The 69,770-nt window shown below is 41.5% G+C and overlaps 33 non-coding genes across 33 annotated transcripts; all 33 read left to right on the top strand.

Moving 5' to 3' along the window:
• The first annotated feature begins 35,194 nt into the window (after window positions 1-35,194).
• On the top strand, window positions 35,195-35,268 carry trnan-guu (transfer RNA asparagine (anticodon GUU)). The gene has a single exon. It is a non-coding gene; the product is annotated as a tRNA-Asn (tRNA).
• Window positions 35,269-36,355: 1,087 nt separating this feature from the next.
• trnan-guu (transfer RNA asparagine (anticodon GUU)) lies at window positions 36,356-36,430 on the top strand. Its single transcript has one exon. It is a non-coding gene; the product is annotated as a tRNA-Asn (tRNA).
• Window positions 36,431-42,157: 5,727 nt separating this feature from the next.
• trnan-guu (transfer RNA asparagine (anticodon GUU)) lies at window positions 42,158-42,231 on the top strand. The gene has a single exon. It is a non-coding gene; the product is annotated as a tRNA-Asn (tRNA).
• Window positions 42,232-42,810: 579 nt separating this feature from the next.
• trnan-guu (transfer RNA asparagine (anticodon GUU)) lies at window positions 42,811-42,884 on the top strand. Its single transcript has one exon. It is a non-coding gene; the product is annotated as a tRNA-Asn (tRNA).
• A 613-nt stretch (window positions 42,885-43,497) lies between these two features.
• On the top strand, window positions 43,498-43,571 carry trnan-guu (transfer RNA asparagine (anticodon GUU)). The gene has a single exon. It is a non-coding gene; the product is annotated as a tRNA-Asn (tRNA).
• A 611-nt stretch (window positions 43,572-44,182) lies between these two features.
• On the top strand, window positions 44,183-44,256 carry trnai-gau (transfer RNA isoleucine (anticodon GAU)). The gene has a single exon. It is a non-coding gene; the product is annotated as a tRNA-Ile (tRNA).
• A 614-nt stretch (window positions 44,257-44,870) lies between these two features.
• On the top strand, window positions 44,871-44,944 carry trnan-guu (transfer RNA asparagine (anticodon GUU)). The gene has a single exon. It is a non-coding gene; the product is annotated as a tRNA-Asn (tRNA).
• Window positions 44,945-45,556: 612 nt separating this feature from the next.
• trnai-gau (transfer RNA isoleucine (anticodon GAU)) lies at window positions 45,557-45,630 on the top strand. Its single transcript has one exon. It is a non-coding gene; the product is annotated as a tRNA-Ile (tRNA).
• A 1,306-nt stretch (window positions 45,631-46,936) lies between these two features.
• Window positions 46,937-47,010, top strand: trnan-guu (transfer RNA asparagine (anticodon GUU)). Its single transcript has one exon. It is a non-coding gene; the product is annotated as a tRNA-Asn (tRNA).
• A 614-nt stretch (window positions 47,011-47,624) lies between these two features.
• trnan-guu (transfer RNA asparagine (anticodon GUU)) lies at window positions 47,625-47,698 on the top strand. Its single transcript has one exon. It is a non-coding gene; the product is annotated as a tRNA-Asn (tRNA).
• Window positions 47,699-48,311: 613 nt separating this feature from the next.
• trnai-gau (transfer RNA isoleucine (anticodon GAU)) lies at window positions 48,312-48,385 on the top strand. The gene has a single exon. It is a non-coding gene; the product is annotated as a tRNA-Ile (tRNA).
• Window positions 48,386-49,690: 1,305 nt separating this feature from the next.
• trnan-guu (transfer RNA asparagine (anticodon GUU)) lies at window positions 49,691-49,764 on the top strand. Its single transcript has one exon. It is a non-coding gene; the product is annotated as a tRNA-Asn (tRNA).
• Window positions 49,765-50,378: 614 nt separating this feature from the next.
• On the top strand, window positions 50,379-50,452 carry trnan-guu (transfer RNA asparagine (anticodon GUU)). Its single transcript has one exon. It is a non-coding gene; the product is annotated as a tRNA-Asn (tRNA).
• A 1,515-nt stretch (window positions 50,453-51,967) lies between these two features.
• On the top strand, window positions 51,968-52,041 carry trnai-gau (transfer RNA isoleucine (anticodon GAU)). The gene has a single exon. It is a non-coding gene; the product is annotated as a tRNA-Ile (tRNA).
• A 1,306-nt stretch (window positions 52,042-53,347) lies between these two features.
• On the top strand, window positions 53,348-53,421 carry trnan-guu (transfer RNA asparagine (anticodon GUU)). The gene has a single exon. It is a non-coding gene; the product is annotated as a tRNA-Asn (tRNA).
• Window positions 53,422-54,033: 612 nt separating this feature from the next.
• trnan-guu (transfer RNA asparagine (anticodon GUU)) lies at window positions 54,034-54,107 on the top strand. The gene has a single exon. It is a non-coding gene; the product is annotated as a tRNA-Asn (tRNA).
• A 613-nt stretch (window positions 54,108-54,720) lies between these two features.
• Window positions 54,721-54,794, top strand: trnan-guu (transfer RNA asparagine (anticodon GUU)). Its single transcript has one exon. It is a non-coding gene; the product is annotated as a tRNA-Asn (tRNA).
• Window positions 54,795-55,404: 610 nt separating this feature from the next.
• Window positions 55,405-55,484, top strand: trnan-guu (transfer RNA asparagine (anticodon GUU)). Its single transcript has one exon. It is a non-coding gene; the product is annotated as a tRNA-Asn (tRNA).
• A 612-nt stretch (window positions 55,485-56,096) lies between these two features.
• On the top strand, window positions 56,097-56,176 carry trnan-guu (transfer RNA asparagine (anticodon GUU)). Its single transcript has one exon. It is a non-coding gene; the product is annotated as a tRNA-Asn (tRNA).
• Window positions 56,177-56,788: 612 nt separating this feature from the next.
• Window positions 56,789-56,862, top strand: trnan-guu (transfer RNA asparagine (anticodon GUU)). Its single transcript has one exon. It is a non-coding gene; the product is annotated as a tRNA-Asn (tRNA).
• Window positions 56,863-57,476: 614 nt separating this feature from the next.
• trnan-guu (transfer RNA asparagine (anticodon GUU)) lies at window positions 57,477-57,550 on the top strand. The gene has a single exon. It is a non-coding gene; the product is annotated as a tRNA-Asn (tRNA).
• A 613-nt stretch (window positions 57,551-58,163) lies between these two features.
• trnai-gau (transfer RNA isoleucine (anticodon GAU)) lies at window positions 58,164-58,237 on the top strand. Its single transcript has one exon. It is a non-coding gene; the product is annotated as a tRNA-Ile (tRNA).
• A 614-nt stretch (window positions 58,238-58,851) lies between these two features.
• Window positions 58,852-58,931, top strand: trnan-guu (transfer RNA asparagine (anticodon GUU)). Its single transcript has one exon. It is a non-coding gene; the product is annotated as a tRNA-Asn (tRNA).
• A 612-nt stretch (window positions 58,932-59,543) lies between these two features.
• Window positions 59,544-59,617, top strand: trnan-guu (transfer RNA asparagine (anticodon GUU)). The gene has a single exon. It is a non-coding gene; the product is annotated as a tRNA-Asn (tRNA).
• Window positions 59,618-60,227: 610 nt separating this feature from the next.
• On the top strand, window positions 60,228-60,301 carry trnan-guu (transfer RNA asparagine (anticodon GUU)). The gene has a single exon. It is a non-coding gene; the product is annotated as a tRNA-Asn (tRNA).
• Window positions 60,302-60,912: 611 nt separating this feature from the next.
• Window positions 60,913-60,986, top strand: trnan-guu (transfer RNA asparagine (anticodon GUU)). Its single transcript has one exon. It is a non-coding gene; the product is annotated as a tRNA-Asn (tRNA).
• Window positions 60,987-61,591: 605 nt separating this feature from the next.
• trnan-guu (transfer RNA asparagine (anticodon GUU)) lies at window positions 61,592-61,665 on the top strand. Its single transcript has one exon. It is a non-coding gene; the product is annotated as a tRNA-Asn (tRNA).
• Window positions 61,666-62,275: 610 nt separating this feature from the next.
• On the top strand, window positions 62,276-62,349 carry trnan-guu (transfer RNA asparagine (anticodon GUU)). Its single transcript has one exon. It is a non-coding gene; the product is annotated as a tRNA-Asn (tRNA).
• Window positions 62,350-62,959: 610 nt separating this feature from the next.
• On the top strand, window positions 62,960-63,033 carry trnan-guu (transfer RNA asparagine (anticodon GUU)). The gene has a single exon. It is a non-coding gene; the product is annotated as a tRNA-Asn (tRNA).
• Window positions 63,034-63,646: 613 nt separating this feature from the next.
• trnan-guu (transfer RNA asparagine (anticodon GUU)) lies at window positions 63,647-63,726 on the top strand. The gene has a single exon. It is a non-coding gene; the product is annotated as a tRNA-Asn (tRNA).
• Window positions 63,727-65,846: 2,120 nt separating this feature from the next.
• Window positions 65,847-65,920, top strand: trnan-guu (transfer RNA asparagine (anticodon GUU)). Its single transcript has one exon. It is a non-coding gene; the product is annotated as a tRNA-Asn (tRNA).
• Window positions 65,921-68,375: 2,455 nt separating this feature from the next.
• Window positions 68,376-68,449, top strand: trnan-guu (transfer RNA asparagine (anticodon GUU)). Its single transcript has one exon. It is a non-coding gene; the product is annotated as a tRNA-Asn (tRNA).
• A 608-nt stretch (window positions 68,450-69,057) lies between these two features.
• On the top strand, window positions 69,058-69,131 carry trnan-guu (transfer RNA asparagine (anticodon GUU)). Its single transcript has one exon. It is a non-coding gene; the product is annotated as a tRNA-Asn (tRNA).
• Window positions 69,132-69,770: the final 639 nt, after the last annotated feature.

The following is a 69,770-nucleotide window of genomic DNA, read 5'->3' as shown; positions in this document are numbered from 1 at the left end:
CACATACCACAGCCTGGCGTGATCTATTGCTTAATTGTACAATACATACATATAATATATATTGTATGAATATACACCCATATAGTGTGTGTGTATATATATATATATATATATTAGAGCTGTCAAGCGATTACAATATTTAATCGTGATTAATCGCATTAATGTCATAGTTAACTCTAATTAATCGCGATTAATCGCAAATTATTTTTCTATGCTAAATATCCCTTGATTTTTTTGTCCCGTAATTCTTCTCATTTTAATTCTCTTATCAACATGGTGAAGTGCATCGGCTTGCCTTGTGCAAATTATTTTTTATTGATAACAACATTGGCATATACACTGATCAAAACAGGACGATACAAAAAAAGAGCCTATAGTGCAATTAAACGACTGCTTTGAACAAATGTCATTTGAACATAGCAGTCAGGCTACTGCTTCTTTGTTTTGAGCCAAAAAAAAAAAGAATTTGTTTTTTGTTTTTTTTAATATAAAATAATTGCGTTAATCGCGCGATAAAAAATGTAACGCCGTTAAATTTGGTTTGCGTTAACGCCGTTAATAACGCGTTTAACTGACAGCTCTAATATATATATATATATATATATATATATATATATATATATATATATATATATAAATACACAGATATAGAGAAAGAGTCAGAGAAAAAGACAGCAAACAGTTCCAGAGAGAATTTCTATCACGACTCAAGCTAAAATTAAACACATTTACCAACCGTAAGAAAAATTATAATAATGTGTTCCAAAAGGAGTTTCTTGGCTTAACACAGACCTATTGCTAATTTAAAATGACACATAAAAGGAAGCTTCATTCCATCACGACAGTAAAAAATAACAGTTCAAGCGTTTGTGGACTGGTCATAGTCGTCATGAGCAACAAAGCACAATGATTCCAGTCCTCTGATTGTGAAAAGCATCAAACGCTCTCTGCGTGCAAACTTGCAATGATGCCAACCTTTTTCTCTTGTTTGTGTTATTGTTGTTTGTCTATTCTCTCTGCCTCTGTTCTTCCTTGGCAACCTTATAAATAGTATACTTGCTTGTTAGAGGTCCAACTGGCAGAACATGAGAGATTGCACCTGAAGTGAGAGAATGATGCACTGTACAGTGCATCCGGCCTGTCTGTTCACCATCTCTGCCTTTACATTCACTCTTACAATAAAACCATAGCTATAGATTTCAGTCGTTATCTTCTGAAGTTAATTTAATTCTGGGTTAATTTGAGGATACATGCAAATGTGAATTTCGGGCTGCATCGAATTCTGAGTGATACAACACTAAATCCCCAGTTGTGTCTAGATGTGTGTGTGTGTGTGTGTGTGTGTGTGTGTGTGTATGTGTGTGTGTGTGTGTGTGTGTGTGTGTGTGTGTGTGTGTGTGTCTGTGTGTGTGTGTGTCTCTAGGTGTAAAGGAGGGGTGTGGGTGCATGTGCGTCAAGGTGTCGCTGCGAGTGTCTTCATCTCCTTGGATTAATTACCCTACATGCTGAGCAGAGACACTGGGAAACAAAACCTAAAAACCTGTAACATTAAGTTTATTTTTTAGTTAACAAACAGACCGATCCAATTGCAAAATATATTAGTCTCTCTGACACATAGATGGAGGCAGACACACACACACACACCCACACACCAACACACACACACACACACACACACACACACACACACACACACACACACACACACACACACACACACACACACACACACACACAATGCAACCACTTTATTAGCACTCTGAGTTCAGAGGGCTCTGAAGTTTCTGTGTGGGGTATTTCTTGACGCACTGCCACTCCCCCTTATCGGAGGAAGGGATCTACCTCGTTGACGCATTGACACAGGAAACAGCCGATGCTATACCCTCCTCCATATCAGAGCTGCTGTCCAACTATGGCTACAACACTTAACAGGAGAAGGTTTCAGTCTTGATAAACAGGAATAGAAAGGGAGAGAGGGGAAGCGTGTAGTAGAACAGAGGATATGTATGTTTGAAGCTAGAGATGCAGAGGCTAAAACAGACAGAGAATGGAGGTACATATTCACTGTGGATTCACCGAGCAAACATATTCCCCAGACTATTGTTATTGCATTACATTTGTTCTAAATATGAACTCTTTATGTGTGGTTGTCTCTTCGAGTTAACTTCCTGATGAGGGACTTCTTGGCCAGGGTTTATAAAATATTATAATCTCAAGGGACTAACAAATGGTCGAATTTTAATAAAAAAATAAAACTAGGTTTCGAAAGATCAGTTATGCTGGAGGTTACAATGTTTACCCAGGTGTTGATATAATAGCTTCCCCTCCTTCATTTTTTTCATATTTTCAGAAACACACTCATGGCTGTGTATTCTGAATCAGAATACTCATTCAATATTATTTTAATAAATGACTATTATATAGTAATTTTGTATATTATGTATGTATGTACAATGATAATACTTTAGAGGGATGTCAATTCCTAGTTCCATGCGAAAAAAAAGTAATGCTTGGTCGATCGATATAGCTGATTACGACTAAAGCTTATTCAGATTTTTTTTGAAACAGATTTTTTTGAAACATCAGTAATAATAATATAGCACCATGACCTATAACAGAATTTGAGCTCCTGTGATAAATTCCTGTTTAGGTGCCGCAAGCAATAGCTCAAGCAAGGCTGTGATTGGTTGTTCATAAATTATCTGTCGGTAGGGAAAGTGTCCCTTTTTGGATTAAGGCAAAATGTCCACATAAAGAGGTTTGAATGACTAATAAACATAGAAATGTGTTACAGCTTTCCAGTCAAATGTATGACAATGTTCCTCATTGTCTTTACATGATGGTCCTTTTAATGTTTTAAGTGTGATCCCTGTGGAGCCCTATGAATGGCCTTGTCTTTTCTTTGAGCTGCTTCCTACATAAATTTCCCCCTTTGTTCTACATTCCTCATCAAGCAAACACGATCGGGAACAACTGGTCACCGTACCAATGGCATGGATGAAACAATCTGAAAACCTTGTATGAACAATTGAATGTGATGAGTCTCCAGCTAGCTGTTGTCACAGGAAGCGTAGTGACAACAGCAGATGTTTGGACAGTGGTCAGCCCTGCTCCAGGTGGGACATGACTCGTCTGCTGGTGACAGATTTAAATCCAGGGATGCATGAGTTGATAGCGCAGGATGTTCCACCTCATTGTGTGACATCATTTCTGTTTCTCGTTTTGTTCTGCGTGCCATGAGGTCTGCTTTGAGCACAGGTCAGACCCAGCCGCTGTCTGTTTCCTGACAATAACCATCCACCTTCTTCACCCGTAACCAAACAAACTGACACTATTCCGAGGGAGGGTTGGGGAGCCAAAAAATAGGCTCACAAAAGAAAAACAAAATTCACACACAGATATTTTAGTTTGATTATCATGGTTTTTCACTCATTTCAATCATTGTCCTTCTTAAATAGCCACCGCCAAACAGTTGTTGATATAAAGTAAGCACAAACAATCAGTCTTTCCTGTCACGCAGTCAACTCAAGATATCTACTTTTCTTAGTAACATATTTAAATTGTTTGCCTTTTTCATAGTTGATTTTCAGCATGCACGACTTTATGCAATACCTTAAGGTGTATAGCTCTATTGCAGGATAAACAATCCCGCTTCTCTTCAGGTGATACAAAGAGTATTACTTACAGAATGCGAGAGCTAGCATTTGCTCGCAGCCTTTCCAGGGTGGTGATTGAGACCCATGATAAGACTCTGAGTGGCAGCAGCTGGAACCGTTTAACTTCACTCTGTTTTTATTTTCTGAAAATTTAGTAATTTATTTATATTTTATTATGATATATATATATTTATATTCAACAAGGTCTCATAATTTTAACTAAGGGTTTGTTCCTGCGATGCACTCACATATTCACTCACACAACCATGTTGTGTACAGCCCACCCACATTGAAAAGGTTGTTTTTCCTATTGGGAGAATTTATTTTTTGTTCACGTTTTATATCATTGCCATTAACAAACAAGGGTTCTTGCCATTAAAAATCGGTGACCCAATATTCGACGTAGGAGTGTTCTGTTAAAGTACGTGAGTAGAAACAACAGATCCACACCACCAGTGAAAACAGCTAGAATCATTTCAACATGAAGCCTTTTCCACAGGCATGCCTAAAGGCACAAGTATCCTAGACATTTCTAATAATTCATCATGCCTAAATTTGATTTTGGAATTGTTTCTGAATGGCCTTAGTACAAATGTTAATACATAGACCATTAACATTTTTATGAAAAACATGCAAGTGGCTGCCCTCCAAATCAACAGCAGAGCATGGGTTTGGCTGGTTTGAAGGTGTCACAACCCTTCAGCTCAATACTGTCCTCACATGGTTGAGCAGGAAAATACACTTTGGGTGCCACTTCTGTTTATATTTCAAAAGCTCATCTCAAATTATAATTACCCAATAATTATAATATATATATATATATATATATATATATATAAATATATATATATAAATATATATATATATAAAAAAAAAAAAAAATATATATATATATATATATATATATATATATATATATATATATATATATATATATATAATAATTTGAGACACATGATACAAACATCTTTGCTTTGTGGATATAATGTGACCTTTTGTGGCCTAATAAGAAAAAAGCAATGGCTGTCTATGTAGACAAAAGTCCTGGGTCACCATGGAGGTGAAGAACCTAGCTCAATGACCTTTGCCCTTTGAACTTCTTTGGTTTATGCTACCATTGCTGCTTACAATACATTATATTGCAGCAGAACAGTATGGCTTGTGCGAGGATTTGAAAATGAAAGTCTAGTCTATAGAGACATAGAACTTATATACTTTTAAATCTATATAAAGTACTTCTTTCATTATTTAAAGTTACTATATATGTGTATGTATGAATGTAACACACACAGACACAGACACATGGCGGCTAATGGGTTTATCAGTGAGCTCTGAGAGGGGGGATGGACCCTGATGGAGAGATGTCCTTCCCTTACTGCTGTGGATACTGCCTTCTTAAATTCTTCATGAAAATACGTGACTTACAGTACATTTATTTAGATAGTACAGAGACAGGTCATTAATCAGCAGGTAGGGGTTAGACAGTACAGAGACAGGTCATTAAGGAGCAGGTAGGGATTAGACAGTACAGAGACAGGTCATTAAGGAGCAGGTAGGGGTTAGACAGTACAGAGACAGGTCATTAAGGAGCAGGTAGGGGTTAGACAGTATAGAGACAGGACATTAAGGAGCAGGTAGGGGTTAGACGGTATGGAGACAGGTCATTAAGGAGCAGGTAGGGGTTAGACAGTACAGAGACAGGTCATTAAGGAGCAGGTAGGGGTTAGACAGTACAGAGACAGGTCGTTAAGGAGCAGGTAGGGGTTAGACAGTATGGAGACAGGTCATTAAGGAGCAGGTAGGGGTTAGACAGTATGGAGACAGGTCATAGAGAAGCAGGTAGGGGTTAGACAGTACAGAGACATGTCATTAAGGAGCAGGTAGGGGTTAGACAGTATGGGGACAGGTCGTTAAGGAGCAGGTAGTGGTTAGACAGTACAGAGACATGTCATTAAGGAGCAGGTAGTGGCTAGACAGTACAGAGACAGGTCATTAAGGAGCAGGTAGGGGTTAGACAGTATTGAGACAGGTCATTAAGGAGCAGGTAGGGGTTAGACAGTATGGAGACAGGTCATTAAAGAGCAGGTAGGGGTTAGACAGTATGGGGACAGGTCGTTAAGGAGCAGGTAGTGGTTAGACAGTACAGAGACATGTCATTAAGGAGCAGGTAGTGGTTAGACAGTACAGAGACAGGTCATTAAGGAGCAGGTCGGGGTTAGACAGTACAGAGACAGGTCATTAAGGAGCAGGTAGGGGTTAGACAGTACAGAGACAGGTTATTAAGGAGCAGGTAGGGGTTAGACAGTACAGAGACAGGTCATTAAGGAGCAGGTAGGGGTTAGACAGTATGGAGACAGGTCATGAAGGAGCAGGTAGGGGTTAGGCAGTACAGAGACAGGTCATTAAGGAGCAGGTAGGGGTTAGACAGTATTGAGACAGGTCATTAAGGAGCAGGTAGGGGTTAGACAGTATGGAGACAGGTCATTAAGGAGCAGGTAGGGGTTAGACAGTATGGAGACAGGTCATTAAAGAGCAGGTAGGGGTTAGACAGTATGGGGACAGGTCGTGGGTTAGACAGCAGGTCGGGGTTAGACAGTACAGAGACAGGTCATTAAGGAGCAGGTAGGGGTTAGACAGTACAGAGACAGGTTATTAAGGAGCAGGTAGGGGTTAGACAGTACAGAGACAGGTCATTAAGGAGCAGGTAGGGGTTAGACAGTATGGAGACAGGTCATGAAGGAGCAGGTAGGGGTTAGGCAGTACAGAGACAGGTCATTAAGGAGCAGGTAGGGGTTAGACAGTATTGAGACAGGTCATTAAGGAGCAGGTAGGGGTTAGACAGTATGGAGACAGGTCATTAAAGAGCAATCCCCCCCCAGTTAACCATGAGGAGAGTCCAGGCATCCAGTCGCAGTCACCGCAACACACGTCTTCACATCGCATCTGTATGGTTTTCACGGTAGTGATGGTATATTTGAATAGGTCATATCAACAATTCTCCATATCCATAGGGGAAGGGGGTGCTTGCACACAGTAGGGGTACACCAGACATAAATAGGGAGCTTGCAATGAGCATTTAAATCAACAGAAATAGTCGATACACACTCAGTAGGAGAAATGACCTCCCACACATGATGATTTAATGAATTGTTTCAAATAACCCTGCCTCGTTAAATTCTGATTCTGATTGGTTAAACTGTCTTATTCGCTGGCAGTACAGAGACAGGTCATTAAGGAGCAGGTAGGGGTTAGACAGTATTGAGACAGGTCATTAAGGAGCAGGTAGGGGTTAGACAGTATGGAGACAGGTCATTAAGGAGCAGGTAGGGGTTAGACAGTATGGAGACAGGTCATTAAAGAGCAGGTAGGGGTTAGACAGTATGGGGACAGGTCGTTAAGGAGCAGGTAGTGGTTAGACAGTACAGAGACATGTCATTAAGGAGCAGGTAGTGGTTAGACAGTACAGAGACAGGTCATTAAGGAGCAGGTCGGGGTTAGACAGTACAGAGACAGGTCATTAAGGAGCAGGTAGGGGTTAGACAGTACAGAGACAGGTTATTAAGGAGCAGGTAGGGGTTAGACAGTACAGAGACAGGTCATTAAGGAGCAGGTAGGGGTTAGACAGTATGGAGACAGGTCATGAAGGAGCAGGTAGGGGTTAGGCAGTACAGAGACAGGTCATTAAGGAGCAGGTAGGGGTTAGACAGTATTGAGACAGGTCATTAAGGAGCAGGTAGGGGTTAGACAGTATGGAGACAGGTCATTAAAGAGCAATCCCCCCCCAGTTAACCATGAGGAGAGTCCAGGCATCCAGTCGCAGTCACCGCAACACACGTCTTCACATCGCATCTGTATGGTTTTCACGGTAGTGATGGTATATTTGAATAGGTCATATCAACAATTCTCCATATCCATAGGGGAAGGGGGTGCTTGCACACAGTAGGGGTACACCAGACATAAATAGGGAGCTTGCAATGAGCATTTAAATCAACAGAAATAGTCGATACACACTCAGTAGGAGAAATGACCTCCCACACATGATGATTTAATGAATTGTTTCAAATAACCCTGCCTCGTTAAATTCTGATTCTGATTGGTTAAACTGTCTTATTCGCTGGCTAGATCCATGAAAAATGATGTGAGTAAAATTCTTGTTGCTTTTTCGCAAGAGGCCAATCGTGTTGTAAGTGACCATTCAGCTCTGTGATTTATACTTATTTCATTGAAAAAAAATCGCAACGAATAATCCGGTGTAAAAGGTCTTTCACTTTTGGTTCAGTTGTGGCCATTATGTATGCGGTAAACGAGTGCGTTAATCTTGTACATCTCTCCCTTCGCAAAACGATGCAATGAGGCGGCTAATCAGAACATTGTATATTAGCATAACTCCACACCTTTTGAAAAGCCAGTTTTTTTTAATGGAGAAAACGAGACAGAACAGAGGGCTGGAACTTTACACATAGGTACCTGCTTTTGACCCCCTGGGTCGAAGGCAAAATTGACAACATGATGTTATGTCTCAACTGGGTGGTCTTAAAGGGGGGGAGCAATTCTCTAAAAGCATGAAATATTTGGGTACACTTTATATTACTGTCCTGTTACGTTTATTTTACAATGAAGTCCTGTTTAATAAGCAATAGAACAACATGTAATTCATATGACGTAACCTTCTGGAACAGCATGTACACACGCAGTGTGGTTAGGGGTTAAGGTTAGGAATGGACATAAGAGTTCAAGGCTAGAGTTCAGCGTTACCAACTTCTTTCCCCTTTTCACCCTTCCCACTCCAGGGAGCCAGCGTTCTAACCAAGGGCGTAACCATGGTTTAGACATTGGGGGGGGTCCAATTTTTTATTATTATTTGTTAAGTGCATTGCCTACAATTCTATATTTATATATGAAAATGTTGACATTTAGAACATAGTTTCGAGGACTACATTGACCATTTGAATTCACATCTAAAGGAATAGTGTAATAATGTAATGTCTGCCCCCCCCCCCCCCCCCCACACACACACACACACATACACACACACTTTGTTTTGGTTAGCTGCTTACTGACCTTAAACAAACCTACCAATTACAATTATGCTCTTCCAGTAGTACTGTAGCAAAAAGGATAGCTTCCAATGGAAAAATACCACATACCCATGACCACATGTCATTATGTTATCAGAAGAACAGTGGCTGACCTTCGTGATCATTTTGGTCTATATATTCTGCTTGTATTAGAAGTAGGCTACTTTTATGTATTGCTGACATGTAGGCCCAGGTTATAAACAATGTTGTAAGGCTGTCTAGTCTCATATTCAAAATTCTCACCTTATCACCTGCATGTCCAGAGCATGTCCCTGTCTGGCCACTGCTTTCAGCATGCCTGTCAAGTTACTTACTGTCTGAAAAAAACTGCGTATGCTTGGCTGTTGGTCCAGTTTCTTCTGCTTTTTAGGTAACCTCAAATCCTCCATTACTCAACTTTACTTTCTTGGCTCTCACTGAAGAAAGAGAGTGGGGTAACCATGACAACGCAGAAAGTCGCGAGGTGGTTTCAAACTAAATCGAACAAGTGTACAATTAGGAGGGGGGATTCACACACTCAACAAACGGAAATAAATTGAAAATAAATAAGATATAACCAGTGATGTTGATAGGTTTTCAATGTAGTGAGTCCCCGGGACCCACAGGTGGCGAGTTGGGTGGGTCCCTGAGAAATTCAATGGGTCCCGACTCCCCAGTTTAAAAAATGTGTTTCTTTTTTATTATTATTCTATTTTCTTAAATTAAATTAATAGTGTTAAACTCCTTGATGGTGGTATGATATGGTTAGAGCTGGAGTACTCAACCGTTCATGTTTAACACTAGAAACGCCGGGCCATTTTTACTTACTCCTAGCGCCGCAAGAGGGGTCAAATTACCCCTAAGTCATTTTAATGAGAGGCTGTGCATTTGCACATAATGATCACTAGGTGGCGCCAATGAGCTATTACCGCGCGAGCGCCACATTTGTGTGTATGTGTGTGTGTCACAAGCCTAGTCCTCACGATTTTGTCATAAATGTACATATATTCAATCAGAAGGATTGCAAAAAAATCCTGTTTGATTTGCTCATTCGACACGAATGAGCACAGCATCGAGCAGTGGAAACGTGGGTTTATTTACCATGAAGTTCGTATTTTTAATTGTTGAAATGAAATCAGCGGTGACGAGCTAGTTGTTTTGGTAGCGGCTAAATTAGCATGTCGCGATACAGGGGATCACGTCTGCGCCGAGTAGATGCGCAGAGGGTTGAAACAGCGCTTGTCCGATCTGCTCACAAGAAGGTTTCTTTGGCCAGTTACTGTGATTAAACACGAGTTGTTTAATGTTCACAATGTATCGTTTTTCATGGGGAAAATGAGATGCGTCCCCGGGACGCATGGATAGTGAGTTTAGTGCGTCCTTTCAGATTTTAATGCGTCAGGGACGCAGGACGCGTACCTAGCAACATCACTGCATAACAAGAGACCGATCCATTGACAGGGTTCATAAAAAGAGAACATATATTTTACATTTTATCCTGCTGTATATTGGGGGGGACAGGTTAGTATTTTCTCAACATTGGGGGGGACACGACCCCCCCAAAGAATGCGTGGTTACGCCCTTGGTTCTAACTTTATTGTATAGAAGACTGTCTTCAACTAAAAGAGCAGCAGAAGACTCCTGAGCCTTTTCTTTCAACTTACACTGGAGCAATATAGCCCAGACGTCTTTAGGCCAGTTTAAAGCAACTGCAACTCGCTGAAGTGCACTAAAGTAACACGACATATCTCTGAATTGATGAACTAATGCAATGTTTGTTCCCACCTCAAATGTTGTGCCGGAGGAAGATAAGGCTGGAGATGGAGTTCAGTAGGAGTTTCAACTGGGGGGATAAATACTAGAGCTGTCAGTTAAACGTGTTATTAACGGCGTTAACGCAAACCAATTTTAACGGCGTTAAAGAAATTATCGCGCGATTAACGCAATTGTTTTATTTAAAAAAAATAAAAATAAAATATATATTGTTTTCTTTCTTTGGCTCAAAACATAGAAGCGGTAGCCTGACTGCTATGTTCAAATGACATTTGTTCAAAGCAGTCGTTTAATTGCACTATAGGCTCTTTTTTTGTATCGTCCTGTTTTGATCAGTATATGCCAATGTTGTTATCAATAAAAAATAATTTGTACAAGGCAAGCCGATGCACTTCACCATGTTGATAAGATAATTAAAATGAGAAGATTTATGGGACAAAAAAATCAAGGGATATTTAGCATAGAAAAATAATTTGCGATTAATCGTGAGTTAACTATGACATTAATGCGATTAATCACGATTAAATATTTTAATCGCTTGACAGCTCTAATAAATACATTATGAACATCTACCGACCGCTGGGACTCCTGCTGGAGCATTTTCAGAGTCATTTCTGCCTCCAGCTTCTGGATTTTTTAATGAAAACTCTGCTTTATGCACCTCAGCTTTATCTTGTGCCTTAAGCTGGACACGGGCTAATCACACATTAAGTCTGGTGTACATACTAGAACTCCCTGGAGTTCTAGAGAAAGACACAGGGAACACAGACATTGGCGGCTCAGCTAAACTCTGACCCACCAAACCATTCACCACACTCACTTTCAGATCACTCTTAAGAGAGATTCAGAAAACCCCTTTTCAACAGGCATGTATCAACTCAAAAGTAAGACGACTTGCAAATTGACCAAATTAGACCAAGCCACCTGAGACGTACACTATCTTTTCCATGTTTAACGTTAACTAAACTTCAGATAAAAGAGTTCTAATTTCTTTGCATGCATGTAAAGGAATTCTCAACGATATGGATAATATGCAATTGCAATCAATATGTTCTGCATGAGGTTTTTGAGATCTTTTACATAAACCCTGCATTTTTATTCTTGCAAATCTTCTATCTCTGTCTCTCTTTCTTTCTCTGTCTCTAGAATCAATAATCTAGCCTTTCTGTGAGTGCCTTCAACACTGTCAGACAGATGGACAGGTGTCTGATTGATAACACCTTCTGGAAGGGGGCCGATGTGCTGATCAAACATCACATTGTTATTCTGATATGCATCTGTACCAGAATGCGCTGTGGACAAGGAATGTCTGTGTGGGAGTGTTTGTTTTAGTTGTTTTTGTAAGCATCCCTCACATTTTTAGGGTGAGGGATGGTTGTATGAAGCTTTGCAGAATCCATTGTTTTCATTTTTTTTTATATATATAATTTAATGGGGTTGACCAGCCTTGTTCTGGAGGAAAAAGCTAATTTTAAGGGGGCTTAAAAGCATTCAAAGCTTAAAGAAGCAATGTACAATCGTCAATATTGTGTCACTCAACTTCTAACTGACAGCACTGCAAGGAAAGAGTTGCTAAAGAATATTTTATTTTAAAATATTCTTTCAATTGACAGAAGTCTGCGAAGAAACAAAGTTGAACTCCTACCCTGCTATGCTAATTGCTTTCTTAGCCCGCAGAATACCCAATATTTGTTCTGGATGAGATTTCACAAAGGGGAAAGGCATGCCCTTCGTGCCCACCATGCAACATTTAAGGATCGGATCGAAGTATTGAAAACAAGGATGCATGATAATGTTAAATTGAATGACGTTTGGAAAGAAGGCATGAATTATATATGCTGTAAATATACTGTGTGTAGTTTGTGTACTGTATATTAAATGCCTTCCACAAAAAACTTAATGGAGCGTTTGACATTGTCAGAAGAGATAATTAGCATTGATGGCCTCTATGTTTCAAAGAACCGGACAAATATAAACTTTTTTCAAGGTATCTTATCTGCTCCATTTTGCTCTGCTCTGCAAATTGCATTGAAGCCATTCACACAATCCAAATACCAGTAAAGTGTCCCATTTAACGGCCTTCCAAAAGGGAACATCAAAGGCTGAAATTTCAGTGTGTTGGAGTGATTGCTTCAATCCCAGGAGATTCTCAAAACCAATGGCAATAAACTCCTAATCTAGCAATCTGTCTTTTTAACCATTCTTGGTGTTATTTTTGTGTAATCAAATCAAAATTATAGAAAAATCCCCTAAATTAACTTCCGTAACTTATGGAATCATGATGCAGTTTATGTTTTTAACAAGATATGTATCACACAAAAGTGTGAGAAGATCTCATGATTTTCAAATTTTCAAAAAATACCAGACCTAGTGTCACATTATCAAATACTAGACGTATCAGATTAATACAACATAATGTTGCTTGTTTGGATAAAGTATACACACAGGCATTAGGCAGAGGGGCATAGCTGACAGCATGTGTGCTACAGACATTATCAAGATATTTTTAACGTTAAGTATTGTTTTCATACGTAACGCTTCACAAAGGTTAACACTATGAAATAAGATGTTTCTATTTGTATTGGTGCTGAACTTGAACATCTTTTTCCTTCATGATGCATCATCTTTTTTTTGGATCACTTTTTAAACCACTAATTTCAACCATTTTACTGCAGTGACTTTGGACCTAAGAGACATTTTAGTGCCGATTCAACTCAACCCACTCTACTACCTGCACTACTGGTGCACAGCCCCGCACACCAGGCCACCACACAGTGCAGCAGCAGACTCCTGTAGACAGAGACTGGACGGAGCGGGAGAATGTGCACGGCATGTGTCAAAGGCAATTATGTGACCTGTAAACTGGCTAATAAATACACAGAGACATTCGTGAAAGCACACACACACACACGCACACACACTGACACACACATTCGGATGCATACAGACTCACACATATATACGCAGATTCACACAAACACATGCAGATGTATTCACAAACAGACACACACATTCAGATGCATCGCACAGACACAGAAAATGTGTTAGATCTGCAGCATTGTCTTCCAGGACTGCAATCATTGCTGCTCTTTTCAATGGCTTTGGCTAATAACACCAGCTTCCAGAGGGTTTTAGAGGGAGGCCATCAGTCACACCTGTTATTACCACCAATAGCTCCATCACAATTCAAAATATATAATTTAACCTCTTAAGGTTTTTAAAAAATTAGACTGCATCAGAGGTTTTCAAATTGTTCCGAACAACATCAACAAAACATTTACATAGGAATTGATAGTAGCAAGTATGACGCATTGTTTATAATTTAAAATACCTTTTTTATAAAAAATCATTGAAAATGTTCATTTATGCCGATCAGTTTTTAGACATATGGTTATTATACTATGAAGATTCTTTCTCGACAACACCTCTTCCGATCGCCTTCACACTTGACGGGTGTATTAATGAGGTCCCAAGGAAGGGCACTGAGGAGTGGGCATTTGGTTGGTTGCAGGGTTCTCTCCGAATGGCACTAGGGCAAGCAGCACAAACTTTGTTCTGTATTAAGAGGGGACCCTATAAACTGTTAAAGCTAAATCTCGCCCTCTGAAGGAAGTGCAGAGATCTTTGGATTGCCGCATCTCCAAAACACTGCCAGAGGCACAACCCGGTATCACACGATTTTGTGCTCATGCTCATGAAAATGTATCCATAGAATCATGTCCCAGAGCAAGTCCCTTAAACCCAGCCTCACACCAGAATGTAGTATAACTATGTTGATCCTCAGCATGTCAAATGCTCCATTGAAACGCATTGGAAACACAAAACGTTGCTAGAAATGAAGAAGAAGTCAATCTTCGTTGGCAAGAGATAGAAACTTGGCATTAGGCCTTTACCAGGGTGCATCTTGGGATTGCTCTGGGAAAATTGTGGGTCTCTGGAAAAAAGCCGGACCCTTACCCTAACCCTAACCATAACCCGAAACCACGGACAGGTTTTTCAAGTCTGGGGTTCAAAGGTCAAAAGGAGCTGAAACCATGACCCTTATGAGTTAAAGTTAATGGGCATTTCGCTCATAACTTTTTGTCACTATGATCTTGCAAGCCAGTCTAGCAGGTCTATAGCTTACTTGTTACTGTCCTTGACACAGAAGACACCTACTCACTGCATCACTTCCTTGAGAGCGTCGGCCTCCTAATTGATCATTGTAGTATTTTAAATGCCCTCTCTCATATAAATAACACCACCACCACTGGGGCGTGGCAACAATAAAGTGTGTTGCCAAACTCAACATTGTCGTAGCAACGAGTGAGCTGTGGTTTGGAGCAGAGCTATTCTTTGAGCAAATGACTGAAGTGCACTATTAAGATAATAAATCCTCATCTACTTTGTGTAAATTACACTTTACACTGAACTCATGAACTTGTTTGCAACCTGAACGGTGCATACATGGTGTACATTATTGTTCCTCATCACAGCGTCCCGCTCCTATCACAGGAATTTAGAATCAATTTGTTTGGGGGTTGTTCAGAATATTGTTTTCATATAACATGACATATTATGAAAACAACACTTTTCCTGGGATTTGGGGTGTTATTTTGGGTCTCTGGTGCTCCCACACGCATACAAACTTTGAAATAAGTCTGTACGTGATTTTTTGAGTGAGATATGCATTTCTGAAAGTACTTCCACTTCCCCATCCCCCTCCAATCAGACCATAGCTACGATTTTGTGGACCAGCGGACGAGCGCTGGGCGGAGATGTTCGTGCATTTCAGAAGCAGGGAGATTCCATACAAAAATAGATCCATAGGTCAGTTTGCCATGTGACTGCCTCCCTGGCAGGGAGTCCGGCGGAGCTGCCGTACTCCCGCCGGAGGGAGAACAATCCCTCTCTGTCATGTCATGGATCAATCTGGACATCAGAGAGTCAATGTCACGGCTCCTTTCCCCCAATTAATAATATCATCCGGAGGCGCACACTTTTGTTCGTGATATCATATATTATATTATATAGATACCTTTATATTATATTATATAAAATAAATTATTATTATATAATATAATATTATATTATATTATATAGATATAGAGCTCCGGGAGTTTTGCGTTACCGCTGTATGTTGTTTTGACGTATCCATAACTACGTAGAGGGTGCACTGCAAAGCCCCCTCCCCCTTCTGAAGAAGAAAACAATCTTCAGATTGAAATTCATTGGTTTGAATGTCGTTCCGTGTAGCACGGAAAAAGTTGTACAATCATGCTCTGGGACACGATTCAAGTTCTCGTGAGCATGAGCATGAAATCCCGTGATACCGGGTTGAGCAGCAATACCGGAGCCAAGCACTCCCTGGCACATTTAGAACGGCCTGGGCCTTGTGTCTCTTCCTTTACAAGCGGAAACACAGAGGGATCTCTGAAGGTTTCAGAATAACCAGGGAGAGGAAATTGAACATTTTATCTTTATTATATTGTATTTCAACACTAGTTTCACAGGTGTCCCTCATAACAATACACTGGAAAAAGGGTTTTAAGCCGTACTTCATCTGATTATTATTTTGTAATTCAATTCAAATAAACATTTTTTGTTTTATTTTTAAAATAACTTTTTTTTATTTCAAAATACTGTGAAATATAGATATTTTTAATTAGGAGCTCAATTAAGAAATATCCATTTTGACAAATGTAAAATTTTAAGGTTGTGTATTCAACTGGTTAATAATTTTGTCATTCAATCCAATTTTTTTTTTTTGTTTTCTTCCTAAAACACTGTTATATTTGATTAGGAGCTCAATTTAGAACTATTTTTTCAGACTCAGCTCAGTCCTGGTGGTAAAAAGCAAACTCAGGAACCGGATGTCCTTGCAGACCTTAAACTCCATCCTATACATCCGATATGGATTAAAGCAGAGTGGATTAAAGCTGTCAGGTGATGCTTGCTTGGAGCACCAGCTGCCTGATCATGGTTTGAAGCTTTTTGGAACATCAGCTGCTTATTCATTCATGGTAGCACCTACAGCTGAACCTGCAGTAAAGAGCCTTGACCAGAGTGACGATGACTCACTGGTTCTGTGAGCTAGGACAGTCTGCCTGTGTCTGGAGGGAGGTCTGGAGTAGGCCTAACTCTGCGATTTACATTGTTAATATAAAAACTGTGTGGCGGCAGTAGCTCAGGTGGTAGAGCGGGTTGGCTGGTAACCTGAAGGTTGTTGGTTCGATCCCCTGCTTCATCAAGCGGAGTATCGAGGTGTCTTTGACACTGCTGCTGCTGGAACAGAGACTTCCAACTCTCCAGCAGAAGCGCCCCAAGGCCATGAAGCGTCGCGAGCCGAGCGGGAAAAAATTATGATGATGATGTATACAAAAAGATGTTCATGTTTAAATGAGAAACAATTGTTTGATTAAATTGTAATCTTTTTGATTGGATAAAACAAATTATTTCTGATAGATATTTCTTAAATAAGAAACAATTGTTGGAGTGAATCAATATTTTTTTGTTTAGGATTTAACATACGATTTAAATGTATTAACTTCATTCAAAGAATAGAATTATACTTGGTGCCAAGTTGTATTATTTTGTTTTTATGAACATAGGAAATATTGTTTGAGGCAAGCTATATATTTGTCATTGGCTCAAGTTATGTAATATAGATGTGAACCATTACCCTTGTTTTTTTTAATTGGTTCAACAGAAGGCTTTTTCCAGTGTATGTATGGGTCTACTACTTCAATGTACCTTTAATGTATCTTCACTAGTAGAGTCTACTACCCCTGCCCTAGTACACACACAGAGCAGACCGATAATAACTGCTGATTAGCCCCTGTGTTTATCCTATGTCAAAGCCTCTGTGAAAAGCAAGCATAGCTGTAGGTTGTGTAGATGGTGTGGGGGTTCTCCACATATTTGGGGTGACATTTTGAGTGGGAGTTTGGTTCAAAATGCTTGCTAAGGGTGAAGCGATAAAGTCTGCCCAACTTTTTAAAAAAGTATCACTTCAGCCTATCTGAACCTGCAGGTTATTTTGTGTTCAGCGAAAGAGGATCACTCACTTTGAACTTAATCAACAGAGAAGCAAACCAAAACTAAAGGGCGGAAAATTACAATCAAGAGCCATATTCCAAGAAGGGTTATAAAAGGCTGGGACGGGTTGAACAGGGAAGGCAGTTAATTTCAATTTCAGTCGCTTAAATAGATATATAGATTTCCAACATTTCAATGGATAAATCAGTTTGTCAATTGTTGGGGGCCGATAAAATCAGGCTTGGCTGATCTGATAAAAACAAGGGAAATGATTGCGTAGTTGTGCAAAATGGAGTTAATAAGCCTCAGACCCTCAGTTTCCTTATCCTTCGCCTAAGTAAAATGTCTCTCAAGGAATACCTTATTGATATTATGATGTTATTGCGCAGAATCCAGCAATTGCTTCTTATGCCAAGTTAAAGGTTAATGAGTACTTATACCGTAAATTAGTTTTACATAGAAACCACATTCTATGTTTTATCTTATTGCAAATCTGGTCAATGTGGGCTTTCCATGATAATTGATGGTCTAATATTGTAACCCCCAAGTATCTAAATGAGGACAACTGCTTGATTTTTTTTAACAGATTGACTTTTACATGTACTTGAGTCGCATATGATTCTGATCAGAAGTCAAATCGCACTGTTTTCGTCGTTGTGGAATGACTTGTTGTTGCAGTGAAGGGAAAAGGTTCTGAGGAATTATTGATGCTGGCCACTGGCATGAAGCAGGATTAAAAAGAAATCCACTGTTCATCCCAGGTCTTTTTTTCATGTGTTCAGACAACTGAATCATTTGGGGACGGGGGTGGCTGGGACAGTGGGTCAGATCAGGCTGTGAGTTGTGAAGATAGATAGAGTTGATTTCTAACATCCTGTCCAATTAAGTGACTGTAAGATTTGAGTTGTGATTGATGGAGCCCTGGCTCTGGCTCTGGCTCCAAGCTGCAGTGATAGTTAGGGTGCAGGGTGAAAGGTTTAGGTTACAGCGACATGAGTGCTCCTATTACGGAAGAGAGGAAGTAAAAGCCAAAAAGAGTTACAGGATTGATTGATACACTGATATATTATCAATATATCAATATATCAATCCATCCACTAACTCTTAAGTCTTTTCGACTCTACGAAATATGATTTTTCTTGGTGTTAATATAATATTCACGCAAAACAATCCTATTCGATATGAACGAGTTTTGAAGAGAATCATTTTGGTTCAAGGAACCGGGTTTGTGGCAGCATTTTATGCATTAAAAAATATAATGCATCTCTGACCCAAAGTTAATTAAATACGTCTAAACATATCTATCAGTAAAATGGAACCATATACATATTTTGCATATAAACCTGTATACATAATTTATATCCAAAATGAAGTGTTTTGTTGTCTTTTTCTTCTTCTATTTTTGTAGTGTTTTTTTTTGTTGATTGGAAGATATTTATGTTATATGTAAAATAACATAATTCATTAATTTTTCAATAATACCAGCAGAACCTGATTCAAAATCCATCCTCACACCAGGGGGGCCAGCTCTCACAGTGCTGGAAATACATTTAGTCTGACATTGTTAGTATTCTGTATGGACTCTGCCTGCCCTGCTGTTTTTTTTTTTGGAATTTAATGTTTTTGTTTGCATTGCCATGTGCTTTTGTTTCTGTACTGAACACCGCCCTCACCTGCCTTGTGCCACTCCCTGCCCACACCTGACTCTGTCTGCCACACCTTGGCCCAGTTTCCCGAAATCTTCGTTAGCCTAAGTGGATCGTGAAGTGCGTCATCCGAGCATCGTACATTTTTCACACCGTTTCCCGAAAGCATCGTTGATAACGAACGTCGTGAAAACGCTCTTAGCTAACGAGGACTCCAGGGCCCAGTTTCCCGAAAGCATCGTTAGCCTAATTGGATCGTGAAGTGCGTCGTATGAGCATCGTACATTTTTCACACCGTTTCCCGAAAGCATCGTTGATAACGAACGTCGTGAAAACGCTCTTAGCTCACGAGGACTCCAGGGCCCAGTTTCCCGAAAGCATCGTTAGCCTAATTGGATCGTGAAGTGCGTCGTATGAGCATCGTACATTTTTCACACCGTTTCCCGAAAGCATCGTTGGTAACGAACGTCGTGAAAACGCTCATAGCTAACGAGTGCTCCAGGGTACTCGTAGGACGCTAAGAGCATCGTTAGCCTACTATAGCCTCAGTGGCGTCACCAGTGGACATTCCGTGTATTGGATGTGTTTTATTCAAACACATCCAATACCACGGAATGCCCAGCTGGCGCAATTTCGCAACCAAAAACAGTGGTTACCGCTGATTTATTACTCATACACTACTGTTAGATTTAAACAGCAAAGATAGAGACATTTTAGAAGTGAACAACAAAATAATTTATTGCAGCAATTAAAAAATCCAAAAATACATGCGCAGCTGAAATGTACCAATCAAACACCACGTCACAAGGCATATAATAAAATCAAATGATTCCATTGCTCTTGTGTGGGAGGTCGCTTTAGAGCTGCACTTGCTGTCTCCCTCTGATTTTAATTCAACCATTGTGGTTAAAATGTCCTCATATTGATCAATGACAGAAGACATAGGCTACTGTAGACATGAATCATGCTGAGACCAGTGCCCTATACCACGAAGCTCGCTGAACATACCTAGGCTTTCTTGGGAAAACCTGGCTCGACAGAGCCGCAACTCGCAATCAGAGTTAAATGGTACCACGAAGCTCACTTTAGATTCAATTAGTTGAACCAGGTTTTCGGCTTTAGGTTCAGTGCGCGTTCACGTGAAAGGGGCGTTTTTTGCGTCATTTTTCTCACCTTTACGATAGATCAAGCAGTCTATATGAGTATAAGTGAAAAGATTCTGCATATTGTCTGTAAAATAACTATGCCAAATGCAGAATTGTTCGCCATTAATCCAAATAGAATGATGATGATTTAAAAATGCATAAGCAACGTCCATCCTGCCTTATTCTATCATTTAGGGAATTCACTTTAAATACACCCTATTTAAGAAATGTATCGCATGTTTTCGGCGGCTGAGAGGTAGCGGCTGTAGCGTAGTGGATTAGTATAAGACCCGAACGCCAGCGACCGGGGTTCAAATTCGCCGGTCTATCATCATGCATTTTACCCCCATAGATGTGGTGCCAGCACGGCCTTGAAAATATGGGTTGAAGTTCGAAATAAGCACAAAAATATAATTCCATAAGCTTTAGTGAATAAGTATTCCATATGCATGAGAATTAGGACTTTTTAAGCTTCACATAAATTCGCGTCACTTGGGAGTCGAACCCCCCGCGCAAAAATTCAAGACTGACGCGGTACCTCCACTCTAGCACTCTGTCACTGAGACACAATGCGCAACAGTAATCATTGTCTACATGAGGTCCAAAAGGACGATCAAATAACGAACACCCTCTGATGAGAATCTGTATCTCTCATGAAGAACCCCAATTTCGTTGTTTGCACAATGACAATAAAGTCTGAAATCTGAATATCGTTAGACAATGCCAAGGGATCGGTTCTGTCCCGTAAAACCCTTGTCTCCGGAGAAGTGCGCCGGGGTCCACGGGAACACCCACAAATGGTGACGCCATTGTCAGAGGAGGGGCTAGAAGCTGCGCACGCCGATTTAAGTAGCCGATCTCCGGCTAGACTAAGCCGAAAAACTGCTCCCGACCAGGTTTGGTTGCGAGCATAAGTCACCATGGTGATACAGCGACGCTAAAAGAGATCGACTTTCGTGGTACAACTAACCCAGGCTTGGAGCTCAACATACCTCGCTAACCCTCTAAGCGAGCTTCGTGGTACAGGGCCCAGAGGGTGTCGGAGAATTTCTGCAAGTGTTTTTTGTTGCGATTGTTTGCATTAAGCACTGTAGGCACTTCGGTGATGCTGTGATGGAGTTCACTATTTATTGGACCGTGTCTAGACAGTGTAAAAAGACCTATAGCCTACATCATCCTGCCCAACAATATGGGCAGGATCTAGACCAAGCTCTCCTAATTGGGTCAGCAATAGCCGTGTGTCAATGCCTAGCCTCTGCGTTTGAATGATAATGAATGAATGGAAAGTTGCATTTTTAATGTCTACAAATATTCTAGACTGGATCGGCGTGCCAATCAATGAAACCTTATGTGGAATCAGATAAGGTTGGCTCTCTTTGCTGCGCCAAGCATGTTTCAGAAATCAGCACATTAAGATAAATATAGTTGTCACACAAGCTATTTTTGATTTTTGTAATACGGAATTATTTCAGGGGGGAACATGCAGTGAAAAAATGTACACACAGTGCATTCAGGATTAGGACTGATACATATGTCGGCATAGGCCTAATCAATTGTGTTTTAATATCTTCAGCATTCATAGTATTGCAGTCTATTCTTTTCGTAGACTACTCTGCTGTTGGCCTTGATGGGGAGATATTTTAACCCTTTTCAATCCCATTTTCCTGTGACATTCCTGCGTCTCCCCCTCCTACATAGCCCGTTTCAGCACCGTGTCAGTGGACAGTTACAGTCCAACGAACGTCGTGAGTGAAGTGAACGTGCGTTCATGTTAAGAGGAGTTTCGGGAAACGCTTCAAAGAAATTCACGATGGTTCGCAAGATCCATCGTGAGAATGATCGTACGAGCGAAGATCAATCGTTATCAGGAAACGAGGCCCCTGTCCATTGTTTTCTCTCTGCCAATGACTTGTTTTCCTTTGATATTTAAGTTCAGCCCCCCAATCTTTGTCTGATTGTGCCAGAAAGTTTGGTGAGATACACTGCTCTTCCTCTTCCTGTTTCTGCTCTGCCAGTATACATTGGATTCTCTGCCTCGTGATTTTCTGTTTTCGGATTTTTCCTTTTCTGTTGGAACTTTGCCTGGATCTTTTGTGCGCTACATCTTTGACTCTAAAGTTTGACTTTTGATCTGTCTGCCCTTGAATTCTGAAGAAAATGAATAAATATTTTTTCAATGCATATGGTCTGCACCTGGGTCCTTATCTGAAAGTCTTAGCAGACAGTTAACCTCCACACTATCAGCAGGAGGAATAAAAAGGCCCATCTGGTCACAAAGCATGATGACTGAACGTGTCTACACCGCTCTAGGATCACATACTACAAGGACTTCTTCCCTACTAAGAAGTGGGCAATATTGGCCAACCTCAGCAAGCACCTTTGATGAAGCAGCACAATGAGCTAGAGCGACGAGACGACTTACCGGCCTGAGGTAAGGTTCTGTCCACACTTTGATAACCCCATACTAACCCTGCTGAACCATTGAACCTTAATGGCAGGTGGTTACAAAAAAAGATGTTCATATATTTACCATCTCTCTTTTGTTAACATGCAGAAATCCTTCTCATAATGAACATTATTTATTTTAATGAGTATCTTCGGGACTTCGAATATTAACAGCTGTAGGCCGATAATTGCTTTCCATTATTGGTAAGTGAAAATATATGACTTTGTCACTTTGATGGCCTTTGATATGAGGCAATATCAAGCAAAGAGAATTTGCGTTTTTATCTGTTTTTGCTTAATTATTTTTTTCTGTTACAAGAACTGATAAAGGATGGGCTGATGATGCAAACTAAAGCAATCGCCAAACCCAGTGTCTGGCCAAAGATGGCTACGGTGTGTGCATTATCTCCAAGTGTTAGAAGTGCTGTGACCATTATGCCCAGGAAGCACAAAGACATCTAAGCAGTCCAGCAGCTAGGAACACTTTGATGCCGTGATCATTGAAACAATACACGAAAATGTAAATAGTATAATAGTAGTGATTATCCAAAACTTGGAACTGGTTTTCATGGTTTTCACTGGTTTGACATACCTTGACCTTGGCATACCTCGAAAATCAACATTTTCATTATGAAAAATATAATGCCATGGTTGTTTTATTATTAATAGAATTACAATGAGTAATGTCCTAGATAGACAGTAGGCCAAATCGAGAAAATGAAGACATTTCCTGCTCATTTGCTTTACTGTGTTTCTCCAACACAGCAACTGTATGGTGTATCTGATGACAGCTGTTCAAGCTGGGGTATATGCACTCGAATCGTGGACTTTTCATTTAAGATTTTGAAATGAGTGAAAAAATAAACCTCAACCTCCCCGCAAAAATGTAAAGGTGGTCATTGCCACCTGTAGAACTGATTCACCGATCTGGTGCAGTGAGCTCTTGTGCCACAATTGCCTCCACTCAGATGTAGGTAAATACTTAATAACTTGAATATTCATTTATGTAAAGTGATTTGAATTGATATTCTAATGTTATTTTAATGATTTAATTGTCTTATATTCTTATTGTATTGAGCTGGATATTGAACACATTTGGAATCCTACAGTCACTTAATTGGACAGAATGGATTGTTATATTTTCAAGAATCCCTGCAATATATATATAAATAAGTCCTGTGACTTAAGAATGATGTACGGGATTCAATAGCTGAAACAAGGTGATGACAGCGGTGTCACAGAGATGAAAGCAAATATGGAGAATTTGATGCAGCAAGCAAGGTCCAAGTGGCAGCAACCTGACAGCAGTGATGTGCAAATCACTGTGTTCCTCTGCAACTACTGAACAGTTTGTTATCCGTGTGACTGAATGAGAGCAATTGCAGTTTTCAGTCTCACGATGCAAATGCCTTTAAGAACCTCAAGCCTTTCATAATTACTAAAAGCGGCAAGGCTTTTATTATAGTACGGGTTAATTCAGGGGGGGGATAAAGAGTAGATAAAAGTGACAGGGTTGGTGCCCTAACGTCTCAAAGCAATGTTATCACCCGTCATCTGAAACACTTACATTTTAGCTGCTATGGGAAAAGACGGAGAAAAAATAAATTAGAGATACAAAAAGATCCCCAGGCAAAAACGTTGAAGGACATCTCTGTAAATGCAGTGGCAGCAACAACACAAGGAAGCCTCTATGTTGAAACCGTCGAGGAAAGCTGGATGGATGAATAACAACAATGTGGGAGGGGGCCTGTTTCTTTGTGATGCTACAGTATTAATGTTAGACCTGACTGCAGCAGAGACACCCACACAGACTGAACTGATCAGCGGAGACTGAAAGGTCAGTCCAATGAGCATAGCCAAGTAGGAAGACTCTGTCGCCAGCCAATGGGAACATACAGTGGTCCTGCAGAAAGTTAAATGGGTTTGTTGTTCGAATACACTCATGGCAATATAGGCTTGGGAGTAAACTCGTACTAATCTTTTTACTCGATTTACTGAAAAGATAAACACTATAGGGGGGTCAAGAAGTCTTTCTTGGAAGTAAAAAACCAAAGGTCAGTCAGACAGGTATTAAACATACTATAGTATGCGATGTATGCAAAATAACCAGCATTAAGTAAAATATTCTCTATAAGGATTCTTGTTGCTGTTCTTGGGTCTTGAAGAATGAATTCAGCATTTGAGTGTCAAACACTGTTACAAATATTGTACCTGTCAAACTTTTTGGGGGACAAACACTGCCTCACCTGCTGTCATCTCAAAAACAGTATCATACTGTCAGGAAACAAATAAAAGGGACAAGAGACAAGACGGGGATAGCGGGTCAAGGGAGGGGAGGCTTTTCTGTTTATTTACCTTGGTCATTTAATCAAAGTATTTTCTGAAGAAATGGATCAGAAGAAGAAAACCAACGACATGACCTTTATTTCTTTATTCTGATCTTGTGAACATCTATCAATTTCCTCTTCGCAGCTGCTAACCGTTCGAACCAGGCAGCCTGTTGAATAAAGCCTAATCACGCAATATTGGGGTGAAATTAATTAGTATTGACGTGAAGGTTTCAGTGTGCCAGCGCACATACAAGTCGTTGTTGTGGTTGTTATTCCCGATCCTTGGGCTTCTCTGACAAGCCATGCATCACGTCACTCTGAGAGTGGAAGTGTCTCAGACAGGAGGCTTCAGCTGTCGGACACTCGTCTCACTCTCAGCCCGTCCATAGTATGCCCTCTCCTCACCTGCTGCGGCTGAACAACGACGGATTCCAATTACAATGCACTCCGCCCAGCCTGTCAGACACTGCAGCAGGAATCCATCACATGATCTGAACCATCATATGGGCTGGAGCCCAGCAGGGTGTGTTACAGAACAACAACAGTGTCATGAAAGTGCACCAGCCTTGCTCGCTGCAAGGGAAATGTCATGAAGTTAAATACACAAGCATTCACAAGCCTACACACACACACGCGCGCGCACACACACGCACGCACGCACGCACGCGCGCGCGCGCACACACACACACACACACACACACACACACACACACACACACACACACACACACACACACACACACACACACACACACACACACACACACATGTACGCACACATATATGCACACACAGGTAAAACATATTTTAGCGATTTCCATATCTACCAAAGAAAATGTCAACTAAAAGCTTTTTTGCCACACAAATATTTGACGCATTGAGGTTTTATTGCAACTGTTGGATTGCCATTAAGAAAGACTCAAGATTGTTGGCCCCAATTCCATTCTATATTTTATCATTTAGAAAAAGAAGAATAAAAGGAGAAGAAGAATGTTAATAATGTGTATGTTTATGTTATTAATTGTCACATATGCACATATTATATCACAACCCAGTCGCCAAGAAAAAACGTCAGTGGTGTACGTTTCCATGAACACTGGATACGTAGCATTTCAACGTAAAAAATAGCGTGTTATACCTACAGTATCCACGTGTGCCGCTGTGGAGGCGGGTTTCGGGGTTTGGGTTTCACGGCTTTCGCGGCAAATTGTGGACACGATTGTTTAGGGGGGGGGGGGGGGGGGGGGGGAGACTGTTGTTGACCGGGGAGGGGGGGGGGGGAGACACGTTTTGTTGAGGGGGGGGGGGGGGGGGGGGACACACGATTGTGGGGGGGGGACGACGACGACGACGACGACACGTTAGTTGAAGGGGGGGGGGGGGGGGGGGACACGTTTGTTGAGGGGGGGGGAGACACGTTTGTAGGGGGGGGGCACGCTCGACAACGAGAGTTGGTTTTTATTGAACGCTCGACAACGAGAGTTGGGTTTTATTGAACGAGACTTCAACACGGAACAGCTGCTCGAAACGATGGTCACGTCACTCTCGGTGACGGTGTCGACAATAATGAACACACGAACAATGTTAATAGAACAACACACAACCACATAACATCCCGAACCCATTAACCCCACTTAATCCTAACAACAAAACAAGTTAACAAAAGCCCCATTTGTCAACTGAGAACCCCAATTCCCAGAATCCCCCGCGGCTCCGGAACACGGCGTAGCTTATATTAATCTTTATTATCTGAATGGGAAATGCAATATTTTAGGACAGATACACCATTAAACGCGTTTCTAATGACATTTCTAGCGAGAAATGTACATTTTCCTTACATAATCTTCAGTCAGTGAATGTGTATGATCTTTATTAATCTTTATTATCTGAATGGGAAATGCAATATTTTAGGACCGATTCACCGTTAAACGTGTTTCTAACAACATTTCTAGCGAGAAATATACTTTTTAATTGCATAATCTTCAGTCAGTGATTGTGTCTGATCTTTAGTTTTATAGTTATTAGGAGTTGATCGGCTCGCTCGCATGTTTCAACGACGTCAGGTTGCTTTCGCTAAACTAGCAGCTCACGTGCTTCCTGCGTTTGTGTTATTAAACTGTTACTTTATGTAACTTTTAATGATATCATCTTGTTAGAAACACGTATATCTGAGAGCCAACCCAGTCGCCAAAATCATACCTACGTTGACAGTGTACGTTTCGTGAACACTGGATTACGTCGCATTTCAACATAAAATAGCGTGTTATACACACACACACACGCACGCACATGCACAGACACACACACACAAGCACACACACGCACGCACAGACACACAGACACAGACACACACACACACACACACACACACACACACACACACACACACACACACACGCACACGGTGCATTTCGCTGCTAAAACAACAACAAAAAATATTCCCTCAAATATTATTACTTTCAAAACGTTGGCCAAAATGGCCAATAATATCTTTTTTTTTTGGGATGCTTCTAGGACATTTTGGGTGGATTTTGAACGGTATGTGGGGGGCACGTTTTTTGCAGGACCTGGCAACCCTGTGCTGTTGCCCGAGATCTGGATCCACCCCCAGCTATTGATTTGCTTCCCGATAAAGATTTGTCACAAATTACATGTTATTTAGCATCTACACGTTGAGCTGAGTCCAATGACACCAAGAACGACACTCTAGCTAATGGTAACATGTATTTTACATGGTACACCTAGGTCTAGGACATGATCTCGGTGTAGCAAGAGGCCGAGCTTGATCTCATTGGACTCAGCTTAACGTGTAGATGCTAATTAACATGTAATTTGTCAAAAATCTCCATCGGGAAGCAAATCTATAGCTGGTCATTATTGATAAAGGCCTCCAAAATCGACAGCTAATTACTACCCCGAAACATATTCAAATATGATCATGTGTGGCACTGTTGCAATCGTCTCGAAACGTAGATGTCAAAGGACACCTTGTTTGCTCTGTTGCACCACCGGGAACATATTTTCATACTTCTAATGGATTGATTCATATTTTAAGGTTCTCGGAGTGAGACTTTAAGTGGCTGCAGCAGAAGTGTTGAGACGAAAGATGATATCAAGGGATTTATAGAATATTCCCATTCACATTATGATTCTTCGTCGTAACATCCGACCAAACATCCTTTACATTCACAGAGCGAAGATTATGAAAGTCCAGGCTCAGCAAGTGCTCCATCTCGTTGCACCTGCACCCAGCGGCTCACTTGCAAGATTTTGGCCTGAAGTTCTTCCCAGACCTATACCCTAACAGTCCAATATGCATATCTGAGAATCAGGCCTCTCTTCAATAATGACAAAATGTAATGAGAGAAATACAGATTCACTTTTTGTTATCTCATAAGCGGCGTGGTGCCGGCTCCTTTTGACCTTTTGACCCCAGACTTCAAAGACGTGGCCACAGGCCAGCGGTGTCTACACACATTAAGCCACAAATGTACACCTCCATCCCGCAAAAAATGGGGCCTAGAAACTAACATCTGTCTTATATACATTGACCGTACTGTTGGAGGTCACGCCCCTTTTCCAGCCTTTTCGAGATAGCTAGGGATGCTAAAATGTTGACACACATTTCCCGGGGCCCCGAGAACGACATATGCAAGATTTGTAGTTCTAGCCCATAGAGAAAAAAAGTTTTCCCAAATGGACTGTCATTTGGACAAAGCCCCTTCAGAAGTGTTGCCTGCGAGACCTAATGGTTCAGAATGTGGTGGAAAAAAAGTTTTTGAGATAGGAAGGTCCTACCGCCCTGAAATTTGAATACCATATTCTAGGGCCTAACTGGGACCCCCGCACCGAAACTTGGCCCGGTCGGACCCCGAGGGCAGGAAGGGGGGGCCTGCCCTCGGGGTCTGACCGGGCCAAGTCTCGGGCAGGAAGGGCCCCCCCTTCCTCCCCTCGGGAGGAAGGGGGTAACAAAAAGTTAATGTGAGATAACAAAAAGTTAATGTGTGTTTCTCTTATAACTTTATGTCATTATTAAAGAGAGGCCTGATTCTCAGATATGCATGTTGGATGGCTAGGGTGTTGGTCTGGGAAGAACTTCAGGCCAAAATCTTGCAAGCGAGCCGCTGGGTGCAGGTGCAACGAGATGGAGCACTTGCTGAGCCTGGACTTTCATAATCTTCGCTCTGTGAATGTGAAGGATGTTTGGTCGGATGTTACGACGAAGAATCATAATGTGAATGGGAATATTCTATAAATCTCTTGATATCATCTTTCGTCTCAACACTTCTGCTGCAGCCACTTAAAGTCTCACTCCGAGAACCTTAAAATATGAATCAATCCATTAGAAGTATGAAAATATGTTCCCGGTGGTGCAACAGAGCAAACAAGGTGTCCTTTGACATCTACGTTTCGAGACGATTGCAACAGTGCCACACATGATCATATTTGAATATGTTTCGGGGTAGTAATTAGCTGTCGATTTTGGAGGCCTTTATCAATAATGACCAGCTATAGATTTGCTTCCCGATGGAGATTTTTGACAAATTACATGTTAATTAGCATCTACACGTTAAGCTGAGTCCAATGAGATCAAGCTCGGCCTCTTGCTACACCGAGATCATGTCCTAGACCTAGGTGTACCATGTAAAATACATGTTACCATTAGCTAGAGTGTCGTTCTTGGTGTCATTGGACTCAGTTCAACGTGTAGATGCTAAATAACATGTCATTTGTGACAAATCTTTATCGGGAAGCAAATCAATAGCTGCTCAGTATTGATTAAGGCCTCCAATTTCGACAGCTAATTACTACCATTAAACATGTTCGAATATGCTCATGTGTGATTGATTCAGCTATTCCCCCAGAAGTCTGGGGTCAAAAGGTCAAAAGGAGACAGCACCACGCCGGGGTGGATCCAGATCTCGGGCAACAGCGCAGGGTTGCCAGGTCCTGCAAAAAACGTGCCCCCCACATACCGTTCAAAATCCACCCAAAATGTCCTAGAAGCATCCCAAAAAAAAAAGATATTATTGGCCATTTTGGCCAACGTTTTGAAAGTAATAATATTTGAGGGAATATTTTTTTGTTGTTGTTTTAGCAGCGAAATGCACCGTGTGCGTGTGTGCGTGTGTGTGTGTGTGTGTGTGTGTGTGTGTGTGTGTGTGTGTGTGTGTGTGTGTGTGTGTGTGTGTCTGTGTCTGTGTCTGTGTGTCTGTGCGTGCGTGTGTGTGCTTGTGTGTGCTTGTGTGTGTGTGTCTGTGCATGTGCGTGCGTGTGTGTGTGTGTATAACACGCTATTTTATGTTGAAATGCGACGTAATCCAGTGTTCACGAAACGTACACTGTCAACGTAGGTATGTTTTTGGCGACTGGGTTGGCTCTCAGATATACGTGTTTCTAACAAGATGATATCATTAAAAGTTACATAAAGTAACAGTTTAATAACACAAACGCAGGAAGCACGTGAGCTGCTAGTTTAGCGAAAGCAACCTGACGTCGTTGAAAAATGCGAGCGAGCCGATCAACTCCTAATAACTATAAAACTAAAGATCAGACACAATCACTGACTGAAGATTATGCAATTAAAAAGTATATTTCTCGCTAGAAATGTTATTAGAAACACGTTTAACGGTGAATCGGTCCTAAAATATTGCATTTCCCATTCAGATAATAAAGATTAATAAAGATCATACACATTCACTGACTGAAGATTATGTAAGGAAAATGTACATTTCTCGCTAGAAATGTCATTAGAAACGCGTTTAATGGTGTATCTGTCCTAAAATATTGCATTTCCCATTCAGATAATAAAGATTAATATAAACTACGCCGTGTTCCGGAGCCGCGGGGGATTCTGGGAATTGGGGTTCTCAGTTGACAAATGGGGCTTTTGTTAACTTGTTTTGTTGTTGGGATTAAGTGGGGTTAATGGGTTCGGGATGTTATGTGGTTGTGTGTTGTTCTATTAACATTGTCCGTGTGTTCATTATTGTCGACACCGTCACCGAGAGTGACGTGACCATCGTTTCGCGCAGCTGTTCCGTGTTGAAGTCTCGTTCAATAAAAACCAACTCTCGTTGTCGAGCGTTCAATAAAAACCAACTCTCGTTGTCGAGCGTGCCCCCCCCCCCCTACAAACGTGTCTCCCCCCCCCCCCCCCCCTTCAACTAACGTGTCGTCGTCGTCGTCGTCCCCCACAATCGTGTGTCGTCGTCCCCCCTCAACAAACGTGTCTCCCCCCCCCCCCCCTCCCCGGTCAACAACAGTCTCCCCCCCCCCCCCCCCCCCCCCCCCCCCCCCCCCCCCCCCCCCCCCCCCCCCCCCCCCCCCCCCCCCCCCCCCCCCCCTAAACAATCGTGTCCACAATTTGCCGCGAAAGCCGTGAAACCCAAACCCCGAAACCCGCCTCCACAGCGGCACACGTGGATACTGTAGGTATAACACGCTATTTTTTACGTTGAAATGCTACGTATCCAGTGTTCATGGAAACGTACACCACTGACGTTTTTTCTTGGCGACTGGGTTGCATATCATGCCCATATACTCAAGCTCCCTAAAACACTCATTTGTATTGTTGTAGATTGTTCAATTCATCCATTATGTGATACATGTGATACCTTGGCAGTCTGTATTTTCTTAATCAACCAACCCCAAATGAGAATCTATAAATTAATGCTGTCAGGGGATAATCTGATAGTTGGGACTCACTTTTAGCCTGGTTGAAGAGATCCCAGGGTCAGCATCTTGGCACACAAATGGACCCTTGGCTTCTTCTAATGGACCCTGTGGTGACTTGGAAGCAGTCCAAGTAATTGTGATCTGCTGTGGAAAGGGTTTGTCTTTGCCTTCTCTCTAGTATCTAAAATAGAGATGCTGCTGTGCTCCCTGCCACACCAAGGTCATCGCTAGCTGGGATCATGTTTTAGGGAAACTTTTCAGTGAAATGCCCCCAGCAGTAGGCTAGCAGCCTGCGCTGCAGCTAGTTTCATTTACTTTGGCCTTAGACTTTGATGCCCAGCCAGCCCAGATGCTCTCACTGAAGTAAACAAAACGTCCACATACATTGCTCTATCTGCAGGAACAGTAGAACAGAACGTACGGCGTGAATGTCCTGCTGATGTTGGTGTTATTGCAGTGTGTATCCCAACATAGCTTATGGCAGGGGTGCCCAACCAGTCGATCGCGGTCTACCAGTAGATCGCCGACAGATCCCAAGTCGATCTTCCCCCCCCCCCCCGTCAACAATTGTTCTCTACCCCCCTCCCCCCCCCCCCCCGGCTTGAAGGTAGGTTTGCTGGTAGATCTCGGGAGGTTGGCTACTTGAAAAGTAGATCTTGGGTCAAAAAAGGTTGGGCACCCCTGGCTTATGGGATCAATTGATTTGTTATCCAAGCCCAAGCTTTTCAGAATGGTTTGCATGAACCTCCTGAAAAGGTTGCAAAAAATAGCACTTACAAAATGTTTTTGTTTGTGATATATCGTATATAACAAATTGACAAAGCAGCAGACTCAAGATACTTATATTCAGCCAATAATGTGTTTTTAGGAGAAGTATATGGATGGCTTTTCCTGGAGCAGAAACTTTAATATTTTTCCATTTACAATCATCAGGGGTGATCTCGAGTAGAAAGAGCCGCAAATTGAACTGTCAGAACAAAAATATGACAAGTCATCACTGCAAGAGTAATGTCACTGAATCCTTTGTTTCATGAATGCAATCTGAAAAATATGAAATTATGTTTGCAAACAATTTCTACTGCATGGTGGTAGAATTATGTATATTCATATATGTATATCAAGATGAGCCAGGAGGGTAGGTCAAAGATCAAAGGGAGGCATGCACCAGGCTGCCGTTGTAACTCGGATTGCCATGTTAGTGCAGTGTAAACAATAACCCACTCAAGGAGTAAGCTGTCTACTCTAAAGTAGGTCATCTTTCACAGCATTGGTCATCCTATCTCTGTTGTAGCCACAGCAGAGACTTGCACATTGCACCTGTGATGAGGATGAGGGTGAATGCAGGGCATCCTGATGGTCTAAGCCCTGAACCGCTGTTGGCCTGTTCGCTAATGCTAAATGCTATTTGGCAGAAATGGTGTGCTGACAACAAAGTCATTTTGACAAATTATATTGCTAACATTCTATCTATGTTTTAGTGAAGCCAGGAGAGACGGTTGGGATGGTTTAATCATCCAGTCCGGCAGTGTTGTCCTAAGCCACTTCCAGGAGAAGCACGGGCAGCCGCGAGCCCATTGTTTTGACAAATCCAAAACCAGTGGCAAGATTTGACCCTGAATGTTAGACATGCTGGTGCGGCCACCACTGCAACACACCCTAGTTATCAGCTAAGTTTAATACTAATACACGCTTATAACAATATAAAAGTGCCCTACACTGACCCAACCATAGAGAACAGCACTCAAACTTTCTTCCTTCTTTCCTAATTCTACTTAGTATTTAATAATAATAATAATAATACATTTAATTTAGAGGCGCCTTTCAAGACACCCAAGGTCACCTTACAGAGCATATAGTCATCATAAATCGTTTAAAAAAACGACATTGTGGAAAAAATAAATGAATACATTTTTTTTTCTTAAAAGTCCTTCTATTTAGTATAGAAGGACCGTTCCAATATTACAATGTGATGTAAAATTAGTAAGTATGATGGTGGTTGGCTACTGGTGAGTGAAACGGTGGTGTCTAAGTAAATGTAACACAGCTTTCACCTTTGATGCTCTGTGTCAGAAGATTAAAAGCTCAGATGAAATCAGCCCTTCTCCCAACACACTCTCAGTGCTACGAGCGATTACATCGACCGCATCGGGAGGTATGGGTAAAGTCAAGCAGCACTTCAGTGAATACGCAAATAGATTGAAAGGCTACTACACAATTGTAGTATTTTTCATTTGAAAAAATAATACTTTGAGGGAAAAACGACAATGATAACACATGAGGTTAAACAACATTGGAACAATTTAAATAAAAATCTTTTTTTCAAACCCCCTTGCAATGACTCTTTAGTTGTGGCTTATTCTGACTGCTTTCCACTGCTGGAAGGGCCACTGAAGACCTGCATGGTGCTTTCATTGAATTCTAACATTGTTCAATATGAGAAAATGTATCATTAGATGTCTTAAGCTACTGTCTGTGAACAGCTAACATTTTGAACAACAGAAACAGTATAAAAGGAATCAAGGTAACAAGCAATAAACTCCAAAATTGTTAACCCAATCTATGACATATAGGGACACACCGCTCCAATATCGTTATTAGTGCCTCATCCAACATTTGTTTTTAATCAATTGGATCAGCCCTTAAATCGTACCTATAGTACAATTTAGGTTTGAGTAACAGCAGGGGAAATCCCGTACTTTGCCATACCTACCAACGTGCAATGTACATCACTGCCATAGTTTGTCACACCTAGAGCATGGAAACATAATTTGGGTTGCTGAGTGTGTGTATAAGGCCTAAAAAAATAATTGTTTGGTTCCGGTTTCCGACCGACCCTGTCAATTTATGTGCGACCCAAATCATTTTATGAGCTTTAGCTTTTTTTTTTTTGATGCAAACTATAATTTCGTTTTGGTACAGCACCTCTTCATTCTGCACAAGGATGAGCGAATTTTCTCGTTTTTAAATGAAAACAACCTACCTATCATTCGCTGCCGCTGAAAAAATAAATAAAAAATCAATAAATAAATTCCCTGCCTACCCATGACCTCAACTGACAACCAACAGGAACCAAACTTTTTTTTTTTTGGCCCTATGTGGCTAAAGTGCTTTCTAGGAATTGGAAGTATTTAGGAGCTTAGATATGATCCATTTCACCTTGTCCTACGATCATAACATGGAAATAGTTTTTTTCTTAAAAGCCATATTTTGCTATCTTTTTTTGCCAATTAACATTTAAGGGGGTCACAGCGAGAGGAAAGCTTCTTCTTAAGGGGGGCTCCCCTAAGGTTAAGGGTTGAAAGGAGTGTGTGACTTATCGGTGGGGAATGAATGAAAGACGGATACTTTCTATCAACATTTGAAGGCATCAATCCCGAGGCGATTTAACGCACAGGTTTTTTTTGGGTGTATTATTTTTTTTCAAGACACGCTTGATTTAATGGATAGGTCTCTGTGGCGCAATTGGTTAGCGCGTTCGACTGTTAATCGAAAGCTTGGTGGTTCAAGCACACCCAGGGACGAGCTGATTTTAGTTGACCACCAGGTCAAGCATCAGCCCAAAGCTTTAACCGTCGTTGAGTGAAAAAATCGAATGTGTTTCCAAAAGTAGATTTGATAGAACTGCTCTGTCATTTCCCGTCCAACCATTTACTTCCGTTGACTTGAGTACGGAGTGTCTGGAAGAAGAGCTAGCTGGCTGAAGTGAGTTCCTAGGAATTGGAAGTATTTAGGAGCTCAGATATGTTCCATTTCACCTTGTCTTACGATCATAACATGGACATTTTTTTTTTCTTGAAAGCCATATTTTGCTATCTTTTTTTCCCAACACAACATTTAAGAGGGCACAGGGAGAGGAAAGCTTGTTCTTAAGGGTGTCCCCTTTTCAGATCCCAGGAGATTACATACGCTCAGAGATTAGTTTAATTTTTGAAAGGAGATTATTCAGGGGGGACTCAGAGGGAGGAGGCCCTAGAATTTAAATCACATGTTATTTATCAGTGGGGAATGAAATACGCTGCTTTATATCAGCATTTGAAGACATCAATGTCGAGGCGATTAAACGCAGAGGTTTTTTTTAATTTATTTTTTATATGTTGTCTGTTACTGTCAATTGTAATCCCTGCTAGCTCTGTCGGTAGAGCATGATACTCTAAATCTCTGGGTAGTGGGTTCGAGCCCCACGTTGGGGGATATGTCCTTTTAACCTAGCCCATCTGGTGGAATGTTCTCAGAAAGGAAAAGGAGTCGTACTTGGTTCTGCTCGATCATAGAGCCACACTAAATGTCAGCCGGTCAGCAGATTGCTTTGTCGAGCCACAACATTTTGCATTGATATGGAGTCAGCTAGACAGAATGAAAATAAGCTACAACTACGGTTTGTGGCGGCAAACCATGAAAGTCTTGATAATTTGAAAGGACGAATAAGCAATATAACATGACTTTGAAAGCATGGTTATTCTCCTTAGATGGTCATCTAGCATACCAGGGTAAAATACGATCTCATTGCCAGTGACCGTTTCAATGGTTGAGTGAGATTCATTTGTTGCAAACTTAGCCATAGCTGACAAGCAGACATGTTGTGCTTTCTACAAGACTCATGTGTACATAGTTCTCTGTGGCGTAATTGGTTAGCGCGTTCGACTGTTAAACAAAAGGTTGGTGGTTCAAGCCCACCCAGGGACGAGCTGATATTTTCTGAACACCAGGTCAAGCATCAGCCCATACCATTAACCTTTGTTAAGTGAAAATAATCAACTGTGTTTCCAAGAGGAGATTTGATAGAACTGCTCTGTCATTTTTTCCCGTCCAACCATTTACTTCCGTTGACTTGAGTACGGAGTGTCTGGAAGAAGAGCTAGCTGGCTAAAGTGCTTTCTAGGAATTGGAAGTATTTAGGAGCTTAGATATGATCCATTTCACCTTATGTTACGATCATAACATGGAAATAGTTTTTTTCTTAAAAGCCATATTTTGCTATCTTTTTTTTACCAATTAACATTTAAGGGGGCCACAGGGAGAGGAAAGCTTGTTCTTAAGGGGGGCTCCCCCCTTTTCCCCTTTTCCAGAACCCAGGAGAATTCATACGCTCAGAGATAAGGTTAAAAAGATAAAGATAAAGATAGACTTTATTGTCATTGTACAGTCACCTATACAACGAAATTGGGAGTGCCAACTGAAGGTGCATTACACATACAAAATAAATAAATAAATAAACAAATAAATAAATAAATAAACACGCAATTTAAGTTAAAAATTTAAAAAACAAAAACAAAACAAGACAGAAATAAGAAAAACATTTGGAACAAGACAAGGACAGGTGATGTCAGGATAAATATAAAGGCCGTAAGCATATTGCACTATATAGATAGTGAGGAATCTTTGTTTCAAGTTTTATGGGTGTTAAGTGTCCTGATTGCCCAAGGAAAGAAGCTTTTGTTCAGTCTGTTGGTTCTGCACTTCAGGCTCCTGTACCTCCTACCAGAGGGCAGTAGGCTGAGTAGGTGGTGGCCGGGATGGAGGTGGTCACAGATGATCTTTCTTGATCTTGAGATGCATCGTGAGCTGGCAATGTCATCCAAGGAGGGCAAAGGAGAGCCAATAGTTTTTTCGGCTGACCTTATCACCCTCTGCAGCCTTTTCCTGTCAGCCACTGTACAGCCAGCATACCACACAGTGATGGAGAAGGCCAGCACACTCTCGATGGTGGAGCGGTAAAACGTCACCAGCAGCTTCTCCTCCAGCTTGTTCCTCTTGAGTACCCTCAGGAAGTGGAGTCGTTGTTGGGCCTTCTTCACCACCGCTGATGTGTTTGCTGTCCAGGATATGTCCTCAGAGATGTGAGTTCCCAGGAACTTGAAGGTGGAGACTCTCTCCACACAGTCACCATTTATGTGGAGAGGGGCGGGGTCAGCTCTGTGACGCCTGAAATCCATTATAACCTCCTTTGTTTTTATTGTGTTAAGGGTCAGGTTGTTTGCAGCACACCACTCCACCAGCCGCTGCACCTCATCCCTATAGGCCGACTCGTCTCCTCCGGTTATGAGCCCCACCACAGTCGTATCATCCGCGAATTCGACTATTGTGTTGGTGGGGTGGGTGGGAGTACAGTCATGAGTGTAGATGGCATACAGGAGTGGGCTCAGCACGCAGCCCTGTGGAGAACCCGTACTGAGCATGAGGGTGGAGGAGCTGTGGGTGCCAATTTTAACAGACTGCGGACGATTTGTGAGAAAGTCTTTTATCCAGGCACAGGTGGCGGGGGGGAAGTCCAGGGCAGCTAGCTTGCTCACAAGGATGTCAGGGATGATGGTATTAAAGGCCGAGCAGTAGTCGACGAAGAGCATCCTTACGGAGGTCCCCGGGTGTTCCAGGTGGCTGAGTGCAGTGTGGAGGGCTGTAGAGATTGCATCATCAGTTGATCGGTTTGGTATCGGTAAGGGTTGAAAGGAGATGATTCAGGTGGGACTGAAAGGAAGGGGGCCCTAGAATTTAAATCATGGGTTATTTATCAGTGGGGAATTAAATACGGCTACTTTCTATCAACATTTGACGGCATCAATGTTGAGGTGATTTAACGCAGTTTTTTTTGGGTGTATTACTTTTTCTTCAAGACACATGTCATTTCCCACATCTGTCTCTGTGGCGCTACCTAAATCCGATCCGTCTGCTTTTTAGATTCTGGATCGTCCAACCAAATCATCGGATTTCCAATATCTTTTCACCAGAATGACCAATCACACGTTCCACTGTCCATTTCTCTCCATTTCTCTTCCATATCTTTTCACCAGAATGACCAATCACACGTTCCACTGTCCATTTCTCTCCCTGCGCTAAGCCAATCACGGACAGGCTAGCGACGCTCCGAATTCGGAATGGATTTTAACTGTAGAACAAACCACACGTATTCAATCGTCATTCCTGAAAACGACTCTGTAAGGTAAGGGTTTGAATTACATTAAAACACATTTAACACATTTAACACATCCAATCGCGGAAATGATCCACCCTATAAATTCGGACAGGTCATGCTCTGGAAAAGGTAGCGGTAATAACGGTAGTAAGTACGCTCTTCTGAAAACTAGTCTGCAATGTAACTGTTTGCAATTTACATTACAACAAATGCTTTACATTTAAGAACCAATAAATCGCGGAAATTATCGACATTATAAATTCGTTCTACTGAATATAGGGTATAACTTTATCCAAAAGTCTGACCGTGCGGATTGTCTTAGCTTGTCCGGACATGTCACTACTTTTCCTCGTCATTTCACTGACTTTGGTTAATTTACTAGCATGTTAGCATCGGTTTAACTTTACTAACTTGAAATGATCGACGTTCTAAATTCGTTCTACTGAATATTGGTATTATTTAATCCAAAAATCTGACCGTGCGGATTGTCTTACCTTGTCCGGACATGTCACTACTTTTCCTTGTCATTTCACTGACTTTGGTTAATTTACTAGCATGTTAGCATCGGTTTAACTTTACGAACTTGGGTCAACTTCTTGTTAATTTATTGCATGTCAGCCTCAGTAGGAACTAGTAGTACGATTACGGTGAACGACCATTTTAATTCACCTGTACGGTGAACGACCATTTTAATTCACCTGTACGGTAAACAACCATTTTAAATTACATGGGGATATACTAGGGATTATTTTGTATGTATCACACACACACACACACACACACACACACACACACACACACACACACACGTATGTATATATATATATATATATATATATATATATATATATATATATAGCATATGTCTTTGACAATGTATGGTAACTTGGCCATTCTTCCCCTTGTCTTCAGATGTCTACTAAGAAGCATCGATCCATGGGGTCTGAGGAGTGGGTGAGCCGCCTGAGGGCATTTGCCTCTTCTGGCACTTGGCCCTCCAGTGCAGGGAACAGGCCATCTCCAAAACAGGCCAAGTGGCACAACCTCTACCAGAAGGTAAAAATCTGACCGTGCGGATTGTCTTACCTTGTCCGGACATGTCACTACTTTTCCTTGTCATTTCACTGACTTTGGTTAATTTACTAGCATGTTAGCATCGGTTTAACTTTACGAACTTGGGTCAACTTCTTGTTAATTTATTGCATGTCAGCCTCAGTAGGAACTAGTAGTACGATTACGGTGAACAACCATTTTAATTCACCTGTACGGTGAACGACCATTTTAATTCACCTGTACGGTAAACAACCATTTTAAATTACATGGGGATATACTAGGGATTATTTTGTATGTATCACACACACACACACACACACACACACACACACACACACACACACACACACACACACACACACGTATGTATATATATATATATATATATATATATATATATATATATATATATAGCATATGTCTTTGACAATGTATGGTAACTTGGCCATTCTTCCCCTTGTCTTCAGATGTCTACTAAGAAGCATCGATCCATGGGGTCTGAGGAGTGGGTGAGCCGCCTGAGGGCATTTGCCTCTTCTGGCACTTGGCCCTCCAGTGCAGGGAACAGGCCATCTCCAAAACAGGCCAAGTGGCACAACCTCTACCAGAAGGTAAGCTTTGCCCCAACAGTAAACCAAAACTCCAAAGTGAACCAATTGTGTCTAAGTAAATCATTCTTTTCAATTAATTACAGATTGAGAAGTGTCCCATGATGCTGCGTGGGCAGACCTTAATGTTAGGGATAGCCCAGACATGTACCTGTGGCTTTCACTCCCAGCAGGTAATATTGAGAGCCTGGTGAAATAAATGCATTTTGTAGGCTTACAATTTGTGATGTGGACAAAATCCCATATTGATTAGTATTAATGCTTGTTTAATGGTTTTATTGTTTCTGTCTGTCAGTCTGTGAGAAGCCCTGCAGCTACCTCTGCCTCCACCTCGGCTGCGCCTGCACGGAGCCCTGGGAGGCCTGCATTGACGCTGGCGATGGTGAATATTTCCATCACATTAAATACCATGTCATTCACCTGGTTAGCCATGATCAACTCATCTCAGATCTGTGTGTTTACATAACTTTCATGCGTATCACTGGTGTGTGTATAATGTCCTTTTTAACACCAATTTATTAAGACTATTCTTGGTTGATTTTCAGTTTGAGAAAGCGCGGTTTGGTGGGACTTTGTCTGCTGCAGCCAAGCCGAATGTCAATCTGACCAGGAGGCCTGTTGAGGTAATTGATGTACCTATAGCTGTGCCTGATGCCTAAGAACACAGCCATACAGCCAACACTATCTTTGTTTTGTAATTGTACTTCATCGGCTCTGTTTCCCCCTCTTCCCAGCGTCCCTCCAGCCCTGCCACTGTCCCGTCTGGGAGAAGCACTCCATCCGCTACCCCACCTCGAGTGACGCCCCCTTCCAGTCCCAGATTCTACAGGCCTGTCTCCCCTTTCTCTCTGCCTCCATCCAGCCCCATCATGTCGGCGGCGAGGACCAGCTCTTCTCCTCTGGTTCGTGCAACTGTAATAACCTCTATACAGGTCTTACATACTGTAGCGTGTAGCGGATAGATGATTTATGATCTTTTTCTTTTTCTTTATGTAGGTTGAATCAGATACGAGTCCTGCTCCTCCAGGTCTCCTCCCTGCTCCTCCAGGTCTCCTCCCTGCTCCTCCAGGTCCCCTCCCTGCTCCTCCTGGTCCCCTCCCTGCTCCTCCTGGTCCCCTCCCTGCTCCTCCTCTTGCTGCTCAGTTCTGGCTGCCGGTGGAAATGAGGAAGACCATTCCACAGCAGGACCAGCGCTGGATTGCATCCACGCTGTGGAGGAACCAGCGGCTGCGACCGGACGTCCAGCTCTGGTATGAGCGACCTGTTCCTGCCCTCATCTACAACCAGGTCCCATCACCAGACCGCTTTTTTATGCACCGGCTCCTGGTGTGGATGCCCTACCACCTGTGGAAGGTGAGGCTGTCCTGCCCCCAGTGCAAGGGGCAGCTCACCGGGGCCGGCATCCACAAGAGGGCACGGAAGGTCCTGGACGTGGACAGGTACTACCTGATGGTGACGGAGACCCTCAGGTGCAACTCCTCCAGTTGCATATCAAATTACCTGTCCACGAGCCAGACCGTCCTGGACCAGCTGAGCTTGGCTCTCCGCGGGGAGTTCTGCCTCCTCCTGACCCGCAAGTGAGTTCAGATCATGAAAGCAAATATCTTTTTTCAGTAATCAGTAATCCAGCAAATAGCAATATTTGATCACACTAAACCCCATCAATATTAGATCAAAAATATTTATAACATTTTGCCCATAGAAAACTCTTTGTCCAGCCAAACTAAATAATTTGATACAATCATACCTGTCCACAAAGGTATGCGTGTGACATCCGTGTCATCCGGATGCTACGGGAGAGGCACTTTTTTTTCAAGACACATGTGATTTCCCTCATAGGTCTCTGTGGCGCAATTGGTTAGAGCGTTCGACTGTTAATCGAAAGGTTGGTGGTTCAAGCCCACCCAGGGACGAGCTGATATTTACCGAACACCAGGTCAAGCATCAGCTCATACCATTAACCTTTGTTAAGTGAAAATAATCAACTGTGTTTCCAAGAGTAGATTTGATAGAACTGCTCTGTAATTTCCCGTCCAACCAATTACTTCCGTTGACTTGAGTACGGAGTGTCTGGAAGAGCTAGCTGGCTAAAGTAATTGGAAGTATTCAGGAGTTTAGATATGATCCATTTCACCGTGTCTTACGATTATAACATGGAAATAGTTTTTTTCTTAAAAGCCATATTTTGCTATCTTTTTTTACAAACTAACATTTAAGGTGGCCACAGGGAGAGGAAAGCTTGTTCTTAAGGGGGGCTCCCCCCTTTTCCCCTTTTCCAGAACCCAGGAGAATTCATACGCTCAGAGATAAGGTTAAGGGTTGAAAGGAGATGATTCAGGTGGGACTGAAAGGGAGGGGGCCCTAGCATTTAAATCATGTGTTATTTATCAGTGGGGAATGAAATACGGCTACTTTCTATCAACATTTGAAGACATCAATGTCGAGGTGATTGTATTTTTTTTTTTTCAAGACACATGTGATTTCCCACATAGGTCTCTGTGGTGCAATTGGTTAGCGCGTTCGACTGTTAATCGAAAGGTTGGTGGTTCAAGCCCACCCAGGGACGAGCTGATATTTACTGAACACCAGGTCAAGCATCAGCCCATACCATTAAACTTTGTTAAGTGAAAAAAATCAACTGTGTTTCCAAGAGTAGATTTGATAGAACTGCTCTGTCATTTCCCGTCCAACCATTTACATCCGTTGACTTGAGTACGGAGTGTCTGGAAGAAGAGCTAGCTGGCTAAAGTGCTTTCTAGGAATTGGAAGTATTTAGGTGCTTAGATATGATCCATTTCACCTTGTGTTACGATCATATCATGGAAATAGTTTTTTTCTTAAAAGCCATATTTTGCTATCTTTTTTTACCAATTAAAATTTAAGGGGGCCACAGGGAGAGGAAAGCTTGTTCTTAAGGGGGGCTCCCCCCTTTTCCCCTTTTCCAGAACCCAGGAGAATTCATACGCTCAAAGATAAGGTCAAGGGTTGAAAGGAGATGATTCAGGTGGGACTGAAAGGAAGGGGGCCCTAGAATTTAAATCATGGGTTATTTATCAGTGGGGAATTAAATACGGCTACTTTCTATCAACATTTGACGGCATCAATGTCGAGGTGATTTAACGCAGTTTTTTTTTGGGTGTATTACTTTTTTTTCAAGACACATGTTTTTTCCCACATTGGTCTCTGTGGCGCAATTGGTTAGCGCGTTCGACTGTTAATCGAAAGGTTGGTGGTTCAAGCCCACCCAGGGACGAGCTGATTATTACTGAACACCAGGTCAAGCATCAGCCCATACCATTAACCTTTGTTAAGTGAAAAAAATCAACTGTTTCCAAGAGTAGATTTGATAGAACTGCACTGTCATTTCCCGTCCAACCATTTACTTCCGTTGACTTGAGTACGGAGTGTCTGGAAGAAGAGCTATCTGGCTAAAGTGCTTTCTAGGAATTGGAAGTATTTAGGAGCTTAGACATGATCCATTTCACCTTGTGTTACGATCATAACATGGAAATAGTTTTTTTCTTAAAAGCCATATTTTGCTATCTTTTTTTACCAATTAACATTTAAGGGGGCCAAAGGGAGAGGAAAGCTTGTTCTTAAGGGGGGCTCCCCCCTTTTCCCCTTTTCCAGAACCCAGGAGAATTCATACGCTCAGAGATAAGGTTAAGGGTTGAAAGGAGATGATTCAGGTGGGACTGAAAGGAAGGGGGCCCTAGAATTTAAATCATGGGTTATTTATCAGTGGGGAATTAAATACGGCTACTTTCGATCAACATTTGACGGCATCAATGTCGAGGTGATTTAACGCATTTTTTTTTTGGGTGTATTACTTCTTTTACAAGACACATGTGGTTTGGCACATTGGTCTCTGTGGCGCAATTGGTTAGTGTGTTCGACTGATATTTGAAAGGTTGGTGGTTCAAGCCCACCCAGGGACGAGCTGATATTTACTGAACACCAGGTCAAGCATCAGCCCATACCATTAACCTTTGTTAAGTGAAAAAAATCAACTGTGTTTCCAAGAGTAGATTTGATAGAACTGCTCTGTCATTTCCCGTCCAACCATTTACTTCCGTTGACTTGAGTACGGAGTGTCTGGAAGAAGAGCTAGCTGGCTAAAGTGCTTTCTAGGAATTGGAAGTATTTAGGAGCTTAGATATGATCCATTTCACCTTGTCTTACGATCATAACATGGAAATCGTTTTTTTCTTAAAAGCCATATTTTGCTATCTTTTTTTACCAATTAACATTTAAGGGGGCCACAGGGAGAGGAAAGCTTGTTCTTAAGGGGGGCTCCCCCCTTTTCCCCTTTTCCAGAACCCAGGAGAATTCATACGCTCAGAGATAAGGTTAAGGGTTGAAAGGAGATGATTCAGGTGGGACTGAAAGGGAGGGGGCCCTAGAATTTAAACATATGTTATTTATCAGTGGGGAATGAAATACGGCTACTTTCTATCAACATTTGAAGGCATCAATGGCGAGGTGATTTGACGCACAGGTTTTTTTTGGGTGTATTACTTTTTTTTCAAGACACATGTGATGTCACACATCTGTATCTGTGGCGCAATTGGTTAGCGCGTTGGACTGTTAATCGAAAGGTTGGTGGTTCAAGCCCACCCAGGGACGAGCTGACATTTACTGAACACCAGGTCAAGCATCAGCCCATACCATTAACCTTTGTTAAGTGAAAAAGATCAACTGTGTTTCCAATAGTAGATTTGATAGAAATGCTCTGTCATTTCCCGTCCAACCATTTACTTCCGTTGACTTGAGTACGAGTGTCTGGAAGAAGAGCTATCTGGCTAAAGTGCTTTCTAGGAATTGGAAGTATTTAGGAGCTTAGACATGATCCATTTCACCTTGTGTTACGATCATAACATGGGAATAGTTTTTTTCTTAAAAGCCATATTTTGCTATCTTTTTTTACCAATTAACATTTAAGGGGGCCACAGGGAGAGGAAAGCTTGTTCTTAAGGGGGGCTCCCCCCTTTTCCCCTTTTCCAGAACCCAGGAGAATTCATACGCTCAGAGATAAGGTTAAGGGTTGAAAGGAGATGATTCAGGTGGGACTGAAAGGAAGGGGGCCCTAGAATTTAAATCATGGGTTATTTATCAGTGGGGAATTAAATACGGCTACTTTCTATCAACATTTGACGGCATCAATGTCGAGGTGATTTAACGCATTTTTTTTTTGGGTGTATTACTTTTTTTTCAAGACACATGTGGTTTCGCACATTGGTCTCTGTGGCGCAATTGGTAAGTGTGTTCGACTGATATTTGAAAGGTTGGTGGTTCAAGCCCACCCGGGGACGAGCTGATATTTACTGAACACCAGGTCAAGCATCAGCCCATACCATTAACCTTTGTTAAGTGAAAAAAATCAACTGTGTTTCCAAGAGTAGATTTCATAGAACTGCTCTGTCATTTCCCGTCCAACCATTTACTTCCGTTGACTTGAGTACGGAGTGTCTGGAAGAAGAGCTAGCTGGCTAAAGTGCTTTCTAGGAATTGGAAGTATTTAGGAGCTTAGATATGATCCATTTCACCTTGTCTTACGATCATAACATGGAAATCGTTTTTTTCTTAAAAGCCATATTTTGCTATCTTTTTTTACCAATTAACATTTAAGGGGGCCACAGGGAGAGGAAAGCTTGTTCTTAAGGGGGGCTCCCCCCTTTTCCCCTTTTCCAGAACCCAGGAGAATTCATACGCTCAAAGATAAGGTTAAGGGTTGAAAGGGGATGATTCAGGTGGGACTGAAAGGAAGGGGGCCCTAGAATTTAAATCATGGGTTATTTATCAGTGGGGAATTAAATACGGCTACTTTCTATCAACATTTGACGGCATCAATGTCGAGGTGATTTAACACAGTTTTTTTTTTGGGTGTATTACTTTTTTTTCAAGACACATGTGATTTCCCACATAGGTCTCTGTAGCTTTGGCGCAATTGGTTAGCGAGTTCGACTGTTAATCGGAAGGTTGGTGGTTCAAGCCTACCCAGGGACGAGCTGATATTTACTGAACACCAGGTCAAGCATCAGCCCATACCATTAACCTTTGTTAAGTGAAAAAAATTAACTTTGTTTCCAATAGTAGATTTGATAGAACAGCTCTGTCATTTCCCGTCCAACCATTTACTTCCGTTGACTTGAGTACGGAGTGTCTGGAAGGGCTAGCTGGCTAAAGTGCTATCTAGGAATTGGAAGTATTTAGGAGTTTAGATATGATCCATTTCACCTTGTCTTACGATCATAACATGGAAATATTTTTTTTCTTTAAAGCCCTATTTTGCTATCTTTTTTTTACCAATTAACATTTAAGGGGGCCACAGGGAGAGGAAAGCTTGTTCTTAAGGGGGGCTCCCCCCTTTTCCCCTTTTCCAGAACCCAGGAGAATTCATACGCTCAGAGATAAGGTTAAGGGTTGAAAGGAGATGATTCAGGTGGGACTGAAAGGGAGGGGGCCCTAGCATTTAAATCAAGTGTTATTTATCAGTGGGGAATGAAATACGGCTACTTTCTATCAACATTTGAAGACATCAATGTCGAGGTGATTTAACGCACAGGTTTTTTTTGGGTGTATTAGATTTTTTCAAGACACATGTGATTTCCCTCATTGGTCTCTGTGGCGCAATTGGTTAGCGCGTTCGGCTGTTAATCGAAAGGTTGGTGGTTCAAGCCCACCCAGGGACGAGCTAATATTTACTGAACACCAGGTCAAGCATCAGCCCATACCATTAACCTTTGTTAAGTGAAAATAATCAACTGTGTTTCCAAGAGTAGATATGATAGAACTGCTCTGTCATTTCCCATCCAACCATTTACTTCCGTTGACTTGAGTACGGAGTGTCTGGAAGAAGAGCTAGCTGGCCAAAGTGCTTTCTAGGAATTGGAAGTATTTAGGAGCTTAGATATGATCCATTTCACCTTGTCTTACGATCATAACATGGAAATAGTATTTTTCTTATAAGCCATATTTTGCTATCTTTTTTTACCAATTAACAATTAAGGGGGCCACAGGGAGAGGAAAGCTTGTTCTTAAGGGGGGCTCCCCCCTTTTCCCCTTTTCCAGAACCCAGGAGAATTCATACGCTCAGAGATAAGGTTAAGGGTTGAAAGGAGATGATTCAGGTGGGACTGAAAGGGAGGGGGCCCTAGAATTTAAACATATGTTATTTATCAGTGGGGAATGAAATACGGCTACTTTCTATCAACATTTGAAGGCATCAATGGCGAGGTGATTTGACGCACAGGTTTTTTTTGGGTGTATTACTTTTTTTTCAAGACACATGTGATGTCACACATCTGTATCTGTGGCGCAATTGGTTAGCGCGTTGGACTGTTAATCGAAAGGTTGGTGGTTCAAGCCCACCCAGGGACGAGCTGACATTTACTGAACACCAGGTCAAGCATCAGCCCATACCATTAACCTTTGTGAAGTGAAAAAGATCAACTGTGTTTCCAATAGTAGATTTGATAGAAATGCTCTGTCATTTCCCGTCCAACCATTTACTTCCGTTGACTTGAGTACGGAGTGTCTGGAAGAAGAGCTATCTGGCTAAAGTGCTTTCTAGGAATTGGAAGTATTTAGGAGCTTAGACATGATCCATTTCACCTTGTGTTACGATCATAACATGGAAATAGTTTTTTTCTTAAAAGCCATATTTTGCTATCTTTTTTTACCAATTAACATTTAAGGGGGCCACAGGGAGAGGAAAGCTTGTTCTTAAGGGGGGCTCCCCCCTTTTCCCCTTTTCCAGAACCCAGGAGAATTCATACGCTCAGAGATAAGGTTAAGGGTTGAAAGGAGATGATTCAGGTGGGACTGAAAGGAAGGGGGCCCTAGAATTTAAATCATGGGTTATTTATCAGTGGGGAATTAAATACGGCTACTTTCTATCAACATTTGACGGCATCAATGTCGAGGTGATTTAACGCATTTTCTTTTTGGGTGTATTACTTTTTTTTCAAGACACATGTGGTTTCGTACATTGGTCTCTGTGGCGCAATTGGTTAGTGTGTTCGACTGATATTTGAAAGGTTGGTGGTTCAAGCCCACCCAGGGACGAGCTGATATTTACTGAACACCAGGTCAAGCATCAGCCCATACCATTAACCTTTGTTAAGTGAAAAAAATCAACTGTGTTTCCAAGAGTAGATTTGATAGAACTGCTCTGTCATTTCCCGTCCAACCATTTACTTCCGTTGACTTGAGTACGGAGTGTCTGGAAGAAGAGCTAGCTGGCTAAAGTGCTTTCTAGGAATTGGAAGTATTTAGGAGCTTAGATATGATCCATTTCACCTTGTCTTACGATCATAACATGGAAATCGTTTTTTTCTTAAAAGCCATATTTTGCTATCTTTTTTTACCAATTAACATTTAAGGGGGCCACAGGGAGAGGAAAGCTTGTTCTTAAGGGGGGCTCCCCCCTTTTCCCCTTTTCCAGAACCCAGGAGAATTCATACGCTCAAAGATAAGGTTAAGGGTTGAAAGGAGATGATTCAGGTGGGACTGAAAGGAAGGGGGCCCTAGAATTTAAATCATGGGTTATTTATCAGTGGGGAATTAAATACGGCTACTTTCTATCAACATTTGACGGCATCAATGTCGAGGTGATTTAACACAGTTTTTTTTTGGGTGTATTACTTTTTTTTCAAGACACATGTGATTTCCCACAAAGGTCTCTGTAGCTTTGGCGCAATTGGTTAGCGAGTTCGACTGTTAATCGGAAGGTTGGTGGTTCAAGCCTACCCAGGGACGAGCTGATATTTACTGAACACCAGGTCAAGCATCAGCCCATACCATTAACCTTTGTTAAGTGAAAAAAATTAACTTTGTTTCCAATAGTAGATTTGATAGAACAGCTCTGTCATTTCCCGTCCAACCATTTACTTCCGTTGACTTGAGTACAGAGTGTCTGGAAGGGCTAGCTGGCTAAAGTGCTATCTAGGAATTGGAAGTATTTAGGAGTTTAGATATGATCCATTTCACCTTGTCTTACGATCATAACATGGAAATATTTTTTTTCTTTAAAGCCCTATTTTGCTATCTTTTTTTTACCAATTAACATTTAAGGGGGCCACAGGGAGAGGAAAGCTTGTTCTTAAGGGGGGCTCCCCCCTTTTCCCCTTTTCCAGAACCCAGGAGAATTCATACGCTCAGAGATAAGGTTAAGGGTTGAAAGGAGATGATTCAGGTGGGACTGAAAGGGAGGGGGCCCTAGCATTTAAATCAAGTGTTATTTATCAGTGGGGAATGAAATACGGCTACTTTCTATCAACATTTGAAGACATCAATGTCGAGGTGATTTAACGCACAGGTTTTTTTTGGGTGTATTAGATTTTTTCAAGACACATGTGATTTCCCTCATTGGTCTCTGTGGCGCAATTGGTTAGCGCGTTCGGCTGTTAATCGGAAGGTTGGTGGTTCAAGCCCACCCAGGGACGAGCTGATATTTACTGAACACCAGGTCAAGCATCAGCCCATACCATTAACCTTTGTTAAGTGAAAATAATCAACTGTGTTTCCAAGAGTAGATATGATAGAACTGCTCTGTCATTTCCCATCCAACCATTTACTTCCGTTGACTTGAGTACGGAGTGTCTGGAAGAAGAGCTAGCTGGCCAAAGTGCTTTCTAGGAATTGGAAGTATTTAGGAGCTTAGATATGATCCATTTCACCTTGTCTTACGATCATAACATGGAAATAGTATTTTTCTTATAAGCCATATTTTGCTATCTTTTTTTACCAATTAACAATTAAGGGGGCCACAGGGAGAGGAAAGCTTGTTCTTAAGGGGGGCTCCCCCCTTTTCCCCTTTTCCAGAACCCAGGAGAATTCATACGCTCAGAGATAAGGTTAAGGGTTGAAAGGAGATGATTCAGGTGGGACTGAAAGGGAGGGGGCCCTAGGATTTAAACATATGTTATTTATCAGTGGGGAATGAAATACGGCTACTTTCTATCAACATTTGAAGGCATCAATGGCGAGGTGATTTGACGCACAGGTTTTTTTTGGGTGTATTACTTTTTTTTCAAGACACATGTGATGTCACACATCTGTATCTGTGGCGCAATTGGTTAGCGCGTTGGACTGTTAATCGAAAGGTTGGTGGTTCAAGCCCACCCAGGGACGAGCTGACATTTACTGAACACCAGGTCAAGCATCAGCCCATACCATTAACCTTTGTTAAGTGAAAAAGATCAACTGTGTTTCCAATAGTAGATTTGATAGAAATGCTCTGTCATTTCCCGTCCAACCATTTACTTCCGTTGACTTGAGTACGGAGTGTCTGGAAGAAGAGCTATCTGGCTAAAGTGCTTTCTAGGAATTGGAAGTATTTAGGAGCTTAGACATGATCCATTTCACCTTGTGTTACGATCATAACATGGAAATAGTTTTTTTCTTAAAAGCCATATTTTGCTATCTTTTTTTACCAATTAACATTTAAGGGGGCCACAGGGAGAGGAAAGCTTGTTCTTAAGGGGGGCTCCCCCCTTTTCCCCTTTTCCAGAACCCAGGAGAATTCATACGCTCAGAGATAAGGTTAAAGGGGTAGTTCGGAATTTTGGACATAGGGCCCGATTCCCAAGTGAGCATTGGTATTCTATATCACTGGAGACAGTTTTCAACCCATTTTATTCAGTCCTTCTAGTTGCGGAGTTCTCTCGTGCTAGGCTAGCGCAAGTGAACGGGAAAAGCTAGCCTGCTATTAAAAACAGTCTTACCCACTCCACAGTACACCCGAGGTCAATCAATAATAACACCAGACTATAGATTTAAATGTCTGTTTATAGAATAATGTTAGAAATAAAACCAACCTTGCATTGCATTGCATTTTGAGGGAATTGCTGGGTCTCAGCAGCAGTGTTATATTCCTGGTAGTAGGCTACGGCAGCGGCGGACTGATACCTAGGTTACCGGTTAGCGTATTCAATTAAAAAGATATGGCCACGTTTGGATGCATCGCTAAGCCCTCCAAACGTGGCCATATCTTTTTAATTGAATACGCTAATTCCTTCGTTCACTGTACTCGGCGTTTGTAGCATTGACAGCGGCAGGTAAATAAACTAGAGCCGGTAACCTAGGTATCAGTCCGCCGCTGCCGTAGCCTACTACCAGGAATATAACACTGCTGCTGAGACCCAGCAATTCCCTCAAAATGCAATGCAATGCAAGGTTGGTTTTATTTCTAACATTATTCTATAAACAGACATTTAAATCTATAGTCTGGTGTTATTATTGATTGACCTCGGGTGTACTGTGGAGTGGGTAAGACTGTTTTTAATAGCAGGCTAGCTTTTCCCGTTCACTTGCGCTAGCCTAGCACGAGAGAACTCCGCAACTAGAAGGACTGAATAAAATGGGTTGAAAACTGTCTCCAGTGATATAGAATACCAATGCTCACTTGGGAATCAGGCCCTATGTCCAAAATTCCGAACTACCCCTTTAAGGGTTGAAAGGAGATGATTCAGGTGGGACTGAAAGGAAGGGGGCCCTAGAATTTAAATCATGGGTTATTTATCAGTGGGGAATTAAATACGGCTACTTTCTATCAACATTTGACGGCATCAATGTCGAGGTGATTTAACGCATTTTTTTTTTGGGTGTATTACTTTTTTTTCAAGACACATGTGGTTTCGCACATTGGTCTCTGTGGCGCAATTGGTTAGTGTGTTCGACTGATATTCTAAAGGTTGGTGGTTCAAGCCCACCCAGGGACGAGCTGATATTTACTGAACACCAGGTCAACCATCAGCCCATACCATTAACCTTTGTTAAGTGATAAAAATCAACTGTGTTTCCAAGAGTAGATTTGATAGAACTGCTCTGTCATTTCCCGTCCAACCATTTACTTCCGTTGACTTGAGTACGGAGTGTCTGGAAGAAGAGCTAGCTGGCTAAAGTGCTTTCTAGGAATTGGAAGTATTTAGGAGCTTAGATATGATCCATTTCACCTTGTCTTACGATCATAACATGGAAATCGTTTTTTTCTTAAAAGCCATATTTTGCTATCTTTTTTTACCAATTAACATTTAAGGGGGCCACAGGGAGAGGAAAGCTTGTTCTTAAGGGGGGCTCCCCCCTTTTCCCCTTTTCCAGAACCCAGGAGAATTCATACGCTCAAAGATAAGGTTAAGGGTTGAAAGGAGATGATTCAGGTGGGACTGAAAGGAAGGGGGCCCTAGAATTTAAATCATGGGTTATTTATCAGTGGGGAATTAAATACGGCTACTTTCTATCAACATTTGACGGCATCAATGTCGAGGTGATTTAACACAGTTTTTTTTTTGGGTGTATTACTTTTTTTTCAAGACACATGTGATTTCCCACATAGGTCTCTGTAGCTTTGAAGCAATTGGTTAGCGCGTTCGACTGTTAATCGAAAGGTTGGTGGTTCAAGCCTACTCAGGGACGAGCTGATATTTACTGAACACCAGGTCAAGCATCAGCCCATACCATTAACCTTTGTTAAGTGAAAAAAATCAACTGTGTTTCCAATAGTAGATTTGATAGAACAGCTCTGTCATTTCCCGTCCAACCATTTACTTCCGTTGACTTGAGTACGGAGTGTCTGGAAGAGCTAGCTGGCTAAAGTGCTATCTAGGAATTGGAAGTATTTAGGAGTTTAGATATGATCCATTTCACCTTGTCTTACGATCATAACATGGAAATAGTTTTTTTCTTTAAAGCCCTATTTTGCTGTCTTTTTTTACCAATTAACATTTAAGGGGGCCACAGGGAGAGGGAAGCTTGTTCTTAAGGGGGGCTCCCCCCTTTTCCCCTTTTCCAGAACCCAGGAGAATTCATACGCTCAGAGATAAGGTTAAGGGTTGAAAGGAGATGATTCAGGTGGGACTGAAAGGGAGGGGGCCCTAGCATTTAAATCATGTGATATTTATCAGTGGGGAATGAAATACGGCTACTTTCTATCAACATTTGAAGACATCAATGTCGAGGTGATTTAACGCACAGGTTTTTTTTGGGTGTATTACATTTTTTTCAAGACACATGTGATTTCCATCATAGGTCTCTGTGGCGCAATTGGTTAGCGCGTTCGACTGTTAATCGAAAGGTTGGTGGTTCAAGCCCACCCAGGGACGAGCTGATTTTTACTGAACACCAGGTCAAGCATCAGCCCATACCATTAACCTTTGTTAAGTGAAAAAAATCAACTGTGTTTCCAATAGTAGATTTGATAGAACAGCTCTGTCATTTCCCGTCCAACCATTTACTTCCGTTGACTTGAGTACGGAGTGTCTGGAAGAGCTAGCTGGCTAAAGTGCTATCTAGGAATTGGAAGTATTTAGGAGTTTAGATATGATCCATTTCACCTTGTCTTACGATCATAACATGGAAATAGTTTTTTTCTTTAAAGCCCTATTTTGCTATCTTTTTTTACCAATTAACATTTAAGGGGGCCACAGGGAGAGGAAAGCTTGTTCTTAAGGGGGGCTCCCCCCTTTTCCCCTTTTCCAGAACCCAGGAGAATTCATACGCTCAGAGATAAGGTTAAGGGTTGAAAGGAGATGATTCAGGTGGGACTGAAAGGGAGGGGGCCCTAGCATTTAAATCATGTGATATTTATCAGTGGGGAATGAAATACGGCTACTTTCTATCAACATTTGAAGACATCAATGTCGAGGTGATTTAACGCACAGGTTTTTTTTGGGTGTATTACATTTTTTTCAAGACACATGTGATTTCCCTCATAGGTCTCTGTGGCGCAATTGGTTAGCGCGTTCGACTGTTAATCGAAAGGTTGGTGGTTCAAGCCCACCCAGGGACGAGCTAATTTTTACTGAACACCAGGTCAAGCATCAGCCCATACCATTAACCTTTGTTAAGTGAAAAAAATCAACTGTGTTTCCAAGAGTAGATTTGATAGAACTGCTCTGTCATTTCCCGTCCAACCATTTACTTCCGTTGACTTGAGTACGGAGTGTCTGGAAGAAGAGCTATCTGGCTAAAGTGCTTTCTAGGAATTGGAAGTATTTAGGAGCTTAGACATGATCCATTTCACCTTGTGTTACGATCATAACATGGAAATAGTTTTTTTCTTAAAAGCCATATTTTGCTATCTTTTTTTACCAATTAACATTTAAGGGGGCCACAGGGAGAGGAAAGCTTGTTCTTAAGGGGGGCTCCCCCCTTTTCCCCTTTTCCAGAACCCAGGAGAATTCATACGCTCAGAGATAAGGTTAAGGGTTGAAAGGAGATGATTCAGGTGGGACTGAAAGGAAGGGGGCCCTAGAATTTAAATCATGGGTTATTTATCAGTGGGGAATTAAATACGGCTACTTTCTATCAACATTTGACGGCATCAATGTCGAGGTGATTTAACGCATTTTCTTTTTGGGTGTATTACTTTTTTTTCAAGACACATGTGGTTTCACACGTTGGTCTCTGTGGCACAATTGGTTAGCTTGTTCGACTGTTAATTGAAAGGTTGGTGGTTCAAGCCCACCCAGGGACGAGCTGATATTTACTGAACACCAGGTCAAGCATCGGCCCATACCGTTAACCTTTGTTAAGTGAAAAAAATCAACTGTGTTTCCAATAGTAGATTTGATAGAACAGCTCTGTCATTTCCCGTCCAACCATTTACTTCCGTTGACTTGAGTACGGAGTGTCTGGAAGAGCTAGCTGGCTAAAGTGCTATCTAGGAATTGGAAGTATTTAGGAGTTTAGATATGATCCATTTCACCTTGTCTTACGATTATAACATGGAAATAGTTTTTTTCTTTAAAGCCCTATTTTGCTATCTTTTTTTACCAATTAACATTTAAGGGGGCCACAGGGAGAGGAAAGCTTGTTCTTAAGGGGGGCTCCCCCCTTTTCCCCTATTCCAGAACCCAGGAGAATTCATACGCTCAAAGATAAGGTTAAGGGTTGAAAGGAGATGATTCAGGTGGGACTGAAAGGAAGGGGGCCCTAGAATTTAAATCATGGGTTATTTATCAGTGGGGAATTAAATACGGCTAGTTTCTATCAACATTTGACGGCATCAATGTCGAGGTGATTTAACGCATTTTTTTTTTGGGTGTATTACTTTTTTTTCTAGACACATGTGATTTCCCACATAGGTCTCTGTAGCTTTGGCGCAATTGGTTAGCGCGTTCGACTGTTAATCGAAAGGTTGGTGGTTCAAGCCTACTCAGGGACGAGCTGATATTTACTGAACACCAGGTCAAGCATCAGCCCATACCATTAACCTTTGTTAAGTGAAAAAAATCAACTGTGTTTTCAATAGTAGATTTGATAGAACAGCTCTGTCATTTCCCGTCCAACCATTTACTTCCGTTGACTTGAGTACGGAGTGTCTGGAAGAGCTAGCTGGCTAAAGTGCTATCTAGGAATTGGAAGTATTTAGGAGTTTAGATATGATCCATTTCACCTTGTCTTACGATCATAACATGGAAATAGTTTTTTTCTTTAAAGCCCTATTTTGCTATCTTTTTTTACCAATTAACATTTAAGGGGGCCACAGGGAGAGGGAAGCTTGTTCTTAAGGGGGGCTCCCCCCTTTTCCCCTTTTCCAGAACCCAGGAGAATTCATACGCTCAGAGATAAGGTTAAGGGTTGAAAGGAGATGATTCAGGTGGGACTGAAAGGGAGGGGGCCCTAGCATTTAAATCATGTGATATTTATCAGTGGGGAATGAAATACGGCTACTTTCTATCAACATTTGAAGACATCAATGTCGAGGTGATTTAACGCACAGGTTTTTTTTGGGTGTATTACATTTTTTTCAAGACACATGTGATTTTCCTCAAAGGTCTCTGTAGCTTTGGCGCAATTGGTGAGCGCGTTCGACTGTTAATCGAAAGGTTGGTGGTTCAAGCCCACCCAGGGACGAGCTGATATTTACTGAACACCAGGTCAAGCATCAGCCCATACCATTAACCTTTGTTAAGTGAAAAAAATCAACTGTGTTTCCAATAGTAGATTTGATAGAACAGCTCTGTCATTTCCCGTCCAACCATTTACTTCCGTTGACTTGAGTACGGAGTGTCTGGAAGGGCTAGCTGGCTAAAGTGCTATCTAGGAATTGGAAGTATTTAGGAGTTTAGATATGATCCATTTCACCTTGTCTTACGATCATAACATGGAAATAGTTTTTTTCTTTAAAGCCCTATTTTGCTATCTTTTTTTACCAATTAACATTTAAGGGGGCCACAGGGAGAGGAAAGCTTGTTCTTAAGGGGGGCTCCCCCCTTTTCCCCTTTTCCAGAACCCAGGAGAATTCATACGCTCAGAGATAAGGTTAAGGGTTGAAAGGAGATGATTCAGGTGGGACTGAAAGGGAGGGGGCCCTAGCATTTAAATCAAGTGTTATTTATCAGTGGGGAATGAAATACGGCTACTTTCTATCAACATTTGAAGACATCAATGTCGAGGTGATTTAACGCACAGGTTTTTTTTGGGTGTATTACATTTTTTTCAAGACACATGTGATTTCCCTCATAGGTCTCTGTGGCGCAATTGGTTAGCGCGTTCGGCTGTTAATCGAAAGGTTGGTGGTTCAAGCCCACCCAGGGACGAGCTGATATTTACTGAACACCAGGTCAATCATCAGCCCATACCATTAACCTTTGTTAAGTGAAAATAATCAACTGTGTTTCCAAGAGTAGATATGATAGAACTGCTCTGTCATTTCCCATCCAACCATTTACTTCCATTGACTTGAGTACGGAGTGTCTGGAAGAAGAGCTAGCTGGCCAAAGTGCTTTCTAGGAATTGGAAGTATTTAGGAGCTTAGATATGATCCATTTCACCTTGTCTTACGATCATAACATGGAAATAGTATTTTTCTTATAAGCCATATTTTGCTATCTTTTTTTACCAATTAACATTTAAGGGGGCCACAGGGAGAGGAAAGCTTGTTCTTAAGGGGGGCTCCCCCCTTTTCCCCTTTTCCAGAACCCAGGAGAATTCATACGCTCAGAGATAAGGTTAAGGGTTGAAAGGAGATGATTCAGGTGGGACTGAAAGGGAGGGGGCCCTAGAATTTAAACATATGTTATTTATCAGTGGGGAATGAAATACGGCTACTTTCTATCAACATTTGAAGGCATCAATGGCGAGGTGATTTGACGCACAGGTTTTTTTTGGGTGTATTACTTTTTTTTCAAGACACATGTGATGTCACACATCTGTATCTGTGGCGCAATTGGTTAGCGCGTTGGACTGTTAATCGAAAGGTTGGTGGTTCAAGCCCACCCAGGGACGAGCTGACATTTACTGAACACCAGGTCAAGCATCAGCCCATACCATTAACCTTTGTTAAGTGAAAAAGATCAACTGTGTTTCCAATAGTAGATTTGATAGAAATGCTCTGTCATTTCCCGTCCAACCATTTACTTCCGTTGACTTGAGTACGGAGTGTCTGGAAGAAGAGCTATCTGGCTAAAGTGCTTTCTAGGAATTGGAAGTATTTAGGAGCTTAGACATGATCCATTTCACCTTGTGTTACGATCATAACATGGAAATAGTTTTTTTCTTAAAAGCCATATTTTGCTATCTTTTTTTACCAATTAACATTTAAGGGGGCCACAGGGAGAGGAAAGCTTGTTCTTAAGGGGGGCTCCCCCCTTTTCCCCTTTTCCAGAACCCAGGAGAATTCATACGCTCAGAGATAAGGTTAAGGGTTGAAAGGAGATGATTCAGGTGGGACTGAAAGGAAGGGGGCCCTAGAATTTAAATCATGGGTTATTTATCAGTGGGGAATTAAATACGGCTACTTTCTATCAACATTTGACGGCATCAATGTCGAGGTGATTTAACGCTTTTTTTTTTTGGGTGTATTACTTTTTTTTCAAGACACTTGTGGTTTCCCACTTTGGTCTCTGTGGCGCAATTGGTTAGTGTGTTCGACTGATATTCGAAAGGTTGGTGGTTCAAGCCCACCCAGGGACGAGCTGATATTTACTGAACACCAGGTCAAGCATCAGCCCATACCATTAACCTTTGTTAAGTGAAAAAAATCAACTGTGTTTCCAAGAGTAGATTTGATAGAACTGCTCTGTCATTTCCCTTCCAACCATTTACTTCCGTTGACTTGAGTACGGAGTGTCTGGAAGAAGAGCTAGCTGGCTAAAGTGCTTTCTAGGAATTGGAAGTATTTAGGAGCTTAGATATGATCCATTTCACCTTGTCTTACGATCATAACATGGAAATCGTTTTTTTTCTTAAAAGCCATATTTTGCTATCTTTTTTTACCAATTAACATTTAAGGGGGCCACAGGGAGAGGAAAGCTTGTTCTTAAGGGGGGCTCCCCCCTTTTCCCCTTTTCCAGAACCCAGGAGAATTCATACGCTCAAAGATAAGGTTAAGGGTTGAAAGGAGATGATTCAGGTGGGACTGAAAGGAAGGGGGCCCTAGAATTTAAATCATGGGTTATTTATCAGTGGGGAATTAAATACGGCTACTTTCTATCAACATTTGACGGCATCAATGTCGAGGTGATTTAACACAGTTTTTTTTTGGGTGTATTACTTTTTTTTCAAGACACATGTGAATTCCCACATATGTCTCTGTAGCATTGGCGCAATTGGTTAGCGCGTTCGACTGTTAATCGAAAGTTTGGTGGTTCAAGCCTACCCAGGGACGAGCTGATATTTACTGAACACCAGGTCAAGCATCAGCCCATACCATTAACCTTTGTTAAGTGAAAAAAATCAACTGTGTTTCCAATAGTAGATTTGATAGAACAGCTCTGTCATTTCCCGTCCAACCATTTACTTCCGTTGACTTGAGTACGGAGTGTCTGGAAGAGCTAGCTGGCTAAAGTGCTATCTAGGAATTGGAAGTATTTAGGAGTTTAGATATGATCCATTTCACCTTGTCTTACGATCATAACATGGAAATAGTTTTTTTCTTTAAAGCCCTATTTTGCTATCTTCTTTTACCAATTAACATTTAAGGGGGCCACAGGGAGAGGGAAGCTTGTTCTTAAGGGGGGCTCCCCCCTTTTCCCCTTTTCCAGAACCCAGGAGAATTCATACGCTCAGAGATAAGGTTAAGGGTTGAAAGGAGATGATTCAGGTGGGACTGAAAGGGAGGGGGCCCTAGCATTTAAATCATGTGATATTTATCAGTGGTGAATGAAATACGGCTACTTTCTATCAACATTTGAAGACATCAATGTCGAGGTGATTTAACGCACAGGTTTTTTTTGGGTGTATTACATTTTTTTCAAGACACATGTGATTTCCCTCATAGGTCTCTGTGGCGCAATTGGTTAGCGCGTTCGACTGTTAATCGAAAGGTTGGAGGTTCAAGCCCACCCAGGGACGAGCTGATTTTTACTGAACACCAGGTCAAGCATCAGCCCATACCATTAACCTTTGTTAAGTGAAAAAAATCAACTGTGTTTCCAATAGTAGATTTGATAGAACAGCTCTGTCATTTCCCGTCCAACCATTTACTTCCGTTGACTTGAGTACGGAGTGTCTGGAAGAGCTAGCTGGCTAAAGTGCTATCTAGGAATTGGAAGTATTTAGGAGTTTAGATATGATCCATTTCACCTTGTCTTACGATCATAACATGGAAATAGTTTTTTTCTTTAAAGCCCTATTTTGCTATCTTTTTTTACCAATTAACATTTAAGGGGGCCACAGGGAGAGGAAAGCTTGTTCTTAAGGGGGGCTCCCCCCTTTTCCCCTTTTCCAGAACCCAGGAGAATTCATACGCTCAGAGATAAGGTTAAGGGTTGAAAGGAGATGATTCAGGTGGGACTGAAAGGGAGGGGGCCCTAGCATTTAAATCATGTGATATTTATCAGTGGGGAATTAAATACGGCTACTTTCTATCAACATTTGACGGCATCAATGTCGAGGTGATTTAACGCATTTTCTTTTTGGGTGTATTACTTTTTTTTCAAGACACATGTGGTTTCCCACATTGGTCTCTGTGGCACAATTGGTTAGCGTGTTCGACTGTTAATCGAAAGGTTGGTGGATCAAGCCCACCCAGGGACGAGCTGATATTTACTGAACACCAGGTCAAGCATCAGCCCATACCATTAACCTTTGTTAAGTGAAAAAAATCAACTGTGTTTCCAAGAGTAGATTTGATAGAACTGCTCTGTCATTTCCCGTCCAACCATTTACTTCCGTTGACTTGAGTACGGAGTGTCTGGAAGAAGAGCTAGCTGGCTAAAGTGCTTTCTAGGAATTGGAAGTATTTAGGAGCTTAGATATGATCCATTTCACCTTGTGTTACGATCATATCATGGAAATCGTTTTTTTCTTAAAAGCCATATTTTGCTATCTTTTTTTACCAATTAACATTTAAGGGGGCCACAGGGAGAGGAAAGCTTGTTCTTAAGGGGGGCTCCTTTTCCCCTTTTCCAGAACCCAGGAGAATTCATACGCTCAGAGATAAGGTTAAGGGTTGAAAGGAGATGATTCAGGTGGGACTGAAAGGGAGGGGGCCCTAGCATTTAAATCATGTGATATTTATCAGTGGGGAATGAAATACGGCTACTTTCTATCAACACTTGAAGACATCAATGTCGAGGTGATTTAACGCACAGGTTTTTTTTGGGTGTATTACATTTTTTTCAAGACACATGTGATTTCCCAGATAGGTCTCTGTGGCGCAATTGGTTAGCACGTTCGACTGTTAATCGAAAGGTTGGTGGTTCAAGCCCACCCAGGGAAGAGCTGATATTTACTGAACACCAGGTCAAGCATCAGCCCATACCATTAACCTTTGTTAAGTGAAAAAAATCAACTGTGTTTCCAAGAGTAGATTTGATAGAACTGCTCTGTCATTTCCCGTCCAACCATTTACTTCCGTTGACTTGAGTACGGAGTGTCTGGAAGAAGAGCTAGCTGGCTAAAGTGCTTTCTAGGAATTGGAAGTATTTAGGAGCTTAGATATGATCCATTTCACCTTGTGTTACGATCATATCATGGAAATAGTTTTTTTCTTAAAAGCCATATTTTGCTATCTTTTTTTACCAATTAACATTTAAGGGGGCCACAGGGAGAGGAAAGCTTGTTCTTAAGGGGGGCTCCCCCCTTTTCCAGAACCCAGGAGAATTCATACGCTCAAAGATAAGGTTAAGGGTTGAAAGGAGATGATTCAGGTGGGACTGAAAGGAAGGGGGCCCTAGAATTTAAATCATGGGTTATTTATCAGTGGGGAATTAAATACGGCTACTTTCTATCAACATTTGACGGCATCAATGTCGAGGTGATTTAACGCAGTTTATTTTTGGGTGTATTACTTTTTTTTCAAGACACATGTGGTTTTCCACATAGCTCTCTGTGGCGCAATTGGTTAGCGCGTTCGACTGTTAATCGAAAGGTTGGTGGTTCAAGCCCACCCAGGGACGAGCTGATTTTTACTGAACACCAGGTCAAGCATCAGCCCATACCATTAACCTTTGTTAAGTGAAAAAAATCAACTGTGTTTCCAAGAGTAGATTTGATAGAACTGCTCTGTCATTTCCCGTCCAACCATTTACTTCCGTTGACTTGAGTACAGAGTGTCTGGAAGAGCTAGCTGGCTAAAGTGCTATCTAGGAATTGGAAGTATTTAGGAGTTTAGATATGATCCATTTCACCTTGTCTTACGATCATAACATGGAGATCGTTTTTTTCTTAAAAGCCATATTTTGCTATCTTTTTTTACCAATTAACATTTAAGGGGGCCACAGGGAGAGGAAAGCTTGTTCTTAAGGGGGGCTCCCCCCTTTTCCCCTTTTCCAGAACCCAGGAGAATTCATACGCTCAGAGATAAGGTTAAGGGTTGAAAGGAGATTATTCAGGTGGGACTGAAAGGGAGGGGGCCCTAGAATTTAAATCATGGGTTATTTATCAGTGGGGAATGAAATACGGCTACTTTCTATCAACATTTGAAGACATCAATGTCGAGGTGATTTAACGCACGTCTTTTTTGGGCGTATTACTTTTTTTTCAAGACACATGTGTATTACCACATAGGTCTCTGTGGCGCAATTGGTTAGCGTGTTCGACTGTTAATCGAAAGGTTGGTGGTTCAAGCCCACCCAGGGACGAGCTGATATTTACTGAACACCAGGTCAAGCATCAGCCCATACCATTAACCTTTGTTAAGTGAAAATAATCAACTGTGTTTCCAAGAGTAGATTTGATAGAACTGCTCTGTAATTTCCTGTCCAACCAATTACTTCCGTTGACTTGAGTACGGAGTGTCTGGAAGAGCTAGCTGGCTAAAGTGCTATCTAGGAATTGGAAGTATTTAGGAGTTTAGATATGATCCATTTCACCTTGTCTTACGATCATAACATGGAAATAGTTTTTTTCTTAAAAGCCATATTTTGCTATCTTTTTTTACCAATTAACATTTAAGGGGGCCACAGGGAGAGGAAAGCTTGTTCTTAAGGGGGGCTCCCCCCTTTTCCCCTTTTCCAGAACCCAGGAGAATTCATACGCTCAAAGATAAGGTTAAGGGTTGAAAGGAGATGATTCAGGTGGGACTGAAAGGAAGGGGGCCCTAGAATTTAAATCATGGGTTATTTATCAGTGGGGAATTAAATACGGCTACTTTCTATCAACATTTGACGGCATCAATGTCGAGGTGATTTAACGCAGTTTTTTTTTGGGTGTATTAATTTTTTTTCAAGACACATGTGATTTCCTACATGGGTCTCTGTGGCGCAATTGGTTAGCGCGTTCGACTGTTAATCGAAAGGTTGGTGGTTCAAGCCCACCCAGGGACGAGCTGATATTTACTGAAGACTAGGTCAAGCATCAGCCCATTCTATTAACCTTTGTTAAGTGAAAAAAATCAACTGTCTTCCCAAGAGTAGATTTGATAGAACTGCTCTGTCATTTCCCGTCCAACCATTTACTTCCGTTGACTTGAGTACGGAGTGTCTGGAAGAAGAGCTAGCTGGCTAAAGTGCTTTCTAGGAATTGGAAGTATTTAGGAGCATAGATATGATCCATTTCACCTTGTGTTACGATCATATCATGGAAATAGTTTTTTTCTTGAAAGCCATATTTTGCTATCTTTTTTTACCAATTAACATTTAAGGGGGCCACAGGGAGAGGAAAGCTTGTTCTTAAGGGGGGCTCCCCCCTTTTCCCCTTTTCCAGAACCCAGGAGAATTCATACGCTCAAAGATAAGGTTAAGGGTTGAAAGGAGATGATTCAGGTGGGACTGAAAGGAAGGGGGCCCTAGAATTTAAATCATGGGTTATTTATCAGTGGGGAATTAAATACGGCTACTTTCTATCAACATTTGACGGCATCAATGTCGAGGTGATTTAACGCAGTTTTTTTTTGGGTGTATTACTTTTTTTTCAAGACACATGTGATTTCCCACATAGGTCTCTGTAGCTTTGGCGCAATTGGTTAGTGCGTTCGACTGTTAATCGAAAGGTTGGTGGTTCAAGCCTACCCAGGGACGAGCTGATATTTACTGAACACCAGGGGCCGTATTCACAAAGGATCTTAGGGCTAAAAGTAGGTCCTAACTGGCGAATTTAGGAGTAACTCCTAAAAATAATGGGCGTGTCACTCTTAAATTTAGGACTCCTAACTTTTTTCACTAAGAGCAATTCACAAAGTATTTTAGGACTAAAAGTAGCACCTAAGTCTAGGAGAGCTTAAAAGTCCTCAAGAGGACTCCTAACTCAGTAAGACCTATTCACAAAGAATCTTAAAATGCCTGCGAGACGAAATGTTAGGGTATTCAATTTATTGTGGAGTTAATGCGCGATGCAATAACATCCCCGACTAACAGGAATAATCCGATTAGTCCCGAAATAAAATGTTATAACAATTATAAGTTATAAAAAAATATATATAACTTCTAAAAAATAAAAATAATTGCGCCATCAAAAGACGAGGACGTGTTCGTCAATAGGAAGAAAGTGCATTCCATCAACATGCAGGTTGTTTTTGATGCAAATTTTAACATAGCCTACTGGATGTTGTTGCAAAGTGGCCTGGATCTTCAGCTACCCATGATTCGCGCATTTTAATGGTGAGCGGTCTGAGGCAGCTTTTTGAGATGTACCAGTTGGGTGTCACTTGCTGGGTGACAGTGACTATCCATGCAAGACGTGGCTCTAGACACCCTACCTCAATCCACAACCGGGAGCACAGTTAAAGTGTAACATGTAAGTGATTACGCAGATTAGTCCTATGCGTAAAACACATCGTATTGGCTCTTTGCTAGAGCACACAAACATACACGAAATGTTGTGGAGAGAGGAATTGGGCAGATGAAACGTCGGTTTCCTCCATGTCCTCCACGGCGAAATACGCCTCACCCCAGAGAGGGCAAGCACAGTAATCACTGTATGTGCCATTCTACACAACCTCTGCAAGCGGAGGAACATTCCACAGCCAGACGATGATGATGATGATGATGATGGCGATCAACATTACAAGGAATTTGGCCGTGTGGAACCGAGTGGACAGGCATTTAGGGATCACTTTGAAAACACATTTTAGGTAAACACCTTGGCACAAATCAGTCAACACTTGGGTAGTTCGTAACATTTATTTTCTTTTAGATTTTACGTATTTGTATTGTTTGCTTTCTCTCTCTCTTGAACGTGCAGGCTACAACGTCATTATCGTGGTCTGCACAAAATTGTCATCATGCGTGTATTCTGCTAACTGCACTATAACTACTTAATAGGAATTCATTTCTAGCCTAGGCTATTTCCTTGTTTTTCGGTGATTCAGTGGGCTCGTCTGAACAACCAATCACCGAACTGACCGCTTCTAAACTCGTGCACGAGAATTGACGTAATCCATAGCAACGGCGCGTCACTCTTAGTTCACTCTTTGTGATTTATCCTTAGTAAGAGTAGGTCTCAGCGGCTTTGTGAATAACTTTTAAGAAAAAACTCCTACGTAAAATGTTTTAGCGCGAGTTAGGAGCACTCCTAGCGGTAAGATAAAATGCTTTGTGAATACGGCCCCAGGTCAAGCATCAGCCCATAGCATTAACCTTTGTTAAGTGAAAAAAATCAACTGTGTTTCCAATAGTAGATTTGATAGAACAGCTCTGTCATTTCCCGTTCAACCATTTACTTCCGTTGACTTGAGTACGGAGTGTCTGGTAGAGCTAGCTGGCTAAAGTGCTATCTAGGAATTGGAAGTATTTAGGAGTTTAGATATGATCCATTTCACCTTGTCTTACGATCATAACATGGAAATAGTTTTTTTCTTTAAAGCCCTATTTTGCTATCTTTTTTTACCAATTAACATTTAAGGGGGCCACAGGGAGAGGAAAGCTTGTTCTTAAGGGGGGCTCCCCCCTTTTCCCCTTTTCCAGAACCCAGGAGAATTCATACGCTCAGAGATAAGGTTAAGGGTTGAAAGGAGATAATTCAGGTGGGACTGAAAGGGAGGGGGCCCTAGCATTTAAATCATGTGTTATTTATCAGTGGGGAATGAAATACGGCTACTTTCTATCAACATTTGAAGACATCAATGTCGAGGTGATTTAACGCACAGGTTTTTTTTGGGTGTATTAGTTTTTTTTCAAGACGCATGTAATTCCCCTCATCGGTCCATGTGGCGCAATTGGTTAGCGCGTTCGACTGTTAATCGAAAGGTTGGTGGTTCAAGCCCACCTAGGGACGAGCTGATATTTACTGAACACCAGGTCAAGCATCAGCCCATACTATTAACCTATGTTGAGTGAAAAAAATCAACTGTGTTTCCAAGAGTAGATTTGATAGAACTGCTCTGTGATTTCCCATCCAACCATTTAATTCCGTTGACTTGAGTACGGAGTGTCTGGAAGAAGAGCTAGCTGGCTAAAGTGCTTTTCTTGGAATTGGAAGTATTTTGGAGCTTAGATACGATCATAACATGGACATAGTTTTTTTCTTAAAAGCCCTATTTTGCTATCTTTTTTTTACCAATCAACATTTAAGGGGGCCACAGGGAGAGGAAAGCTTGTTCTTAAGGGGGGCCCTTTTCCCCTTTTCCAGAACCCAGGAGAATTCATACGCTCAGAGATAAGGTTAAGGGTTGAAAGGAGATGATTCAGGTGGGACTGAAAGGGAGGGAGCCCTAGAATTTAAATCATGTGTTATTTATCAGTGGGGAATGAAATACGGCTACTTTCTATCAACATTTGAAGGCATCAATGTCAAGGTTATTTAACGCGCAGGTTTTTTTTGGGTGTATTACTTTTTTTTCAAGACACATGTGATCTCACAGGTCTCTGTGGCGCGTTCGACTGTTACTCGAAAGGTTGGTGGTTCAAACCCACACAGGGACGAGCTGATATTTACTGAACACCAGGTCAAGCATCAGCCCATACTATCAATCTTTGTTAAGTGAAAAAGATAAACTTTGTTTCTAAGAGTAGATTTGATAGAACTGCTCTGTCATTTCCCTTCCAACCATGTATTTACGTTGACTTGAGTACGGAGTGTCTGAAAGAAGAGCTTACTATACTGATTATACATATTCATCATATTCATATTCATATCCCCGCCATTGGGACATCCGTGTTGCCACCTCATTGGTGTGTGAACAGAGGACTGTTGAACAACAAGGCAGGTAAGCAGGGAAGCCTAAGCATGCAGTTGGAGGGCAACGAAATGACAGAGCAACACTTTCAGTCAGATATCCCTCAGCCAATCAGCCGGTGTGAACATTGGTATTGATCTAGCGCCCTTTGATCCACACCTTGAACCATATCAAAGGTACGAGGCAACCTGGGAAGAAAAAGGGATAGGGTTAGAAATGTAATTTTTCCACTTTTCTTCATCTTAACAATACGTTTCATGGTCCCACACATAGCCTCTCCATCCTCATTCTATGAAAGGACCCACTGTGCAGTTGCATCAGCCCATCTGGGCTTCTGGTCTTCAGAATGGTTTTTATTTAAAGGCACACCACTACTTGGAAAGTTTCACATAAAGGACATTTTTCATGAAAGACATACATTTTAAATACATGCATGTCATCTATAAAAGGTTAAGACTGACTAGACCCAGGGAGAACCCTGGACTTTACTGTAGGTTGGAGGCATTTTAATGGCATATATGTGAACCATTAATGCAAAGAAAATGAAATATATTCTGGGCCTGAAGCCTTGCCTTGAGTATTGTTAGTTGTTACTTGTGCTCCTCAAAATACATATTCCCACGTGACGCAAACACCATGTGGCTTGTATTGCTGCCAGTATGTTATTATGGCCAATATTAATACAAATTACATGCTGTTACCAAGGGAAGATAACAGAATCGTCAGCAGAAATGACAGGTGACAGCTGCCTGAAGGCGGTTGAAGCTTGTTAAAAATCCCCAGACCAGAGATATGGACTTCCCACCTGAATGGAGTCCTGCCACTCTTGTTTTACCTCCCTGGTGCCCTTATGCTTTTCTCACTGTAAGTACACCAAAACTACATTTGGGAGTTTGCTGCCATCATATGGGAAAAATGGGCATTGCCAATTATGTTTCAGATTTTTTTTAATCTTTATTTTATAAATGGAGAACCTGTAATCATTGCAAAAAAATTGACTTTTCAACTGACACAATCACAATCTGTCTCTGAGCGTTAATTGTTTTATCTGTAGTGCTAAATCACAATTAAATGAAAAGTGTTGGAAAGATACATACATTTTGTTTGTTATCTTTTATTTGCATCTTATTAACAAAATAAAAACAAAATCATTCATACTTATATTTCTGTTGTTTCTTGTGTTACGATCATATCATGGAAATAGTTTTTTTCTTAAAAGCCATATTTTGCTATCTTTTTTTACCAATTAACATTTAAGGGGGCCACAGGGAGAGGAAAGCTTGTTCTTAAGGGGGGCTCCCCCCTTTTCCCCTTTTCCAGAACCCAGGAGAATTCATACGCTCAAAGATAAGGTTAAGGGTTGAAAGGAGATGATTCAGGTGGGACTGAAAGGAAGGGGGCCCTAGAATTTAAATCATGGGTTATTTATCAGTGGGGAATTAAATACGGCTACTTTCTATCAACATTTGACGGCATCAATGTCGAGGTGATTTAACGCAGTTTTTTTTTGGGTGTATTACTTTTTTTTCAAGACACATGTGGTTTCCCACATAGGTCTCTGTGGCGCAATTGGTTAGCGCGTTCGACTGTTAATCGAAAGGTTGGTGGTTCAAGCCCACCCAGGGACGAGCTGATTTTTACTGAACACCAGGTCAAGCATCAGCCCATACCATTAACCTTTGTTAAGTGAAAAAAATCAACTGTTTCCAAGAGTAGATTTGATAGAACTGCTCTGTCATTTCCCGTCCAACCATTTACTTCCGTTGACTTGAGTACAGAGTGTCTGGAAGAGCTAGCTGGCTAAAGTGCTATCTAGGAATTGGAAGTATTTAGGAGTTTAGATATGATCCATTTCACCTTGTCTTACGATCATAACATGGAAATCGTTTTTTTCTTAAAAGCCATATTTTGCTATCTTTTTTTACCAATTAACATTTAAGGGGGCCACAGGGAGAGGAAAGCTTGTTCTTAAGGGGGGCTCCCCCCTTTTCCCCTTTTCCAGAACCCAGGAGAATTCATACGCTCAGAGATAAGGTTAAGGGTTGAAAGGAGATTATTCAGGTGGGACTGAAAGGGAGGGGGCCCTAGAATTTAAATCATGGGTTATTTATCAGTGGGGAATGAAATACGGCTACTTTCTATCAACATTTGAAGACATCAATGTCGAGGTGATTTAACGCACGTCTTTTTTGGGCGTATTACTTTTTTTTCAATACACATGTGAAAATGTTCATTGGTCTCTGTGGCGCAATTGGTTAGCGTGTTCGACTGTTAATCGAAAGGTTGGTGGTTCAAGCCCACCCAGGGACGAGCTGATATTTACTGAACACCAGGTCAAGCATCAGCCCATACCATTAACCTTTGTTAAGTGAAAATAATCAACTGTGTTTCCAAGAGTAGATTTGATAGAACTGCGCTGTAATTTCCCGTCCAACCATTTACTTCCGTTGACTTGAGTACGGAGTGTCTGGAAGAGCTAGCTGGCTAAAGTGCTATCTAGGAATTGGAAGTATTTAGGAGTTTAGATATGATCCATTTCACCTTGTCTTACGATCATAACATGGAAATAGTTTTTTTCTTAAAAGCCATATTTTGCTATCTTTTTTTACCAATTAACATTTAAGGGGGCCACAGGGAGAGGAAAGCTTGTTCTTAAGGGGGGCTCCCCCCTTTTCCCCTTTTCCAGAACCCAGGAGAATTCATACGCTCAAAGATAAGGTTAAGGGTTGAAAGGAGATGATTCAGGTGGGACTGAAAGGAAGGGGGCCCTATAATTTAAATCATGGGTTATTTATCAGTGGGGAATTAAATACGGCTACTTTCTATCAACATTTGACGGCATCAATGTCGAGGTGATTTAACGCAGTTTTTTTTTCTTGCCTTGAGTATTGTTAGTTGTAACTTGTGCTCCTCAAAATACATATTCCCACGTGACGCAAACACCATGTG

Source organism: Gadus chalcogrammus, chromosome 8 (assembly GCF_026213295.1).
Source record: "Gadus chalcogrammus isolate NIFS_2021 chromosome 8, NIFS_Gcha_1.0, whole genome shotgun sequence".
NCBI classification, from domain to species: domain Eukaryota; kingdom Metazoa; phylum Chordata; class Actinopteri; order Gadiformes; family Gadidae; genus Gadus; species Gadus chalcogrammus.
This window is presented reverse-complemented; position numbering and strand designations above follow the sequence as displayed.